General features: G+C 39.6%; 3 protein-coding genes and 2 long non-coding RNA genes across 5 annotated transcripts in view; 2 read left to right on the top strand and 3 right to left on the bottom strand.

Annotated features, from left to right (window-relative positions):
- The window catches only part of LOC307044712, a 931-nt gene extending 920 nt beyond the window's left edge, over nucleotides 1–11 (bottom strand). Inside the window, exon 1 of the long non-coding RNA XR_013809672.1 lies at nucleotides 1–11. This exon is cut by the window's left edge and continues 55 nt beyond it. This is a non-coding gene — a long non-coding RNA (uncharacterized lncRNA).
- A 1,079-nt stretch (nucleotides 12–1,090) lies between these two features.
- On the bottom strand, nucleotides 1,091–5,316 carry LOC307044711. Its single transcript, XR_013809671.1, has 3 exons — nucleotides 5,125–5,316; nucleotides 3,736–3,902; nucleotides 1,091–1,359 (listed from the first exon to the last, which is right to left on the bottom strand). It is a non-coding gene; the product is annotated as an uncharacterized lncRNA (long non-coding RNA).
- A 26,555-nt stretch (nucleotides 5,317–31,871) lies between these two features.
- On the top strand, nucleotides 31,872–40,082 carry LOC307044607 (uncharacterized protein; the record flags this gene model as incomplete). The annotated part of the gene is made up of 15 exons (XM_079689918.1): nucleotides 31,872–31,949; nucleotides 32,176–32,274; nucleotides 35,420–35,650; nucleotides 35,777–35,955; nucleotides 36,120–36,213; nucleotides 36,309–36,418; nucleotides 36,975–37,089; nucleotides 37,203–37,265; nucleotides 37,560–37,614; nucleotides 37,839–37,930; nucleotides 38,171–38,288; nucleotides 38,430–38,531; nucleotides 38,627–38,797; nucleotides 39,044–39,220; nucleotides 39,564–40,082. The coding sequence occupies 13 exons, from the start codon at nucleotides 31,872–31,874 to the stop codon at nucleotides 38,791–38,793; spliced, it is 1,503 nt and encodes a 500-aa protein (XP_079546044.1). The 3' UTR covers nucleotides 38,794–38,797; nucleotides 39,044–39,220; nucleotides 39,564–40,082.
- Nucleotides 40,083–50,556: 10,474 nt separating this feature from the next.
- LOC307044606 (uncharacterized protein) lies at nucleotides 50,557–63,678 on the bottom strand (the record flags this gene model as incomplete). The annotated part of the gene is made up of 12 exons (XM_079689917.1): nucleotides 50,557–52,375; nucleotides 53,380–53,422; nucleotides 53,711–53,775; nucleotides 54,374–54,835; nucleotides 56,092–56,269; nucleotides 56,620–56,739; nucleotides 59,234–59,321; nucleotides 59,944–60,001; nucleotides 61,263–61,390; nucleotides 61,492–61,599; nucleotides 61,958–62,161; nucleotides 63,470–63,678. The coding sequence occupies 12 exons, from the start codon at nucleotides 63,676–63,678 to the stop codon at nucleotides 52,272–52,274; spliced, it is 1,767 nt and encodes a 588-aa protein (XP_079546043.1). The 3' UTR covers nucleotides 50,557–52,271.
- Nucleotides 63,679–66,660: 2,982 nt separating this feature from the next.
- LOC307044605 (general transcription factor II-I repeat domain-containing protein 2-like) lies at nucleotides 66,661–67,773 on the top strand (the record flags this gene model as incomplete). The annotated part of the gene is made up of 1 exon (XM_079689916.1): nucleotides 66,661–67,773. The coding sequence occupies one exon, from the start codon at nucleotides 66,661–66,663 to the stop codon at nucleotides 67,771–67,773; it is 1,113 nt and encodes a 370-aa protein (XP_079546042.1).
- Between the last annotated feature and the right edge of the window lie 4,316 nt (nucleotides 67,774–72,089).

The raw sequence follows: 72,089 nt of genomic DNA, 5'->3' as shown, positions 1-72,089 counted from the left end.
CCTGACAGCTGTGGGTTGAAGAAGAAATATTACTATATACATACAGTACACCAAGTTAAGCTTAAACTCAAGTTTCAAAATACATCCCACAAATGCAGCATCACATGATGCAATAGGTGTTAGGTACAGATATCTTTTTGTTATTGCGATTTAATTGAAGTCTAGGCTAGACTATGAAGTCTAGGTGTTTTGTTGTCTTGCCTATATAATTGACTCCATACTTTATGTGTAAGGAATAGTTTGATAAATATTAACATGTTGTGCTGTAACGTTAAATGAATTTAACTTTGGTTCAAAAACCTAAGTTTATTCCCCGTATGTTCATTATGGGACAGTGTCGTATCTAAATGCAGTTCTTGAGTATAAAGTTTAAATATGCTGCATGACGTTGTTGCATGAGTTGCTTCGAAGTTTACCCCTATGGTCAGGGATTGCTTTAGGTAGACCACAATATTAATGATATCAACCTCTTGTACAATATATGGACATGAGCCAAATCATTTTGATGTAATCGACCTACTGCCCAACGCTACAATGTAAGACCCTTTCTGTGTGTAAACCAAATCACATAGGAATTTTATTTTGTGATTTATCAAATGTAAAGTAAGCCTGCTGTTGCTTTGCATTTTTGTGTGAAAAAGGTATAACCATATAGTAACCACATGTCTGTTAAAGAATGAAAGACTGTATTTTTCTAAACGTTTAATATTTATTTATATCCGAGTACCTAAGGATATACACATACCCAAGTATCCGATTTTCTTTTCATATTTATGAAGTTGTAGGTGAAATTGTTATTTAGATTAAGCTATTGTTGTTATTATTATTTACCTATTGGAACAATCATTATTCCCAAAAATGCAAGAAGTGCAATTAGGTGTTTTGAGATATTGTAGAAGCATGACTTGTCAACAAGTTACCTTCAATAATTTTTTAGGAAAATATCAGAAAACACTCTTGACTTTTATAAATATAAAAGCTGCAAATCTCAGAGAACAAATGTCACTGTGTGTGCTGTGTGCTCTGCATGTGTGACCATTAAAGAGGGTTTCATCCCTCCGATTCTATATATCTATTTTATTACCTGGCCCCTCCGTGGTGGTAGCCTGTCTCACATCATCCCGCTGGGGCTGCTCCTCCTGCCCCACCTCTATGATGGTGCACTGATTCAAGGGGTGGGGGGGGTCTTCAGCACCTCCACCTGCACGGTGCTTGTCTCTGGCACCTGGCTCTCTGTGGTCCCTGCCTCCTGCCAGTTGTTTTTTGGTTCAGATGGGTCACAGGGTGTGAGGTTCAGCGTGACTGTCTCTTCCTCAGGATCTTCCGCAACCCCCTGGTCAGTGGAGTCCTGTGTCCAACCTGTGCAAGTTAAACAAATGTTGGTCTTGACTTGCTTAAGACAAAGAGGTTAACTCATATATCTAGAAATAAGAAATACAGCGTGCTTAAGGTATGTTTCCAGACAGGGCCAAAAATATACTCGTCATGTCATAGGACTGTGTGCAGTCAAAGTTAATAGCAGAGAAATAGTGGTATTTATCCAGGCAACCATTTATGGTTTTGTTTTTGTGATATTATTCTTCCGATTTGTATCTACATTCCATGTGATGTGTAGGCCTGTCACGATAATTAATTTTGTTGGACGATACATTTTTCTGGAAATTATTGCGATAAACGATAAAATTGTCGGCACCGTTTTAAGACCATTTTAGACATAATGATAATATATAATATTAATTCAAGTACATCCTTTCAAACATAACTTTTTATTGAACATTCAACATTGCAAATGAAATGTGAAATAATATTAAAATATATAAATTATATAATAAATAAAACAAATTAATTAAATTATAATAAATTAATTAAATCACAGAACCAAAACAATAAATTAAATAGTCAGGCTGGAAAACAGAGCTCTCTCTCTCTCATATATATATATATAAATAAATAAATAAATATATATATATATATATAAATAAATAAATAAATATATATATATATATATAAATAAATAAATAAATATGAGCACACATTATCTCACAAGCAAAAAAACCCTCCTTAAAACAACAGTGAAGTGTACAGTCCACCGTCAAAGACCCAGATGCCTCAACAGGCCATATCCAAATCTGTTTTTCTAAGTTTTCGAGCAAGGAACACCAACATGTTTGCATTGTCGGGCGGGGCTCTCCATCTCCAGCTGCCGTGTTTGCTCCCAGATGGAAAAACGGAATGGGGTGATTGTGTTTTAGGTGGTTTAAAATGCGTGGTATTGCCTGCTTTTGTCGCTACCTTTTTTAAACCAATGCGACACACCGCCCGGCTCATTCAAGTCCGTAGGTTCGCCTCGTTGATTTAGTTTGAATCCAAAATACTGCCACACCGGAGAATCGAGATGTGTAGTTAAGTTTTGTAACCAATTCCATTTCACTTTAAATTCCCCGCGAGTAAGTCACACGTTGTCTCCCGCTTGTCGCTATATTATTAATTTGGCTGCTACGCTGTTGCACGTGCACGTGGAGTGTCCTGACCTGCCTGTGTGTCAGTCCCGCCCCTCACAGCACCCCTGGCAGCCACAGCGCTCCAGGCTAAAATGCTGGTCACATCTTTATGTAAACGGCAATTTATCGAGCTCAGAAAAGTTATCGAGTCCATTTTTACTTATCGTACGATAAATCAATTTGTCGATTATCGCGACAGGCCTAGTGATGGTAGACAACATATAGACGTGTGCATGTATGTTCCCTTACATTATTTACATCCACACATTTTGTTCAGAATTTATGAGACTGACGCAAACGTGTTTTGCATAAGTGCAATCAAATAAGTAGCAAGTCGCTTTGGATAAAAACATTAATGTAAAGGGACCTCTGGATGCACTGGATAACTGCTTTTGTTTACAACCCGAGAAACATGACCTTAATACAGAACTGCCAAACTGAATATGTGGTCAACTGGGATCGTCTTCATGTATTGTGCTCTTACCATTAACCTCAAAATATTTCTCCCTTTTGAGCGTTGATAAAGGAAACCGTTTAGGAACGGTTTGCTAAAAAGAAATTGCTTAAGGGATGGCTCAAGCCTAAACATACATTTCAGTCATCAAACCTAACTACCTTGACATTAACAACTTTACAACTTTCAATTTGTATACAATGAATGCGCAAGTGGTAGCACAATACCCCAAAATGGTTTTTCAAATTCACGTAAACTTGCCTAACTATTTCCTGATAAATAACAGTTAAATGTCCACAAGTCCCCTCTGCAGAGTAAGCCATGTCTCATTAGGCAGTTTTTAAAAATGTATTTATTGTATGTACCGGTAGTTTGCTAAAATAATAAACAGTCAAACCTTGTCCATATCCCTAAATATTTTTCAATTACTTTCAACTTTTGTAATACTTTGCAGCGAAAAATAGTGAAAGTTAACCGGTAGAAAGGATGTCTGTTAGTTGTCTCACAAAAATATAGTTTGCCAAACCCAAATAAATGGCTCGAATGACTGCTTTCTGGCTGTATCAAAGGATAAATACTGGATCAAGTTGTTGTCCCACAAGATTTGGATGGATTGAAAACAGTCGCTGTAAGTTGTTGTTAACTTAACTGACTTTATTAAATGAGTTGATCCAAACTCATTCCATATAACTGTGTTGGTTATAAGGAAATGTTAAGCTCTCCATTGATACAAACATGTTGTGTACACAATACTGTGAAGATATAGTGCAAGCATCTCACCTTCACAAAGGTACTCATAAAAAGTGCCTATCTTGTCAAGGTAATCCTGGGCATAGGCGGTCAGTGTGCAGCGGGGGGGTTAGGATTTCACATTTGACGTCCTTCTTCCTGGTCTCCTTGCCAAGAAGCAGCACTGGTTTAAAGCCAATGGCATGGAGTTTCTCAAGCTGTAATGACAAAATAATATATTTACTGTTTAAAGAAATGGAAAGGAAACATCAACAACAACTATATAACTACAACTATAACATTACTGATGACTGCATCTAGTTGTATGCCATTCATAAACCTAGATGCTGAGTTAAGCTTTTGCAGAATCATGTATTTACCAGGAAGGGTTACACAGTAGAAGCAGAAAATATTTTATAGACAAACACAAAATACAAATAAATCAGTATCCTGAGTCCCAGTTCAAACCCTGATAATCTTAAAGTTAAAGTACAATAAGATACAAATGTGTGACCACTCAACAATTAACAGTTAACACTTACAATGACTATTGCATAATTAAAAATGTAACACAATCCAAGCATAACTTGACACTGTTGAAATTGAAATTGCGTGCTACGATGTAAAACGTTCCCGTATGTTGTGGCTGCAGTCGTAAGAGTAATATAGAGTTGTAACATACAATTATGTAGTCTTATTAAAGGTGGGGTAGGTAAGTTTGAAAAACCTGCTCGAGATACACTTTTTGTTATATTCCATGGAATGCTCTTAACATCCCGATAGCAATGAATATCTTAAGTGCTTTGACAAAAAATCCATAAAAAAATGTCATCTGTGGAAGCCGTAATACTGTAAAAAGCACGACCAATCATCTGAGCCGGCCCGGCTAAAGTAACTGGATGGCCTACCTGCCTGTCAGCCTTCCATCTGTGCACAAACTTATCTTGTGCCCTCATTGGTCATGTGTTGGTTTGTTCGTGTGTGTTGGAGGAGGGGCTCTATAAGGAAGTGGCAGATTTTCTCCGGTTGTGTATTTTTAAATTCGAGCGATCTCGAGCCGGTTTGTCAAACTTACATACCCTACATTTAAGGTCTAAAAGTGTGTACATAAGCAAGAATGGAACACAACATGGAAGTGAAGGAAGTGCTCTGTTTATTAAAATGTGTAGTTAAATTAAAATAGTGTCCCTTGGCTGTGAAAGTTAAGATAAGAGTAGTTTTAAAATTGAAAGAAAAGAGAATATTAAATAATACCTTTGCAATAATATCTATATTTGAAGTTGATATCAACGTGTATATTGGTTAATAAGATACAAACATCATTCAGAAATAAATGTATATAAAAACAACATTCAACTTGATCCTGGCAAACTGTGTCAGTTCTTTGGTGTCAGCTTAGTGTGTGTCCGGGCCTTAACATACAGTAAAAAGTGTACATACCAAGACAATGGCTTCATCCTTGATGGAAGCAATGTTGTGGTTCTTCTTCCGCCCTGACACCCAACCCCCTCGCTTCTCATCAAACCTCTTGAGCTTCTTCTCAAGGCGCGGCTTTTTTGGCTGCTCCTTAAGGCAATGTCCACAGATCTTCTGTGCACAAAATAAAATGTTCTGACAGAAGTGTTGGAGATTTCGAGGATGTTGAAAACCAACCTCGTCTCCGCGTGTCGTTTGATAAGCTGGGTAAATTCGTAAAAAAGGAAGGGATTAAGAAACACCAGAATGCAAGTGAAACAATAATCTTGTTTTAATGATACAAGGTAACAATACAAATACAAAGGAATCACGAAGCACTCTGCAGAGTACTCCGGGCTCAGGTTCTACCACCGTGTGAGACAGGTCTCAGGAACGGCCGGTGAAAAACAAGAGCGCGAACCAAAGGAAAACACAGGCTTTCATACTAAAACACAGGAGGAGGTGTGTGCGGGCTTTCCCCCCGAGGTCATCTTATTGGCAGAGACCAACACATGGCCTGTCGTACCCAATCAGTGCGACACAGCAGAAGAAACCCGGAAACAAGTCGTCCTTCCAAGTCGTCTGCTGTAGGGATGTCCGCGAGGTCCTTCTCCTCCAGTCCGCTGATGCCTGCTTCCAAGTCGTCTGCTGTAGGGATGTCCGCGTTGACGATAGCCAGGTCCATCCTGATGTCCTCAAAGGTCCTAGCCGGAGTGTTCCTCGCCGCACACTGGCTCCAGTAGTACCAGATGTCCCTCTTTGCTCCTCGGCGGACGGCATGAGATGTGCTCTGGGTCACTCTTTAGAGGCCGGAGAACCTGGGGTTGAGTCACGTAGGCCTGACGAACTCCGCTGTGTCGGCCTCCTGCTCCTCGGGTCCCCCTTTTGGCGTCAGCAACCTGTGTGGAGAAATCTGATACCCACCCCTCAAGTCTACGCTCAGTGCTTCTGGGCCCTCAGGTGTTTGACCCACCACTGGTAGGCCGCTTCAGAATTCTAATACTTGGCCTGTGTCAACAAAATAAACCCCAACATCTTCAGGTGAACTAAATAACATATCTCAATAGCTCTGAATTCCTGACAAGCATCTGTGTTATTATAAATGAAATCCTTGAGATCCTATTAACTGCTAATGTCTCTGGTAATGGAACAAACTAATGTTATGGATTAAAAACAACTAAAATCATGATACTGACAAAGTGAATAATTTCCAGGCGAGACTGCTTCTACCTGTCACTGCTTGGATATTATCAAGCTGAAAAATGAATACAGAAATCCAACATACTGTCATCAAATGTCTTTTAATTATGACTTTAAATTAAATGTACATCCCCATAATGATCTAAACAGTCTATGGCTTTTACTTCTTTACCAGGCTAGTTACAAGATGTTGTCTAAATTAAATTCTATCTCATTACATTACTATGTTTTAACTTAGCTGTAATATGTTCTTTCTACATTTCAAACCTCAGTTACTTTAATACCTGTTGAAATATTACAAAATTGTTTTCATTATCACAGTTCACCTTCTCATTCTCATTCTGGAATTACCTCTCTCAGTAGCCCCTTGGCCACTGATTCTGCATCTGTGTTAACTGTTATAACTCAATCAATATTAGAAACATGTCAACATTAATCAAACATTATCTTATCCCCAGATATGGAGCAGGTTAAATCTAAAACTGTCAATCAATGGTCAGATTGAACATCTGAGTTGGGGCGGCAGGTTTCTTCCAGTCCCTAAATGAAAAAATCCCACACTCCCCCTTTTTACACATGTACACATGTGTAACAAACTGCTGTATGGGAAGAAAACCTTCAGGTAACCAGTGGTTATAAGAAAATACCAAACATCAATCACAAAAGTACATCCATCATTTTTCACAGTAAACACTCCAGGGAAAATAAGTGTTCATTTCCAGCTGGCAGTCTTAAAAGAAACAGAATCTTTAGATTTTAGTTTGAGTTTTACATTTGCAAACCGCCAACTCCTGTGGGAATTAGAAACGGGTCACATGTGGTTAACCCCCTTTTGCAGAATTTTTAGGAAACCTATGTTTCCCTTGGAGCTCCAAAATAATATGTTAGTCCAAAGACATGCTCGGTTAGTTATTGTTTTAGAATCAAGCAGTTGCACTGATCACATGCAGAAATTCATTCACACCCACACTGTCAGGTAGTAAAGTCAAGTTCGGTCAGCCCCAGAGTCTGTCATTGATAGTGCTTTTCTCAAGTCACACTGTCAGTCAGGGTCAAAGGTCATTTGGTCTCAGTTTCATTGGCCATGTGTCGTGCTCTGCAGAGACTTTAATATTCTACTAGCTGGAGTTGTACTAGTGACATCATTGTGTTGATGTCAACCAATGCAACAAAGTTTTTCTCGTGTTCGCAGCACCATTTTCTTCAGATGTTTAACAAACAAATGATCAATACACTTTATTAATATACCACCCCTAGGAAACACAATAACAAATGTTCTGACAAATGTTCATGCACGGCATTCTTAAGTGAACCTGCAGAAAACGGCCTTTTGAATTAATATTCCAAATTAATCAATAATAATAATAATAATTCATTTTATCAATTTGTTTACCCTTAGAAGTGAACATACTGTTTCAGATCTAACTGGAGGTTGAACACACAAAACCTTTTTTTTTTTTGTTTACATCATGCAAACCACTAACATATTTTCCAATTTCAGCATCAGCCTTGTTACTCTCAAATTACATCCTAAATAGGAATATTAGGAATAAAACAAATATTTAATCTTCAGAAATGTTCTTAACAAATAGAGAGTAATGCCATCTTTCTATCTAGTGAATAGCCAACATATTTAAAAAATGTCAGATATACAAAAATAAGCCTAAATACTATTTTACTATCAAAGTCTAAAGCTAGACCTAAGCTGAACAGTTTTGGTAATGGAAAATGTAATCTAGAAACAAAACAAAACTGGACTTGTGTTCTTGTGATGTGTTCTTCAAAATACATTATTAAATACCTTGTGAAGTATTCACAATATAACTAATCCTCTCTAGGATATGAAATCCATTCATCTTTAACCAGATACTATTTCCCTATTTATTTTTAGTTCATGATAATAATGGTATAACGTCCACACGTTTACCCATAGCTAGTCACTATGTCAAGATTATCATGTGTGACATAATAATCAGATGTCTTGTTTGACAAACAAGGATATTAAACTTGAACCTTTTCAGCATTCCAGACCATCATTAAACAATCAGCCTCCCTTCCTAAACACTAAGCATATCGTTCTACACCACCTTCTGATAAACTCTTGCACAGTTATGCTGTAAAATCATTGCATGATTTCTTCAGAGTCTGAACAGACAGAGACCAGCCTGTCTCAAGATCTTGTCATATTGAGAACAGTCAATGATTCATTGTCCTCTTCAGCTGTAGTCAGTGGCAGGGCCCCCAAAAAGCTAGAACCGGCCCTGGTCAGTGGGCTCCAAGGAAACTCTCTCTGGCATTGTGATGTCCTGAGGGGGAAGGGACCTCTGGATCAATGTGATACAATCAGCAGACACACGTTGTCCTCTGTGCCGCAGAAATCCCCCAAAACTGCAGTACCTCTTCACACCACTGTTGCCTTGACAACGAGGCACAAGCAAACTGTGAAATCCTCCTCTGAGATGTGTTCTTTGCACAGTTCTTCTGTTTGCGATGAGCAACTTTTCACCAACACCCTGATTCAGAGTACAACCCAAAGGTGGCGCACAACTATCCAATGCTGCTGTAATCACAGCAAATCAGCTACTGAGAAAAACTCAATGTAAATCTCTCCCCCAGCGGGTGACAAAATAAAACAGCTGAGTGTCTATATGGTCAGGAATGCTGAAACATGTGAATGTCAAACCCATTAATGGTAACAGTCTTCCTATTCTTCATTACTTCAGTTCTCAGTTAATAGGCAGAACAAAAAACTTTTCTGAACCACTATAGATTCATCTTTAATCTTCTTGCTTATTCTATTCTTTTCAAATTGTTTATCTAAGTTGTGTGTTACAAGCATGGTTAGATTTGTAACAGAATACAAGACTAACTGTATCCAGCGCTATATATTTAAAACAAGTAATCTGACTACAGTTAATGAATATATTTTGGAACACTTAAAGGAATTATTACAAAATGTAATCTTCATTATTACTAAAGCTGAAACCTAAATAAATCATCACGGAACATTTTTCTGTCCTTATTACTTAATTGTTTCAATAAAAACTAAAAGCATTGTGAAAACTCCCATTTTTGAGAACATCTCTCAACACTTTTATTCCATCTAAGCACGAATGTTTATGACAAACTCGTCCTATTAACCCCAAACGGTCTTTAATGGTATCAATTGTGAACATTTCTTAATATTAATTGTAAATGCAACGTACGTTCTCTTTAGAACAAAGATAGGATAGTTGCAGCTGAAACTGGTTAATAGCAATTTTCTGTTAACCTAGATAAGCCTGTTGTTCTTATATCTAGTAAATATATTCTTATTTCATGTTACTCACAAGACAATATGACATTTTCCAGAATAGTAGTAACTCTATATAACCTGTACTCTCTCTATACTTCTTCAAACCGTCTCATTTCTCCTGTCTTTCTGTCTCACTGCGCCCTGCAGCTGCCTCCGCTCCAGCCCCTCACAAATCACCCCTTTGTGAAACTGTGAGATGGCTGGAGCAAAACCTCGTGCAGGACCTCTGTCATGCTTAAACATGAACAGATTCCCTCTGACTGACACATTTACAAAAACCTTATTTTTACTGTCTACTTCTTCTTCATAAACTAAAAAACACCATTGTGGTGAATCGTTTACGTTTTCCGTTTCCTATCTACTTTAAACAACCATCAACTGAGAGTAACTGTATATGATAACAACTCCTAAATAACCTCACAATATACAGGACTGTCTCAGAAAATTAGAATATTGTGATAAAGTTCTTTATTTTCTGTAATGCAATTAAAAAAACAAAAATGTCATACATTCTGGATTCATTACAAATCCACTGAAATATTGCAAGCCTTTTATTATTTTAATATTGCTGATTATGGCATACAGCTTAAGAAAACTCAAAAATCCTATCTCAAAAAATTAGAATAGTTCCTCAGACCAAGTAAAAAAAAAAGATTTATAACAGCAAAACACAATCAAACATTTGAAAATGTCCATTAATGCACTCAGTACTTGGTTGGGAATCCTTTTGCAAGGATTACTGCATCAATGCGGCGTGGCATTGCTGAGGTGTTATGGATGCCCAGGATGCTTCAATAGCGGCCTTTAGCTCATTAGCATTGTTGGGTCTGGTGTCTTTCAGCTTCTTCTTCACAATACCCCACATATTCTCTATGGGGTTCAGGTCAGGGGAATTTGCAGGCCAATCGAGGACAGTAATGCCATGGTCAGTACACCAGTTACTGGTGGTTTTGGCACTGTGGGCAGGTGCCAGATCATGCTGGAAAATGAATTCCTCATCTCCATAGAGCTTTTCAGCAGACGGAAGCATGTAGTGCTCTAAAATCTCTTGGTACACAGTTGCATTTACTCTGGGCTTGATGAAACACAGTGGACCAACACCAGCAGCTGACATGGCTCCCCAAACCATCGCTGACTGTGGGAACTTCACACTGGATTTCAAGCAACTTGGATTTTGCTCCTCTCCAGCCTTTCTCCAGACTCTGGCGCCTTGACTTCCAAATGAAATACAAAACTTGCTTTCGTCTGAAAAGAGGACTTTTGACCACTGTGCAACTGTCCAGTGCTTCTTTTCCTTAGCCCAAGTCAGACGCCTCTTCCGTTGTCTTGAGTTCAGAAGTGGCTTGACCATGGGAATACGGCTATTGTAGCCCATTTCCCGGACACGTCTGTGAACAGTGACTTTTGATACCTGGACTCCAGCTTCAGTCCACTGTCTTTGAAGCTCCCCCAAATTCTGGAAGCGACTCTTCTTCACAATGCTGTTAAGGCTGCGGTCATCTCTCTTGGTTGTGCAGCGTTTCCTGCCACATTTCCCCCTTCCAACAGACTTTTTGTGGATGTGCTTTGAAACTGCACTCTGTGAACAGCTTGCTCTTTGAGAAATTTCTTTTTGTGTCTTACCCTCCTGATGGAGGGTGTCAATGACGGTCCTCTGGACAGCAGTCAGATCAGCAGTCTTCCCCATACTTGTGATTTAGTTTACTGAACCAAGCTGAGTGTTTTTCAAGGCTCAGGAAACCCTTGCAGGTGTTTCGAATTAATTAGACGATTCAAGTGATTCGTTGAACACCCTACTAGTATACTTTTTCATGATATTCTAATATTTAGAGATAGGATATTTGAGTTTTCTTAAGCTGTATGCCATAATCAGCAATATTAAAATAATAAAAGGCTTGCAATATTTCAGTTGATTTGTAATGAATCCAGAATGTATGACATTTTTGTTTTTTTAATTGCATTACAGAAAATAAAGAACTTTATCACAATATTCTAATTTTCTGAGACAGTCCTGTATATATTTCTTCCAATGAGTTCGTTATTTGATGTCTAACAAATGTTCCTCTTTCCATGTCGTATTCTAGATGGAAAAATCCACCTATCATATTTAATTTGAATAAAACCTTAACTTTAATGTACTTCATATTCTCAGTAAATCTCTTTTTACTTTCCCCTAAGGTTACTGTATGTAACATAATTTTCCTTGAAGAAAGACAAATACCATGAAATTCACAACGCAATGCAACGGTATCAATCAGTTGTCAAAGACTATATTTAAATAACAGCAAATCATTGTTTATTAATTTCAATATATCTACCACTTCAAATCACACCTTGATCTGTTCATTTTCTATGTATTTCAGTCCAACTTCAGATCACTAGAGACAAAAGCAAGCAGACACCCTCCGGGCCGCTGCTGCTCTCGAGAGGAAAAAGGGTGGGGGGAACTCTCACAGACAAATATTGACACCCCCTTCTCTCTCCCCCGCTGTAGCTCTCAGCCTCTATAGGAAAAGGGGGGCTTCTTTCAACAATTAGCACTTCTGCTATCCTTTTATTCAATTTTTTCTGCTTGAACCCACTGTCCTCGTAAGCTCTTAACTCACGCTCCTCTCGTTAAAATTCTCCCTTCATTATGACTTCGTATAGAGCTATTCATCTGACTTAGGCTGTTTCTGTTACCAGTCAATATTCACAGACTTCATATCTATTGATCTGACTTACTGTCTTTGGTACCAGTAAATATTCACAGAAATAGTTTTCCCCGTACAGTCTATTCAGCTTTTATTGTCCGATGTTTATTCCAACAAGTTTAGCAAGCCTCTCAGCGCGCTTCAACACCGTCTTTCAACGATGTGACGCTTGGCTTTATAGATTCAACCCCCACAGAACAAAGGATTAATGAGGTCCGGTCACTTCAAAATTGGTTTTCGAAGGTTGCGTTACTCTCCTTTGGATTTTACTTATAACTCAACTTCGATTCCTATGAACCTAAGAATTGTTATTCAGATTCGTCTCCTGGATGCCGTCTGAAAACGGTCACTGGACGTCCCACAACGAGTCTTCAGCCGTCTCCTTTCTGAAAAAAGTACGGGGCCTTTCACCTTCGTCTTACATACCTCGTTGATTCACTTTTATGTTATATAACTTTCCTACCTATCTAAAATATGTATCTGTACTGTTACTATAAAAACACTGTAAACTTCGTCTGACAACCCTAAAATTTGGAATATGGTCAAATCACAGGTTTCGAATTAAATCGTGTCTGCTCACCTGGTAGCCTATTGTACAGAGCTCTGTTTGTAGTTGTCAGAAGAGGCCGAGATGTTTAGCCCTGGACTATTCCGTCCGCTTGCTGCTGGTGGTCTCTTCCCCGAAAACACCCCACTCAGACACGTCGGGTCACCACTGTTGGAGATTTCGAGGATGTTGAAAACCAACCTCGTCTCCGCGTGTCGTTTGATAAGCTGGGTAAATTCGTAAAAAAGGAAGGGATTAAGAAACACCAGAATGCAAGTGAAACAATAATCTTGTTTTAATGATACAAGGTAACAATACAAATACAAAGGAATCACGAAGCACTCTGCAGAGTACTCCGGGCTCAGGTTCTACCACCGTGTGAGAAAGGTCTCAGGAACGGCCGGTGAAAAACAAGAGCGCGAACCAAAGTAAAACACAGGCTTTCATAATAAAACACAGGAGGAGGTGTGTGCGGGCTTTCCCCCCGAGGTCATCTTATTGGCAGAGACCAACACATGGCCTGTCGTACCCAATCAGTGCGACACAGCAGAAGAAACCCGGAAACAAAAAGTCTCATTCAGTTTGACGAAGACCAGACACCTCTTGGTGTCTGGTACGAACTTGCTCTCAACAACAAGTTTTCCCTATCTTATTTCACATCTTGTAGCCAGCACACACACATCCCCTTTATGGCCCTTTGTCCCTGTGTCCATCTTCCCGCCTCAGGCTGCCACACACAAGTTAAAAGTATGTTTTAAGATATAGTTGTTAAAGTTGGCTAAATATACGTAATACATGTTAATTACTTTCATATCAATAATAACGAGGAACACATTACCTATGCTCTTAAGCAGTATTAGAGATGCTTTTCAAATAGTCAAACTTCACACAGGCCTAATACAGAGAACACACTCATTAGTCCTACAGCCCTTCCATTTGTTTGAGCTATTGTTCACATCTTTACTTCAAATAAAAGGTTTCACATTGCATATTTCCAGCTTCCTTTACACATACTGTTATTATTAATACAAAGTAACCAACCACACATATCTATTGAAAACAAGTCGATTTCCCTGATAATTGACATGCTGAAACTCTTCGGAATGTGTCCCCTCCCCCAACTCTCTCGTCCCTGTCATAAAAAACTGCTTCCATTTCATATAGAGTAATAAAAGATGTTTAAGCTAATTTCTCCACAATGTTTGTAGCCATTTAGTACCCACACATGAAAGAATAAGAACAGAGGTATAGTTGACCAGTAATCATGTAGCACATATATTTACTGCAATGAAAACACACACACATTTGCTCCAAGCATGTGTAACGCACACCCTTCTTTTACGAGGGAAACATTCCAGCGTCTTGGCACTATCTCCAAATAAGGGTGTCCCCTGCTCACCTCTCTCTCTAAACACAAGGACTTCACCCCAATATATTGGGGGAGGGAAAAGATACTTTGTCCCTTCTAATTTAACACACATGAATATATTATAAGGTGACATTAAAAGGAATATACCAGATTGAACTTTCCTGCCATAACACGTTACTTTAATCCTTCAAATAATTCAAATAATCCTTCAGAAGGGACATGTCTTTTTTGTAGACCCACCTGGCATGATTAACACGGGATTACAAAAAAACAGACAGACTGACAAACACAGGAAAGTAGAGAAGTACACAGCATAGATAGAAGGGTGAATAAAGAAATAGATGATAGATATAAGAGAGCTAGATAGGGAGATAGGGAGATAGGTTGAGTTTGGCTCTTAAAAGTGCCGTTGGTTTTATGATGGTGTAGATCAGTGTATGGGTTTGTGGTGTGGGTACAGGAGCTGCAGGAGAGAACAGAAAAAGTGAATTATGTAGTGAAACTAGTTTTTTTAAATGCACATTGTGACGGTTTAACTACTTTAGACAGACTGAGTTCATTTACATGTTTCCTGTTTCATACGCGTAACAAGCACATCGACGTGGACTATGCCCCTCCCCCCCAAACATATATTAAAATGTCGGCCGGCATTAGTACTGTCATGTGTAAAACAAAAGCGATTGAGATAACGTATAACTCACACTTTAACACCGACGTATGTAGCCGTAATTAAGACAAATATTTTTCACACACCACTTATGAGCTGATATAAATGTAGCTAAACTAGTTTAAGCTTAGGTTGAATGTGAGCTAGCTAACTAGCCGCCCGCAAGAATAATTTCACATTAATGTTGTTTTGTTGATTATGGCGAAAGCATTTCTCAGACTTAGAACAGTTCAGTATGTATAATGAACCATGCAAGTAAAGGCTTAAAAAAAAGCCCCAATTATTAAATCTAAGCAGTACATGTATCAGACTTTAGTGACCCAACTTACTTTGTCAGAGGATGGATCGCAATGCCGGTGGCAGCGTCTTTGGCCAATAGGTGGTGCTCTGAATGATGTAATTTCCTGTACCGATTATACAATAAAATATTAATACATTTCCTATATTTTGACACGATAACTCTTTAATAACCTAAGTCGCCTACGGACAAAAACAAAAAATATATATTGCCTTATAAAATGCAGAAAAGTTTAAACATCTAACATGATAATAATAAATACAAAATAATGATATCTTAAACCAAAATAAATTAAATGGAAAATTAACCGACAACAATAATTTAACATAAATAAAACAAGGATTAAAACAAGGATAAGTTTGACTCAATGTTGTGTAAAGTACCCGTTATGGTTAAAAAAACATATATATATATTTATTTATTTTTTGAAAATAATACAGCTTCCAGCTTCCCGAGACACGAAGAGGAGACACGAACAATTCTTCCAGTTGAAATGCGTTTAAACTGTTTCAGAGAGATGTTTAATCGGTTCATTTTAATTGGTTAATAATTGGTGTTTAATACTGGCAACTTCTAATTTTTTGGGGGGGGGCAGCGTTCGATCCAGTTTCGATTCCGTAACCTTGGCGCACTGCCACTCCAACATCCAATCCCGACTTGAAGTATAATCACGGGGACTGTAGTCCTAAACGATAGCTGGGGATTATGGGTAGTGTAGTGTCTTCGGCCATCCTAAACTCGATGATGCTCGAAATGTCCCTTATAGGCCTACATCTGTTTCCGTTTATTTTTATTTTGAAATTCAGTTCCTGAAGGACGGCAAAAAAGCCTGAGATTATAGAATTAAACAAATAACTAAAAACAAGGATAATTGTATGTTATTGTTGACTAAATAACAGTGTGTTATTTTGAAAAGAATAACAAATTAGAAGGAAAAATGAGCCCCATTTATTTTCCTCACAGACAGCAACAAAAGTCCGAAATGATACGATTTTAAATGAAAGCAATAATCGTGGCTTGATATTGAGTAAGAACATGTTTTTATGAACCACACAAAGTGAAATGGAATTGGTTACAAAACTTAACTACACATCTCGATTCTCCGGTGTGGCAGTATTTTGGATTCAAACCAAATCAACGAGGCGAACCTATGGACTTGAATGAGCCGGGCGGTGTGTCGCATTGGTTTAAAAAAGGTAGCGACAAAAGCAGGCAATACCACGCATTTTAAACCACCTAAAACACAACCACCCTATTCCGTTTTTCCAGCTAGGAGCAAACACGGCAGCTGGAGATGGAGAGCCCCCGCTCGACAATGCAAACATGTTGGTGTTCCTTGCTCGAAAACTTAGAAAAACAGATTTGGATATGGCCTGTTGGGGCATCTGGGTCTTTGACAGTGGACTGTACACTTGACTGTTGTTTTAAGGAGGTTTTCTTTGCTTGTGAGATAATGTGTGCTCATATTTATTTATTTATTTATATATATATATATATATATATATATATATATATATATATATATATATATATATATGAGAGAGAGAGAGAGCTCTGTTTTCCAGCCTGACTATTTAATTTATTGTTTTGGTTGTTTGATTTAATTAATTTATTATAATTTAATTAATTTGTTTTATTTATTATATAATTTATATATTTTAATATTATTTCACATTTCATTTGCAATGTTGAATGTTCAATAAAAAGTTATGTTTGAAAGGATGTACTTTAATTAATATTATATATTATCATTATGTCTAAAATGGTCTTAAAACGGTGCCGACAATATTATCGTTTATCGCAATAATTTCCAGAAAAATGTATCGTCCAACAAAATTAATTATCGTGACAGGCCTACGTATACCCACTAGAAAATGCCAGTGATTTTCGTATAGCCTCTTAAGAATGAGCGATGATACGTAACAACATGATTTTATGACTGCGCTTTCACGCTTTCGCCCCTTCTGTGTTAATACTTTTGGACGTCTGGGGCTTCCGTCGCCTGTGGCCTGTTGCTATGCAACTAACGTTATCAGAATTTGATCCGTCAACCATTGAAGTTCGCGGAGCACTAAACAGGAAACAAACATGAAACGAAAACAGACGACAATATTTCAATGTTTTCCGAAGTTTTCCCCTATTACCACTACAGAAGAAGAGCCAGGTCAGGCGGCTGTCCTAAAGGTGACAGAGAACGAGCCCGGCGCTACCACAAATTTACCCGGTAAGTGAAATTAGCATGATTATCATTAACAACCCAGTCTCATGGCATTTCGTGTTCACCAACACGATTTTTAATCTATTGATTCGTGTTCACCAACACGATTTTCGCCGTTTTTTCGTGTTGCACAGCACGATTTTAAAAGCCATGTATTTCTATTGGTAGTCTCACGGCATTACGTGTTATAGGAAGACCGGAAGCTGTGTGGTTCATGAAAACATGTTCTTACTCAATAGAAAGCCACAAATATTGCTTTTATTTGATCTCACCAGAATGCGTGACTCCACCACGACTCCTTAACACCGCATTGCGTGGTGGAGTCACAACATTTGTTACATTTATGTGTCGGCACCACGCAAACAACGCCAATGTAAAGTGAATGAGGCTCCTTTGTCGTGGTGCACACACGCATTTATACAACGTCCTGCAGTGAGCTTTTTATTCTATAAAACGTTTTTAAAATCTACTTTATAGCTTGTAGTAACTCACGGGAGGTTTGTTTTATTTTATTTGTATTCATAATATTTTTTTTTTTTTGTCAGAATGTATTATGGTGCATTATTTACCAAATTTGTTTTCTCAAAAAACAGTGCATTGTTTGTAATACAACTGTGATTTTTATTAAATTAGTTAATTTTTAAGGAAGGCCAGAGCTTCAGCTGTGTCAAATAGATTGTTCCCTTTAGTTTACGTTATTTAAAAGACAATTATATTCCTATTTGATCAATAAAGGGGTATTGTAGGCCAATATTAGTCATTTAAAAAATATATAATGATGATAATGATGGTGAAAACCACTCCCCCCACATCGGAATGACGATGGCTACTGACTGTATTTTAAATGCTTTTTGTTTAATAGTAATAATAATCATTTTTATTATAACAACAATAAACCAGAAGAAGATTCCGTTGTTACCACGGCAACGCTACGTCGCGCTTGATGGCAACGTGACGTAGCCACGTTACGTTACCCACATTCACCTCACTTTCATTAATTTCATCTGACAACGGACTACAGTAAGTATCGAAAATCAAGGGGAGTTTATTTCTTTAAAACACGAAATAATATTGCTTTTATTTATTCCACTGTAGCACAGTCTCTATAGCGTTTCATTCCTGGATATTAGGTTGAGTTTTGTAGTGTGTTTAGCTTTTACAATAGGCAACGCGCAACCTACTGTATCGGTCACGTCCAGCTACCAGCTACTAGCGGTCTCCGGCCTTCTGGTACGACGCTGAAGTTGGCTTCCGATTCAGAGCATCCGATTCGGCAGTTAAGGGGAAAGTTAAGGGACATTTAATTTACAAAATTGAGCGAACAATCCTCCGTGTTTGGACGTCTTAAATCGCTGCATAGCCGATTTATTTGGACTGGATTATCCCAGAGAGTCTAAAGATTATTTATAACACCGTTTCAGATTTGTGAAACCTTTATTCTATTTGTGAAAATACAAACAAGGGAGATTTCATTGCTTTTTTCGCATCCTGACCACATTAGACCAGGTCCTGATCTAAAACCACTATACATAGACTCATCAAATCTGGACTGGATTATCCCAGAGGGTCTAAAGATTCTTTATAACACAGTTTCAGATTTGTGAAACCTTTATTCTATTTGTGAAAATATAAAAAGGGAGATTTTGATGCTTTTTTTTAAATATAGACCACATTAGACCAGGTCCTGATCTAAAACCACTAGACCTAGACTCATCAAATCTGGACTGTATTATCCCAGAGAGTCTAAAGATTATTTATAACACCGTTTCAGATTTGTGAAACCTTAATTCTATTTGTGAAAATACAAAAAAGGAAGATTTCAGTACTTTTTTTTACATGTAGACCACATTAGACCAGGTCCTGATCTGAAACCACTAGACCTAGACTCATCTAATCTGGACTGGATTATCCCAGAGGGTCTAAAAATTCTTTATAACACAGTTTCAGATTTGTGAAACCTTTATTCTATTTGTGAAAAAACAAACACGGGAGATTTTGCAGCTTTTTAAAAGTCTAGACCACATTACACCAGGTCCTGATCTAAAACCACTAGACCTTGACTCATCAAATCTGGACTGGATTATCCCAGAGGGTCTAAAGATTCTTTATAACACAATTTCAGATTTGTGAAACCTTTATTCTATTTGTGAAAATACAAACAAGGGAGATTTTGCAGCTTTTTTTAAATCTAGACCACATTAGACCAGGTCCTGATCTAAAACCACTATACCTTCAACCTCCAGACAGGGAAGATAGACGAACTAACATCTCTGTTAACAACCTTTGCTTTTTCACTGTCTCCATCCCTACCAACTCATAACGCTGGCAATGTCCTTGATCTCATATTCTCAAGGAACTGCACTACTTCTAACCTCTCTGTAAACCCGCTCCACACATCCGATCACTTCTTCATTTCATTCTCTCTACCCCTTTCCAAACATAACAAACTAATCTCTTCTAACTCTGCACCTGTCCACCGTAAACTCAGTTCCCTCTCCCCCTCTACCTTTGCCTCATCGGTGCTCTCAGCCCTCCCTTCCTCTGACTCGTTCCAACTCCTGCCTCCAAACTCTGCTGCAGAAACTCTCCTCTCTACTCTCTCTGGACTCTCTCTGTCCTCTCACATCTCGGCAGGCTCGTCAGTCCCCTCCTGCTCCCTGGCTAAATGACGCACTGCGTGCTAAAAGAACCATCCTTCGGGAAGCAGAGCGGAAATAGTGGAAATCCAAACACCATGACGACCTCCTAACCTATCAGGCTCTCCTCTCCTCTTTCTCTGCTTCGATCTCTCAGGCAAAAAGCACTTTATTTCAAGATAAAATCCAATCTTCCTATTCCAATCCCAAAATACTATTTTCAATCTTCTCCACCCTCTTGTTATCTCCATCAGAACAACCTTCTGGATCCGCACCAGTCTGGTTTCAAGGCAGGTCACTCAACAGAAACTGTCCTCCTTGCTGTCACTGAGGAACAGCACACGGCTAAAGCAGCCTCCCTCTCCTCTGTCATCATCCTTCTGGACCTGTCTGCTGCATTCGACACGGTGAACCATCAGATCCTCCTTCGCACTCTCCAAGAACTTGGAGTTTCAGGCTCTGCACTTTCCCTCCTCACCTCATACCTCAAAGACCGCACCTACAGGGTTACTTGGAGAGGGTCCGAGTCCGACCCTTGTCAAATAACTACAGGGGTCCCTCAGGGCTCTGTTCTTGGTCCCCTCCTCTTCTCCTTGTACACAAACTCGCTCGGATCAGTCATTAGCCCGCATGGTTTTTCATACCACTGCTATGCTGACGACACCCAACTAATTCTGTCCTTTTTCCCCGCTCAGAGACCCAGGTCGTCGCACGCATCTCTGCTTGTTTAGCAGACATCTCTCAGTGGATGTCTGCTCACTACCTCAAGCTCAACCTTGACAAGACTGAACTGCTTTTCCTTCCGGGAAAAGATTGTCCCACTCTTGACCTAACAATCAACATCGGCACCTCTGTTGTTTCCCCGACTCAGACTGCAAGGAATCTGGGTGTGACCCTAGATAACAAACTGTCCTTCACTGCAAACATTGCTGTTACAACCCGCTGCTGCAGATACACTCTTTACAACATCAGGAGGATACGTCCCCAGCTGACCTAGAAAACAGCGTAGGTTCTGGTTCAGGCTCTCGTCATCTCACGCCTAGATTACTGCAACTCCCTCCTGGCTGGTCTACCTGCATGTGCCATCCGACCTCTGCAGCTCATTCAGAATGCAGCGGCTCGTCTGGTCTTCAACCTTCCAAAGTTTTCCCACACCACGCCGCTCCTCCGCTCCCTTCACTGGCTTCCAGTAACTGCTAGAATCCACTTCAAGACACTGGTACTTGCGTACCATGCTGCGAATGGATCTGGCCCTTCCTACATCCAGGACATGGTTAAACCGTACACCCCAGCACGTGCACTCCGCTCTGCATCAGCCAAACAGCTCGCTGCATCCGCACTGCGAGGGGGACCCAAGTTCCCATCAGCAAAAACACGTGGGTTTGCTATCCTGGCTCCAAAATGGTGGAATGAGCTCCCCATTGAAATCAGGACAGCAGAAAGCTTACACATCTTCCGGCGCAGACTGAAAACTGATCTCTTTTGACTCCACTTCGATCAATAGAATTACTAACAAAGCACTTATATACTAATAAAGGACTGGCTTATCTAAAGCCAGTTGAGTAGTACTTGAAATGTTTTAGCTCTCTGAAACCTGAGTTCTGTTTTCTTCAAGGTTGTATCTTCCGGGTCGAATGTACTTATTGTAAATCGCTTTGGATAAAAGTGTCAGCTAAATGTAATGTAATGTAATGTGTCCTTTTTATTGCGAGATGCAGGGTGTACAGGAGGTTGTCCACTGTGCAAGTGTTATCATTGCTGTCCAATTGTTCCCTCTTCTCTCCAATGTGGACAGCATCCCTTTTGCTTTTCCCTTGCATCTGTTTTTTTCTTTCTCTGAGCAGTTGGAGTAGGGTGGCTGAAGTACTTCGACTTTCTTTTCTGCGTTTTACTTCGCTTCCTCCATGTCTCCTCTTGTGACAGAGGAAGTGTCTCTGGTCCCTCAGATTGTCTTTTGTCTTCAGCGTATGTTTTTGAAGGATGCACCTGTTTTTTCATTAATGCAACGCCCTTGAGTCTTCCAACCACAAACTCTTGCTGTAGCTGGAGAAAGTCTCCTGCTCTTCTGTGCAATTTTGATGAAAGGATCACTTTTTGTTGTTGTGCGGAACCAGTTCTCTACAACAGCATTACTGTCACAGATTTTGCGAAGATCTTTAAGCATCAGACCTGTCCAAAGAGGCACAGTACCAGCGTAATGGAGAATTATTTCCACAAGTGTCTCACAATAATGAGGATTTGGCTGGCATGCTCCGTTTGCGTCATCCTCCTTCCCTGCTTCCTCCTGTGCTTGTGTGACCACCTCTTTGATAGGAGCAAAGAAAGGGGATGATTTTGTGAGAAATCTGTGCATGTCTTCAAAATCAGAAGGTTTGTGGTCTTCATCTTCATTTTTGAAATTGATATTTTCTGACTTCTGTGTCCGTATGGCCTCCTGCAGTGCTGAGAGATGTTTCTTGCACCCATTAGTTTCATTCTTTGATGAAAAAACATGTACCATACACCTTGAAATTGACAATACCTGGCCAAATACAGTAGCATTTTGAAGGAGGGCAAAACAGTACAAAAAAAATAGTTTTGTCTCCTTTCTGCACTGAACCATGGACAACTTCATACTGATCAACTTCAGCATGTGAGCAGCACAGAGGTGTATTACTGTCAGCTGCACTGACCGCTGCCATTGGAATTAAGATAAGGTTTTAAGGTATAATAAGGTATAAGGTATAAGGTTTTATAGAATAAAGGTTTCACAAATCTGAAACTGTGTTATAAAGAATGTTTAGACCCGCTGGGCTAATCCAGTCCAGATTTGATGAGTGTAGGTCTAGTGGTTTTAGATCAGGACCTGGTCTAATGTGTTCTAGATTTTAAAAAAGCTGCAAAATCTCCCTTGTTTGTATTTTCACAAATATAATTAAGGTTTCACAAATCTGAAACTGTGTTATAAAGAATTTTTAGACTCTCTGGGATAATCCAGTCCAGATTTGATGAGTGTAGGTCAAGTAGTTTCAGATCAGGACCTGGTCTAATGTGGTCTACATGTAAAAAAAGCACTGAAATCTCCCTTTTTTGTATTTTCACAAATAGAATTAAGGTTTCACAAATCTAAAACTGTGTTATAAAGAATCTTTAGACCCTCTGGGATTATCCAGTCCAGATTTGATGAGTCTAGGTATAGTGGTTTTAGATCAGGACCTGGTCTAATGTGGTCTACATGTAAAAAAAGCACTGAAATCTCCCTTTTTTGTATTTTCACAAATAGAATTAAGGTTTCACAAATCTAAAACTGTGTTATAAAGAATCTTTAGACCCTCTGGGATTATCCAGTCCAGATTTGATGAGTCTAGGTATAGTGGTTTTAGATCAGGACCTGGTCTAATGTGGTCTACATGTAAAAAAAAGCACTGAAATCTCCTTTTTTTATATTTTCACAAATAGAATAAAGGTTTCACAAATTTGAAACTTTGTTATAAAGAATCTTTAGAGCCTCTGGGATAATCCAGTCTAGATTTGATGAGTCTAGGTATAGTGGTTTTAGATCAGGACCTGGTCTAATGTGGTCTAGATTTTTTAAAAAGCTGCAAAATCTCCCTTGTTTGTATTTTCACAAATAGAATAAAGGTTTCACAAATCTGAAACGGTGTTATAAAGAATCTTTAGACCCTCTGGGATAATCCAGTCCAGATTTGATGAGTCTAGGTCTAGTGGTTTTAGATCAAGACCTGGTCTAATGTGGTCTAGATAAAAAAAAAAGCATAAAAATCTCCCTTTTTGTATTTTCACAAATAGAATAAAGGTTTCACAAATCTGAAACGGTGTTATAAAGAATCTTTATACCCTCTGGGATAATCCAGTTCAGATTTGATGAGTCTAGGTCTAGTGGTTTTAGATCAGGACCTGGTCTAATGTGGTCTACATGTGAAAAAAGCACTGAAATCTCCCTTTTTTGTATTTTCACAAATAGAATAAAGGTTTCACAAATCTCAAACTGGGTTATAAATAATATTTAGACTCTCTTGAATAATCCAGTCCAAATAAATCGGCTATGCAGCGATTTAAGAGGTTCAAACACGGAGGATTGTTCGCTCAGCGCTGTCAATTAAATGTCCCTTAACATTCCCTTTAACTTTCCCCTTAACTGCCGAATCGGATGCTCTGAATCGGAAGCCAACTTCAGCGTCGTCCTTCTGTTCAAAGTTTTTAGCTGGATAGCATTTATAGTTTATACAGCTACATGACATTAGCTGTCACCGGCACAGTTTGATAGTGGAGGTGCCTGCTAGAAAGAAATGCTTAAATGCATGTATTTGCACATGTGTTGTAAAGACAGTGTTCAACGCAGAGTTGTAATAGTGGCTAAAGGGCATCGGCGATGGAGTGGAACAAAAATGTGGAACTGGAGTTTTTCCAGAGGATTTGACTGGCCAGTGGGGACCACCCAATGTCCCACTCTGAATCAGAAATACTTAATGGATCTCCGGGGGAAATTGGGATTGTTACATTGTACAATTTAAATATATAGTAGAAGATATAAGAAAAGCAAGTATGTAAAAATATGTGCATAATATAACAATATGCACAGTATAAATGCATAATGTATGCCAGAGTATTGCTCAGATTAATTATTATTGCATATAGAGTATTGCACAGATGTTACTGTTATTCTAAATAATCCTAATCATGTTTTTATTTTTCCTGCTTTACGGCTTCAATACAACACTTAATATCTCCAACACACACACACACACACACACACACACACACACACACACACACACACACACACACACACACACACACACACCCCCACACACACACACACACACACACACACACACACACACACACACACACACACACACACACACACATACACACAAATATAAAACCAACAGCACTTTTAAGAGCCACTCTCTCTCTCACTGTCTCTCTTTCTATCACTCTCTCTTTTAATCGCTCTTCTGTCTTTCACTCTTCATTTTGTCTATTGTTTGTATTATTTGTATGCCATGTTGCCAGGAGGCCAGGATGCACATGGCTGCATTGATTAGCGAGGCTCATCTCCATGAGGCCAGGGTGAGGCTTTTCATGATAAGCAAATACCCAAGTCTGTAATATAATCATTGCTATTGTTTTTTATCTATGTAATGTAAAGGGTCAGTTAGACCTTTTTATGCAACCGTTAAATAATTGCTCAAATATAAGTGCTGCTGTCTTATGTTGTATTACAACTTTGTTGTCGATCTCAACCTCTGAAAAAATATAGGCTGCCATGGCCACTGAAACTCTTGCCATCCCTCCGAAAAAGAAAAGAAAAAGCAGGAAGAGACCTCTTTCTAATCCAGTGGTCACACGCAGACGTGAGAGACAACGGGAAACACAACGCTCCGCATCAGGTTTGTTCTTTACTATATCATGATTTCTAAGTCTAAGAATAAAGATAATTCATAACAAAGTTATTTTGGTGTACACAGTATGAAATTATGTAATTTGAAGATACCTCTTGACAAATCTGTTGCAATGTTTAAAACATTTTCAAATTAAATCAAGATATTTTAAGAGCCTGTGACTGATAATCCTTGCTTGTGTTATATTTTTTTAAATGTGTACCTCGATTTGGATAAAATATGCCAAATGTAAATTGTCATTGTGATGCTGTGGTAATATGTTCTTAGTTTCATTACCTGCAGTCCTTACAGAGCATTTTCATATTACAATTAATTGGTGTAATTTTAGATTGATTGAAGGGTTAAGCAAAAATGACTGTCTCTTTAGCTTCACAAGCCAGAAGAGACGATCCTGTGCATTAGGAAGGCCTTCAGCTACAGATGTAGCACTTCATTTCAGACTCCAGTTTACAGCTTCCTGCCTACGACCTGCCAAAGACCAGTATAGAGGAATGTTAAGCCCTCCCACTATTTTCCAAGAGGGCGTTGCCAGTTTTCAATTTCAGGTGTTAACCAGGAGATGGCGCTTCATTCACAAATACAGAAAGACAAGTTTCATGGACTTTCAGTTGTGTTTTGAAGAGCGTTTGAACACATCAATATTTTAGATCAACTAAAGTATATCTAATCTTGTAATTCAATAATATATAGTCTATATATATTAAATAATCATAATTATAATGTAAATGTTTACATTACACTTCTTTATTTGTTATGCTCATACTTTTACCTTTACAATCGTTTGCTTTAATATGCAGTATATTTGTTGTACTGTATGATTTATTATTATTATTAATATGAAGATATTATTAAGATAAGATAAGATGTTACTTTATTGATTGAACATTTTAGTTTAGAATGTGCTGTCCCACGGTAATTCAGAAGGCTCACAGGTCACATTCCGACCATTATTTAAAACAATAGATGCTTTCACACCGTCTACAGTTTGATTTGTATAGAGGGAGCTCTGTCAGTTTTCGAATTACCCATTTGATTTCGGGGAGCCCTATTTTTCAGAGCACATCCTGCTACTAAATATGTCACGCGCATGCTCTGTTGACTGGCGCAGCAGCGCGGATAAGATCAATTGCTATAAAAACACTCTTCTACTAATACAGACGGTGTCACTATGCCGGCGGATATGGCCGTTGTTGAAGCCTCTTCAGGCTCCGCATCGGCAAGCCTCTCCCTCGGTGTGGAGCTGTCAAGCTCGACCCTAACGCCGCTTACAGCCGGCCAACTAAGAGTTGTTTTCCATTCATGTTGTCATTTTTAGACTCCTTCGCTTCTTTGCTTGTGAATCCAAAAGCTGTGACGCTTGACTGTTTTCGTTTTGCCATATTTTTTATTACAAAGCCAGAGTTAAAAAAATATCAATATGAACATTTCAAATACCGCGCCGGCATAACCGCCATAACCATAGCAACGTGAGTAAGAATGCAGCGCCGCCACGTACAGATGGCAACACCCAGACATATTCACAAATATAAAACAAATATTCAGAAACTGTAACGAACAATAAGTATTATTTATTTCAAGAACTGTTATTTACAGAAACTCAACATTTCTAATCTGTGTGACACAAATATGCACGATTGTTTTGGGCTCCCCCTATTTATCTCAAAGTCAGCCTTCAGGAGAGCTCCCTCCCTCTTCGGGGGAGCCAAGCTCCCCCTGGCTCCCCCCCATTTCGAACAATGTCTGTGGCTGAATGGCCAGCGATTAGGTGCGGCGCATTTATCATAGGTGATCAGAGCTAACTGCCTGCCGTCAGATTTCATTTAAAAAACAGATCTGATTTTAAGACTATTTCTGCGCTCGTAAAGAATGATAAGAATAAGAATAATGTGTATTGAACTGGTTTCATTAATTAGTGAGTTTATTTAACACTAGAACCGCCAATCGGGTCAATTTGTGTGATGGGTGTTGTGTGTGTGCAATGTAACTTTTTTCCAATAAAATATTAAAGTCTCCCAGTCCGTGACTTTTCCTGAAAGTGTGTTATGTAGCACCCTATGTTGTTAAAAATGGCATTCTAATAGCGGGATTTGACGGGTTTAGGTAGGCCTATACAAAAACCTCTGGCGGTTCTAGTGTTAAGGTAATTAGGTACAGTAGAAGCCCTTTTTTTATCAGTAACGAATTTAGCAGTTGAACATAAAAGTCAACTAACTGAGGGTCACTTGCAATGACAGTGTTGTGTCTAACTGTAAGCTTGTCACTCAGAGTAACCTACAGTTAATTTAGCTGCTGGAGAAGAAAGATCAAGGGGGGAGGGGGGGGAGAGAGCTGTGGTTGATGGGCCATTAGTTGTGTAAATACACAGCTGAGAGCTGCCGTTTCATTCAGACTGTTTAAAAAACGGTAACAACAGACTATTTTTCTTAGCGGATGCATGTCAATTTAAATCAATACAACTATTTTTTAAATCAATACATACAACTATTTTTTAAATCAATAAAAACATTTTCTAAATCCATAAAAGCTTTTAAATTAATATTGGGAGTCATGTCGTTACTTTGTTGAGAATGTGGCCGTGTAATAAGCGGGATAATTTGCAGCGACTTGTTCCTTATGGGGAAAATAACACCCGTCATGTGTGTGTAGAGGTGTGTGTGGTTAAAACACTTTCATGAAGTGAAGGAATTTCCTTCTATAAAACAGCTGTGGGCAGCAGTGAGTGTCACGGACATGAATTCATAGATCAAGGCAGACTGGTGCACACACTCTCCTGTCCTGCCAGGCGACACGCCCGTTCTAAGACGTGTCCCTCACTCCTCACATCCCAAGCATCCCCAAAAAGTGTATTATGTTGTTACATCTCAGATGTTATGTTTCAGTTGTGCTCTGTCTATGTTCAGTGATGCAAACTTGTCACCTTTCGGCGAAATTCGCCGTTTTGAATCCAAAATAAGTCGTTTGTGTGATTCATGTAGATCTGCAATAAAAATATTTTTGGCGTATGGGGGGGTCTGGGCCCCGGAGTAATCTGCGGCCGTTAGCTGTTATGTGCAATCATGACACGCATGGTGTTATTTTTTTATATATTATAATGAAGTACGAGCTGTGTGCTCGAGTCTTCCTGCCTGTCGGCTCTACTCATGGATGTATAATAAGGCTCTGCTGCTCCGAGGTGATGGTCTAGCTTCAGCAGCTACATTACCTACGGGTGCGTTCGTTAATATTAACTGTGCGTCCGGAGTCACTGTGGCACAGACTGGACCGCTGGTGAACAGCTGTTAGAACGGGCCGTTCAGGTGTTCAGAGCAGAGCTCCCTGTCGGAGCGGCAGAGCGTGATGTGAACTGAAAGGTTTTTCTGTGGCAATATTATTTAAGGAATCGTTGAGCTAGCTAGCTAGCATACATTGTCACTATCTGCTAACGTTAGCTTTAGCCTTCTATTTCTAATAGTTTTTTTCATAGGCTATAAACAGAGGTGGTATAAGTATATATATATTGTACTTGAGTAAAAGTAGAAGTACTCAGATCTTGTACTTGAGTAAAAGTAGAAGTACTCAGGTCTTGTACTTGAGTAAAAGTAGAAGTACTCAGATCTTGTACTTGAGTAAAAGTAGAAGCACACAGGTCTTGTACTTGAGTAAAAGTAGAAGTACTCAAATCTTGTACTTGAGTAAAAGTAGAAGCACTCAGGTCTTGTACTTGAGTAAAAGTAGAAGTACTCAGATCTTGTACTTGAGTAAAAGTAATAGTCCCAGAGTGTAGGAATACTCTGTTAAAGTCCTGCATTCAAAATGTTCCTCAAGTAAAAGTAGAAAAGTATTATCATCAAAATATAGTGAAAGTAGCAACAGTAAAAGTACTCATTGTGCAGATTGGTCCATTTCAGAATAATATATATGATATGTTTTATAATGATTGATCATGAAAGTGTTCTCAAAGCTGGTAAAGGTGCAGCTAGTTTGAATGACTTTGTATAGGCTACTGCAGGGTAGCTTGTGGATTTACTCCAGGTGGAACTAAAGTCTGATTTAACACTTGATTATATTTCACATCATTCATCCACATCTGTGAAGTAACTAAAGGTATTAAATACATGGAGTGGAGTAAAAGTACAGCATGTACCTCTGAACGGTAGTGTAGTAGAAGAACAAAGTAGCAAAACATTGAAATACTTAAATAAAGTACAAGTATCTCAAAATTGTGCCCAAATATAGTACTTGTTGAGTTTATGAACTTATTTACTTTACACCATGTGGCTATAAAGATAAAAAGACTTAAGCCTTGCACAGAGGCATGAAAATACATGTTCAAACTGCTAAACAGTGCTGCCAAAATTACAAACTGACTGCTACACAATTTAAAATAAATACTTTCATATATTTCTATTAGATGTGACTCTTGGCGTTTCTGTTATTATTAACACTGCTGCTTTAGTTGTTCTGACTGCTAAAATCCTCTGTCATTCCGTGGGGTGGGGGAGCCGGGGGCTCGGATCCTTGTCACCTTTTTCATACCTGATGAGTTTGCATGTATGTTAAAAAGCCTCAGTCACCTTAATTCATGTAATAAAAACATCTCAGGTCAGTAACACTCAAAGCTAAATGTGCAATACCATGTTCAGCTATGTTACTATTTATAATGTTATTGTTGTTACATCCGAAGATGTACATATTGGAATGATTTCTTAACTTACAGTAGGCTATTTTTTACAATGTGTGTTGGAAGGATTTTTTAAATTGCTATGAATATTGTCATTGTTGAAGGCTTTTAGAGAAGGATGAACTATAAGCCTGAATTACATAACATTTTATACCTAAAAACCTAAAAGCCACAATAAATAAATCACAATTATGTGGGGAGAGAGCTGTGGTTGATTGTCCATTAGTTGTGTAAATACACAGCTGAGAGCTGCCGTTTCATTCAGACTGTTTAAAAAATGGTAACAACGGACTATTTTTCTTAGCGGATGCATGTCAATTTAAATCAATACATACAACTATTTTTTAAATCAATAAAAACGTTTTCTAAATCCATAAAAGCATTTCAATTAATATTGGGAGTCATGTCGTTACTTTGTTGAGAATGTGGCCATGTAATAAACGGGATAATTTGCAGCGACTTGTTCCTTATGGGGAAAATAACACCCTTCATCCAGATGAGGATCCCTCCGCTACGCTTTGGGATCCTGACCGACCGACGAAGCTCCATTTAAAATATACATATGTTTGGTGAATTACTGAGTTTAGGCACATTAATAACGTTTTAATGAAGTTGAATACAGCATATTCATATGTGTCAGTGATTTCATGTCAATTCAGTGAACATAAACATAAATGATCGTGGTGAAGGTGATGATTAAATTAGGATTAAAAATCGAGAGCCGGGCTGTATTTCCTCCCGTTCGTTTTTTTCGAATAACACAATTATTTTGTTAAATAACAACATGGTGATGTTTTGTAAATGATTACATGTCTCTTATTTAGCACAGTAGTATGATATCCGTGACATATGGATCTTAACAAAGTTCCGCTGTACATCCAGAGTACTGTATCTGACTTTATTTCACATGAGCTCCAGTGTGGAACCCCACTGCACCCCCTGGTGGATCAATGATACAATGCAGCTCGCTTCATTATAATTACATTTATCTATCACGGGGGCGGTCTCAAGTCAAGCTGGAGGTTTTCACTTGAGCGAGGGTAGATCACGTACCAATCACGGCCCTCGCGTTTCAAACTGTCTGAAATGAATCGCTACATCTGTCGAACATCAAGAGTTTGGTAGTCTTGGTGAGTATATTGATTATAACAGCAGTTGACTAGCACTACAGTTTTTCCCAATGTTTCCATTTTTATACTCATCTAGTTAATCATAATAAAGTATTGAGTATTGACTGTTTCATGAAAAGTGAATGCATATTTGGTATAAGTATCACTTGCTAATATTGCTTTGGATGCATATAATGATTTATAACATGTTGCTATTATTAGTCTGCATATATTTTTCCAACTCAAAAGTGGTTCAGTATACTACCTTAATATCCATCATACCAGTTTTTAGGGTGGCGGCTTAACAGCTGTTTTATTTTTTAGAAACACATCTCCAAGAGTTAAGGGACACCCTAACTGCAGTCCAGGTTCCGGAGGCAACAGACAGAACGGTTTCTGCCTGGGCACAAAGGCAGCTTCTCACAGATGTGAGAATGAAAACGGCTAGGCCAATGCTTTTTATTCAAATCTCTCAGCTGAGAGAATAGCCATTCAGAAGTGCCACAGATGCTGTGCAGAAGTGGCTATTAGGTGCCTGAACTGTGTTCCACTGGACATGGAGTTCCTCTGTGCAACCTGTGACATTGAGGCCCACAAGAGGAATATCTTCCATGACAGAGAGGCTATGTTCAATGGATGTCTGGAGCCCATTCCCCCTACAACTGCTGTGGTGGTGGATGAAAATGGCCAGCCTCAGTTTTGTGAACAAAGTATGTCAAGATTAACATTACATTACAATGTCCCATTATAGTGTAGTTCCCAAAATTAAGTGTGAATGGGAAGTGTACATAGCTGATTGAAAAAAGTATGATTGGTTTTGACTAGGGCTGCAAGATATGTGGAAATTATGCAACATTTTATTGAATATCTTGATAATCTGGAGAATTAAGGAAAAACTGTAAATACACCCTTCCTAACTTATTTTCTATATTGCAGTATGTCAACTGCCTGTTCCTACTCCAAGGTCAATCTGTGAATGCTCTGATGACGTCACAGTTACTCCTTGGAAGCATATATCTGTGGTCACCATCAACGGTATGTTGTTCTGAAAGCCCTTCTTTTTGTACAAGTAGTATTGTACGGCAGAGTTTTACCACTTTGTGCAATGCAAAGATTTTTATCACTTAGTCATTTTCAGACAACATCCAAATGCCATTTCATATAGCTAATACATCATATATGCACATCTATGTATTAAATACAACATTTTAAGGCAAAACTCACAGTTTAATTACCGAAATACCTTTACTTTGTCCATTTGTTCACAGGACCAGTGCTTAATTTGTAAATCATAAGGTGCCGGAACGCAAAGTACATATGACAGCTCAAGGATGACGAGACGCGTACAGGTCCCGGAACGTATACAGAAAAGGTGCTGAAAACAACATGAAAATGTCCACTTGCAACGCTGTGGGACTTACAAGCCTCAATTTCAAATAGTATCCATGGTATAAATGTTATGACGATCATTTATAATTGTTTAGGCTAGTACGCACAACATAGGCAAATGCCCACATCACCACAGGTGGGACTTCAGTATACACATGGGCGCGGGAAGGGGGGTGCTGAGGGCGCTGCAGCACCCCCTAGCGGCAGGCAGGGGGTGCGGAGCTCCCCTGTCTGAATTATTATTTGACGGTTATTGCTGCTCCCGCTGTGCATAATCTGTGTAATATGTAGCCAATAAATTCCACATTGTTGGTAAAATAATATTTTGGCCTGCCCCGAATGTTTTTTCTGTAGCCCCGGAAAATTCTACCTCAATAATATAATACATTAACGGTGCTTTATGTGAACCTCATCAAGACACTAGAAAGGACGGCAGGAATGTAATTTCCCGTGTTCAGTGAATGCAACAGAGGCAAGACACCAGACCAATCAGAGAGTTGCATGGAAATAAAAGTGTGCTTGTGCCATTCAAGCTCGCGGCTCTGTGTGTGTGCGGAAATAGCGCATTTAGTGTGTGTGAGAGAGGGGGAGAGAGAGAGGGACCGGTGCCAGCAGCAGGGACCGTGTTGTTAGCATCTGGTTAGCTAGCTGCACTAACGGACATACGGAGCTGTTTGTTCCACAACAAGCTGGAGGAGAGCTCTCCTCTCAGACTGAGAGGCTAAGGTGAGCTAAAGGACTCTCTGAGTGTTTCGATAGTTAACTTTAGTCTAAGTTATCTCAGTGGGTCTCAAACGGTTTGGTCAAAAATTATTCAAAAGATTATTTCCGCGGCACACCTTCATATGATCATTATAGTTATAAAAAAAATAAGAGAATAAAGGAAAAACAGTTATGAAATACTATATGGCAGTAAAACAAGAATACAGTTTGAAAGGGGATCGTGATTTGTAAAATATCCATAAAGAAAAAGAACATCTGCTTACAGTTGTGTTTCATCTGGGTGTTGAGAGATGTATCCATAGATCTCTTAATGTTGCTCTCAAAGTGCACCAGATTGATGCTTTTAACTTCAATATTTAAAAAAAATCTTCCCTCCTCTAGGGGGGTCCCCCCCGGACCCCCCTAGAGGAGGTGAGGTCCGCTCCCCACTCGTAAAAAATAGCACTTTACCCCTGCCTATATACCGTGAGCTGATTATCGAGCCTTCATTGTAACAGTCGCGGGTTTACTGTGTGTTTGCGTGTGGGGAGTTTTTTTGTGCGTGCTCTATAGTGCCCGTAATAGTGTTCACTGGAGTCCAGCACCTCAGCACCCCCACTCAAAATACCTTCCCGCGCCTCTGAGTATACAGCCAGCAATTAATTTCTCAACAGGTTTAACGTGTAAAAAAAATATTTATTAGGCCTATTCAAAGATTGGCACGGCGGCCTATTAATAGACAGTATGTTTGCTCACCATATTTAGTTGTTTAAAACACCCCACATCACGAGCATGTCCGGATTGTCCTCTATCTCTTTTTTTCTGCTTTTACTGCGTGTGTCTGTGGCAGTTCTGTGTCCTTTGGCCACCCAGGACCTCACGTACGGGACTGGATTGAATTTAGCCAGGGGGGGTCCAACAAGATTTAGGAAGAGTAAAGATGACATGGTGGATGTGAGCAAAGAGCTACGGTTGGGAGTGCAAATCAAGTTCATTTGAGAAAATCCGCGCTCACATTCAGCACTTGCAATGGGAATGCTGTTGACAGCAACAAGTAACTCCATCAGCTCATCGGGGGTGTCTTTACCATCTGAGTCTCTGTACGTTCTGTAGGCCCGTATGACTGCGCGCGGGTTGGCAATGTTGAAGCGCTGACACAGTGACTCGACCTCAGTCTCTCCATACAGCGCACCTGCGTCCTCGGGCCAGTATTGTGCGTAAAGCACCTTCAACTCCTCAATGAACTTGTTATATCCAGTTTTATCTGGCATCCGGCCTCCTTGAGATAACATACGGTCCTCCAAGTTCTTGGCCACAGTTAGAAAAAACTGACCTGTCGCTGGACGTCCCACACTCTTCTACGCTCAATGCGCTCTCCTCTCCTACTGAATCTTCCTGCTGTAAGCCAGCTGATGTCGCGGTTCCGCTCGCCTCTTGCTCCGGCTGTTGTACCGGGCTAGTTGATGCCAGGGTACCCACCCGTTGCTGTTGGTGGTCCACCTGGCTGACGGTAGCTGGCTCCTGTTTCGGCTGGCGGTGAACCTGACCCGCTGCCCGGGCTTGGCTAGCTGTCGGTTAGCTAGCTGGCTAGCTGTTGCAGCGCTAACCTCCTCCTGGTTTTGACCATCAACATGACCGCTGCAGCTGCCCTCGTCGCTGCTTGTGGAGGCTTTTCTGACTCGTTTTGAAGTGTCTATTACCTCTTCCTTCTTTTTGAAGAAAGACAGTCAATTTAACTGTCTTTTTGACATGCTTGCATTGAATCACCGTTTCTTCCTCTCTGCGACGTGCTCCTCATGTGGCGAATTTCAAAAGTGAAAGACGTTTGTCCGTTGGTCCAGCTTTTCAGTGCGTCAACACAGATCTCCGACTCTTTCAAATCTTAATCTTAATAAACGACATGAAATTCTTGGGATTTTTTATGTAAATTAATATCTGCATATTTTATTTCATTTTAACCATTTACATTTTTATTTTTTGTGAGAGGTACCGGATCTGCCCAAATAGGTGCCGGAACACAGGGTGGCCAAAATGAAGAGGTGCCGGATCCTGTTCCGGCAGGATCCGGCTCAAATTAACCACTGCACAGGACGATACAATGTCTGCTTGCCTCAGAAATCCTGTCCATCCTGCTCTGCAGAATGGACTCCTGAGGTTAAAGACCTGCTTTTGTATCGGTACTGGCCAGCTAGCACCAGCTGCCAGACGCTTTACAAATATGATGTGTTCACCTCATTCGAGCATGAAGGTGACAGCACCAGCCATGTCCAGGAAGGCATTTCTGAAAATGTTGGAGCACAGATCTGTTCAAGCTGGACGGGTAAATCTGCCTGAATCACATGGAAACATACAAAAAACAATATCATATTACTGTATACCATATCATTAATTGTTGGCATTGCTTTCAAAACAATTACTAATTCACTTTTTTTAAATCAATATACAGACAGGTAGTATCTGTGCTGATACATTTCAGCGAAGCTTCTTCGAGTTTTGCTTCTGTCAGTACAAACAAGGGGATATGTGCCAGGTCCATCACTTTGTTTGTCCAGCATGTTCTCCAGACATGATGGCTGTCTGCTGTGATGGAAACCGCAAGCATTACCGCTTTTCCAAGTCAAAAGAGTATGTATAGGTATTAATGAAAATGATAAAGAACACACCGCTAATACAAATAGTTGCCCTTGGGGCTGTCTTTGAGTAGCCATAACAGACATTAAAACAAATCATAGTAATGTAGTGCTTTGTGATTTTTATTATTGACTTGTATGTTAACTTATCATGGACAGGACTGAGGAGTCGCCAATCTATGAGGGCTTGTTCCTGGCCAAGGACGAGGAAGTCGCAACATTTGTTGACCTTGTCAGAGGCAACATGAAAAGTGTACGTTTTTTTTCTTATTATGATAGTTGCAGTTACACATGTGGTGTTCTTTTTTATATATGTCAAAACTTGTGTGTAATAAACTGACTTTATAGGGAAATGACAGTGCCGTCTGTGGTACTGCCAAATTCACCGCTGGCAGAGAGATGTCAAAAAAGTCTGCTGCCCAGATAGACGAGGAGGGCATTCAAGTGGCAGTTTGCAGGTATGTATTTGTAAGTGTGTCTGTGTGTGTATATGTGTTTGGTTCTTGAGTCTGGTCTCATTATTTCAGTTTTAATAGCAATCCAAGTCTAAGTCTTTGTAAGAATTGGAAGTATTAAACACTTTTGATTGTGGAGCGGAATTGATCCATCATTTGTAGCATCCAAGTGATATTTGTTGTTATAGCCACCTACTGTAGATGACAGAGATGAGTGCTTAAGCCAGGCCTTGCTGTGTCAGTTTATTATTAACAACTAGATTTTCTTCTGATTAATCAGACATGGGTTTCTCTTACGAGGACTTAACCACTTCCGTGGAGAAATATATTGCGTACCCAATGTTTCTCCAAAAAGAGATGTCCAAGAAGGCAAATGTTTACTTCGTCTGTATGGATGTAACATGCAGGTAATCCTCACTGTCATATTGCACATCCACAACAATGTTTAAAATGGCCTATGCCTCAGCAGTTATTTTAGATGATATTGATATTGTTGTCATGTCAATTAAAAGTTTATCTTTGTAACACTCAATCACAAAATGTTGCTCCTGCTTCTTAGGTACTGGCCATATCTTAACAAAATAGCCGAGGGATTACCAGAGCTTCTGCCGTTGAAAGAAATGAGGCCATTTCTTAGAGTGATGCATGCTAAAGCCCATACAGCAAAATGCGAGGTACATAACATCTTTAATGCAAAGGACTTTTAAATGTTGTGCATGGCATGCCTTATTGGATATCAAACACTTCTAAAGAAATGCTACATAACAATACTTGCGCTGTGTTGCAGGTGAGATGGGGTGGCAGAAGTCAGGACGGAGCAGGAAACACAGTGGGAGAGGAAGTAGAGCAGGTATGTTATTAATGGCATTATTGTAACTGTATGGTTGAAGAAGTCTTAATAGAAAGCAGTACAAATATGTATTTGTCATCTCAGTGACAAGCCTGTTGATTAGTTAGCATATCCTTTATGTCTGAGTTCAAAAGAAAGATAGGCAGCTCATATGTTCAGCAACACTAAATGCATGCATATTGTAGGAAGTCAGTACACAAGTTTTCTCTTAAATCATCCAGTTCAAGATCTATGATGTGTAGGTGATATTGTTATGTAATGGTGATCGAACATTAATTGTAACATTCATTATAGGTGAACAGCTTTCTCTCCAGGGCAGCTCTGGTCACAAAATACATGACAAAAGCAGGTTGGTATTAACACTACACACTGTGATAAGGCAGCCCTGATAAGTATTTTACAGAGAGTTTCCTCCTTAAAAACATTATTGGTGTATTACTTTACTGTAATTACCAGTTCAACAACCTTTCAACGATTGGGTTTAGTCATGTCTATCAGGTTTCTCAATCAGTATTGCCTTTTTGACGTGAATACTTAATGTTTTGTTTGTGGATATATTTTTGTCTTTTTTAGGAAGAGTGAACATGCTCACTCAACAGGCCATGGGCTGGAACAGAAGGAAGAGGGACAACCTTCATCAAGTTTTAGCCCACAGATATGTCAAAGTAAGGGCAAATTACAATTGTCTTCTCATCTGACATTACATATTTATGAAGGATGTCTGCAATGTAACCTCATGGCTATATACATTATGTTCTCCCTTATCCACACTTCCTCTTGCAAGTCAGATGGTGTCATGGAATGTTTCAGCTGTTCTTCTGAAGGTCTTGTACTGAAAACTGGTGTTCTTTGCATTATGGTGTTGCATGGCGCTTTTGCTCTGACATTTTCTTTTTTTGGTAAAGATCACAGAGAGGGCAAAGGTGGAAGCTGCCAGCTTCAGCGACTTCAAAAAGGAGCACAACCTTGATCAGGAGACCATACAGCAGCGGGTATATGATGTCAGGCAATGGGCGGTCACAGGTAAGACATACCACAGGTTTTCCATATATACATCTGTTAATTACTGTAAGTTTAGACACACAATATAAGTTGGCTATATGTTGAAACTGAGACTGTCACTGATTGTATCTCTTCTCCAATTGTTTTTTTGCAACTATTTAGAGAGAGTCTACGCCCCAGGGTGTACTGAAGGACTGAGGGTGGATATTCAGAACATCACCGTCACTCTTTTGCGCAGGAAGCAAGATCTGTATCGTCAGCATGGTTTGTTGTCAAACATAGTTATTGAAATTACACTTCAAAAACAACAAAAACATTCTGGCACCATGGCAGAGTTTTGTTTCCGTTTCACTTTGCAGACAGCAACCAGGCAAGGCAAAGGAAGAGGAAGAGAATGAGAGAGCTGAAGAAGAAGCTTCACGAAAAAGTTGTGCAATACTATTCAGGAGTGCATGAAGAACAGATTGACGAGGAGTTGGCTTGCAGACTGACAGAGGGCTACATCCTACCATGGGAGAGGCATTGAAATGGTAGGATAATTGCTAGTTTGGCTTGTTGTTTTTTAGTCTATCCCAAAATATGACAGTTTATCGTGGGGCAGAAAAAGCAATGGTGATACCTGCAAATATATAATATGTGTTATTAGTTTACATTATAGAGAACCAATGCTATCGCTACAAAGATTCGTATCTCAGAAATGAAAATCATTCTGTAATAATATAATTTATGAATAAATATTCCTTGTCCACTACCCCATTCCTTTCCTCAACCTAAAGGCAACACCTTCAGGTTGAAGAGGTCTGTCTTTGACCAGGTAATGCTGGTCAGACGTTTGGAGGAGGAGCAGAGCATCCTGGTGAAAGAGATGTTGCAGCACATCATGTTCCTTCTGAAGGAAGTGCAAGAAGTGGAAGCACTCAGAGGACAGACTTTGGAGGGCATCAAAACCAGCAGTATGTCTGAGATCTTAACATTTGAATATTTTCATCCACTCTTCAACACATTAGATGTCTTACATAAGTAGAACACATCTGTCACTGTGTCAGGCCGAGGTGAAATAGTAAATTACTGAAACTATTCATTATCAAGATCATAATTGATTATTTTCTGTCTATTGACTAATTGTTAAGCACTATATAAACATTAATCAACATGTCCCATTTGGCACCCAATATATAGTAACATCCTTCAGTTTAAGATGGATTTACCTATTTTGTAGTGTTTTCACAAAGAGATTTGCAATTGTCATGGTTTGTTTACATTCAGCCCTTTTTCTGTGTGATTATCTCTCTACAGATTTTGGTGACCTGACAGAGGATGCTGCACATGGGCTTAAGAGTGTCCTCAGTCGGAGGTGGCACTTCCTCATAAGCCAACACAAACAGGCTGTACATGCGTACAGCGGTGTAGCCGCTTTGGAATGCCATGATCTTCAATTACAGCAGGACATTGAGGAGTCGGATGACAATGACTACACTAGCCCTGAGTCTGAGGAAGAAGACCTGTAAAGGTTTCTGCCAAGCAACACAGAGGCACTGGAGAGCTCTTTCACAAGCGACGTGTCACGTCCACAGGCTGGTGCACGCCATAATAATGACAAAATACATTTAAAAAACACTTAAAGCCATACAAAATAAATACATTATAAAACACTATATATGAGAACAATATGAAACTATGCACTTGTTTCGCCCGACTGAGTTCATAGTAATGTGAAAATGTGTTTATATTTTGTACTTCCATTTATTTAAAGCGCTTTGACTTGCTGATGTGTATGGAAATAAATTGCCTTGCCTTTATATTAAACTGCCTCTTATTAATCAAACAAGTGCTATACAATGGTTGTTTTCTTGTCACTGCATTTTGTCATTCGTTGATTATGAACTATTAATGTGAATACATTGTAAATAGAGTTCATACATTAACATAATTATTTATTAGTAACGTGCATAATGCAGGGTAAATACCAACACATTCTCACTCCCAACTCGTACTTCTAATTTTGTATTATTTTGTAAACCACACAGTGTTATTTCCTCAACAATAACACACAATTATTCTTGTGTTTATTTATTTGTTTGATTGTATAATGTCGAACTTTTGGAGTCCTTCAGGACCGAGGGTCGGAGCAGCTCATAGTAGTTACTTTAGAGAATTTTACACCCGGAAGTAAGTATTCTCTCTTCTTTGCTTGACAAACCCATCCATGGACAAACCCCATGATAGTCCTCAAGCTCTGTGATTGGATGTTGGAGTGGCACTGCACAGAGCGTCCAACATCACTTTGAAATGGAATGGAACCACGGCACATGGTCCAAAACTGGAGTCGGACGGGTCCACCCCCTCCCCCACCCCGTCACCAGAACTACACATGCTGGCTATTGTGTGTTTCGCACATAGGTTTCCATGTTCTATGGCACGTCTCTACTGGGAATTGTAGTTTTAAAAGACGTTTTCGTATTTCCCATAATAAGCAGTTGCCAGTATTAAACTGTACAACCCTAGAGGTTTAAAGGATACGAAACACAGTGGTGTTATCACATTTAAAACATATAATTAATAAATGGGTGAAAATTGCTTGTGCCCGTAATGGGCAGCATTAGTATACCCACATGACAGCTAAGGTCAGAAGAGCTTTATTTAACAGCTGGTCTTATGTCTGTGACCCCTCCTGTTGTTAATTGATAAGCCTGAAACATGCACTTGTCAAGGTTCGGAGGCAAATTTTGCAAATATGGCAGTAGCCATCGATCATCTTAAGATAAGATATACTTTATTGATCGCAAGTGGGGCCATTTTTCGTTACAGCAGCATGTGTAACAGTTGGAAATATGCAGTGGTGTTTATTTGGAAATCATTTAGTATAATCACACAAATTATATGTTTTATATTTGATAATTCTCTGTTCCTAATTTATTGGATGTTCAATACCTGACACGGTCAGAGATGAAAAAGGTCAGAGATTAAAAACTTGGGTCGCAGGTTCCTCAACAGTGCATTACAAGACATCTATCAATATGTACCTCCACCATTAAACTGTCATATTCTGCACATTTCTTATACTATCTAGATACATCTTATAAGAGTATAATACATATGTATAATATCAGTTAAAATAAGTGCTTCAACTTAGTTAACATTGCAGGAAAGTTGATTGTCAAGTTCCAAAACAAACTATGCAATATATTAGACGTCAAGCACTTTGTCAGACTTAATATTTGTCTGTAGATAGATACCCCCAAAGCTTTTTTCTTATTTAAAAGAAGACCTTAACTTAAAGTATTCTTTAATGTTTAAATGAAGCCTATTTTGTCTGTTTTGCACATCCTCCTATTAATATCTTTGGACGTCCTGCACTAAACTGTTTTATTATAGAGATCACAACAGTATCTTCTTAATATTTTCATCTATATTTCTATGATTGACCTTCTACTTTCCCCTATGTATGTACTTAATATTTTTATGTTTCATCAAATTCAACAAAAAAATTCAATAACGAGCTTTAACCACTAGGCGGTACGGGTTAAAAAAACCTCAACTTTAAAGTGTTAACAAGACAAATGATAATGCTGTTTCCGGTTTAGTTTATGATGGATGTATTTTGTTATCGACACATATATTGTTTTGATATTTGTGACACCAATCTTCGTAAAAAGTGTGTTTGGTATCTGAAATAAATTAGGGTTATGCAGGTAGCTGAGAGTGGACCGGCTCCGTTTCCACGGCAACGGTGGCTGAGGATCATGGGTAATCTAGCCTTCCGCTGTCCAAAAAGACCACAAAAAAACGAGTAAAAAACCTTTGAAGCCCCTGTACTGTTATTTAGAAGTTATCTACTGGCATTTCAGCATAGCTTAGTTAACTGGGGAAAGAATAATAACACTAAATTCCTCCCATCAAGAGCTCCCCATCAAACACCGCATTGAATTTAAAATATTACTTTTCACTTTCAAAGCCCTCAACAACCTTGCCCCCACCCGTCACCTAAGATTTTAGCTGAAGCTAACCTACTGCAGCCCATCAGGACAAAGCTCCGGACCTGGGGTGACAGGGCCTTCGCAGCAGCCTCCCCCACTCCCTCTCCAGCCACGTCAGATCCGCCAACACTCTCACATCATTCAAACAATCTCTCAAAACTCACCTTTTCACTCTTGCCTTCAACTCATAATCAACTAACCCCTTTCCCTTATTCCACCTAGCTTAGCACTTTCTACTTTAGTTATTTTTGTTTTACTTGCTTGTAAGCGCTTTATAAATGTAATGTATTATTAAATTAAAATAGCCTACAAACAGTGTATTCTCAAAGGATTGAAGCATTGGCTACTTATTTCTTGATGTTTTGTGCATTAAGCATTCTGTTATTAATGTTTTCAATAATGTACTATCATCTCAAGGACCCTTTGTGTGCTGCTTCTGTGTATTTCAATCAGGAGAGACTTCGTTTTGTTTAAAGAACATTTATTGACACATACCATACGATAAATGTTAAGTCTTTGGTGATTAGACCCTGTTAGAAATTAAAATCAATGTTTTGATGGTATAATGTATACTGACAGATGCGCCTCCTCCCTACATGATAGAAGAATACAGTTTCTTTCAACCCCCAATACAAGCTCCAACTCTAGGTGTTTTAGGAGGAGTATTGGAGTTGGACGGTCTCCCCACAGCTACACGTGTCAAAGACTTGGAGTATGAGGTAAGACTCCTATCTGGTGAGCTCAACAGAAGATTGGAAGAACTAGGCATAAGAATGGAAGAGGAGCTCAACAGAAAGATGGAAGAACTCAGCAAACGTATGGAAGCACAACTCAAGAGAAGAGAAGGCGAAGGTTCTCCAGACACCACAACCGTAACTGAAGCTGGAAGACTCAAGAACTGCTCAACACTCATGCTACCGGTGATAGCGGCTGGAGAAGGAGGATTGAAATACCAATCATGGACTCACAGAGACATGGAAGCATTAGCGGCAAAACTACCTCCACTTAAACAAGGAGGTCAGAAGTGGGTGAATGATCTGGAGAAATACACAGTCCAAGACCACCTGTGCTTGGGAGACATGAGGGCAATGCTTGGACGGATAGAAGGAAGACTAGAGGCAAGAGCAGTGGATTCCAAGGCCAAATGCACCAACTCTCCAGATTACATTTTCTTCAACAAAGTCAGGTCGAGGTATTGGGCTGCCATTCGTCAAATCTACCCAACAACACGGAGTTTACATGCCCTCAACAGCCTGAGAAAAGAACCGGGGGAAGACATGTATGCCTTCCTGAAGAGATGTGAAGGAGTGTGGGAGGACTGCACTGGAGAAAGACATGACGTTTCACCGTCTGTCGTAATGCTGTGGAAGAACGCGGTCATTAACGCCCTTCCCCAATCAGTGCAGGCAAGCCTGGGAGATGTGGTGGCATTAGACGCTATACCCATTGAAGAATGGAGACAACATCTCATTTACCACGATATGAAATACCAAGCAACCCAGAGATGTCAAAGACGTACAGGATTTCCAAAAATGAACCAAATGCCACAGACAGCCTGGTATCAACCACAACAATGAGGAAGCTTAGAGGACCAGACCATCAGGTGATGCATCTTCAGCACTAGAGTATTTTGAAATCCAGCTACATAGAGCCACATATGTCACCACAGGAGGGAGAGGTTGAATGTTATTTAAAAGATAGTGAGTAGAATATTGCATTTACACAGAGCATCCACAGATTAGAAGTAGCAGAGTAGAACATTTAGCAGACTATTTTTTTAATTATGAGAAGGAAAATACATTACGAGGGATGTTGTTCCCCCACACAGAAAACTATTGTGTCCACACAACTAGTGAGGTCAAGAAGACGGGCTTCCACCCAAAATATGCAAGGGGCGGCGATACACCTGACGTGAAGCTGTCCAGACCTGAAAACAGAAACTCGATTCTACTGTGGTGGAGTCTGGTTACAAAGGGAGGTGTCCGATAGGGTCGCTTGTCTCAAACCAGTGAAGAAGTCAACAAGAACCCAGCTGAACTAGAGAGTGACTGTTAGCGGGAGAACAGTGACGGAGCGACAGAGACTGGCCCAACATTTTCCAGCCAGTACATAGATAGACCCCGTCAGAAGACCGGGGCTGTGTTTAAAGGGGAGCTTCATTTATTGTTAGCCAGAAGTGCAGTTTTTAATCAAACAATTATGTGATTTATGGAGTCAGATTACATTTTTCTCATAAACACAATTTTATAATCGGTCTGAAGTATCTGTTTTAAGGCGTGAGCTGCAGATTAAATAACATAACACTGATTGAGAGCTTGGAGGAAGAAGTTGTAGGGTTTTTACAACAGTTTCAAGAATCAGTCTTTATCTAGTTATTCTTGAGTAACTTTACTGATTTATAGTGTAGTGTGTAAGGCAATATCTCATTTGAGTGAGGGGCACCAGCCCTTCATGCAGGTCACTCTCTGTGAGAATAGATCATATTTTCACTCCAGTTTGGAGAAATATTATTTTATCATATGTTAGTTCAGCAGTGTCAACCAATCCTCTAATCCTAGAATTATTGAGACGCATTTCGCAGCAACGATGATGCATAATACCATTACAAAAGCCATTATTGAAACAAGTAAACTATTAGAAGTGCTAATTGCTGATTTTTTTAGTGAATATGCATTTATACCATCAGAAAACCATAAATCATACGATATTTTTGTACCCCTTGTAGGTACACAGAGAAGTTATATTTATTTAATGCAACGTTATGGGTTTTACATGTCCTGATCAGAATAGGGTAATCGTTGCAATATTAATTGAGCATTTTATGCTCAAAGGAGGGAGTGTCATGATTATACAGATATGTTGATTTCAGTGACGTTGTAGTTAATAAATAATAACATGTAGTCAACAATAGGTCTCATAACAACAAGAGGTATGCCAAAGCTTGGGCCTTCTCCAAGGAGGGAGTGGTCCAGTTTTAGATATTAGACAAATAGAAGTGGATGAATATGTCAGAACTCTGAGTAATATTATGCAAGTTTTGTCTACACAGCAGGCTAGGAAAACTACAGAGATACCAGACGAGACACCAGAAGAGACTCCTGTTCGGCCAGGTGATTGGGTGAGGGTGAAAGTTCACAAAAGACACTGGGCTCATCCCCGGTGGACGGAAGCGTGAACAGTTGTAACAAACTTCACACGCGCTACGGTTTAAAGGTAAAGAAAAAGGAGCAAATTGACACCACCTCACACATTGTCACCCTTCACTGGCAACTTCAAGAACATTATTGGGAGTTAGGACTGATTTGGCAGAGCTGGAACAAAACAATAAATAGAAATAAGATAAAGATAGAAACAGCTCAAAAGACAAATTGTCTATAGATTTGTATAGATTGTACATTAATGTGAAAACCTATTTTTTGTTTTACATCTGAAAAAGAGTCCAATTTTTTATGTTATTTTTGTACTCATTATTTAAATTCTGTAACGGACACAACCAGGGATAAAATAGAGATGATGACAAGAACAAAGCCAAACCAATTGTGGGGTCACCTAGGGATAAGAGTCAGAATAGCATTGTTTATTGTGCTCATTACACTTCGCACCTTTCTGGTTGGAAGGGGAGTACAATATCAAGTAAAACATGGATCCATTAGTTCACTCCTAGAGAATGCCCACATCACTAACAAGACTCCAGCTGTGTTTCACAGACTTTCACTTATCCCCAGAGCCAAAAGATCAGCTGAGCAACAAGAGGAGGAGTTAGAAATACTCGGTCCCAAACAAGAGGCGGTTATAATCAAGATGATTCACCCCCCTATATACAGTTCTTGTATCAAATGATGAGATGGGTTTAAGTGATCGGGATATGTAAGTGATGGGGATTTACAGATTAGGGGAATCTCTAAATACACTGGATCCATGTTTTAGTCAGTACCAGAAACACCCCCTGTTAAGCTATGAACAACCGATCGGTGACCTGAGCACAATTATCGAAAATCATTGTTAGACACAGGCTACTAACCCGTTAGTAGTATTGTTAAATTACAGGCTGTTTTTAACATTATTCAGACTCAGCTCTCTGAACTAAAGCTTCTTTTAAATGTGGATAAAACCAAGATAATGCTCTTTTCAAAAGCTAAAAAGACACCAGAGCCTGTTTTAGATATTGTATCAACGCAAGGAACAAAACTTGAAGTTGTTGCCTGTTACAAATACCTTGGTATCTTGCTTGATGACTGTCTCTCTTTTAAACTTCATGTCAATAACCTGCTTAAAAAACTGAGGGTTAGGCTAGGTTTCTTTTTTCAGGAATAAGTCCTGTTTCTCACTTGAGGCCAGGAAAAGGCTAGTCACTGTGACCTTTTTACCTGTGCTGGACTATGGTGATCTGCTGTATATGAATGCACCTGCCAACTACCTGAGCAAACTAGATGCTGCGTATCATAGTGCTCTGAGATTTGTCACAAACTGTAAAGCACTTACTCATCACTGTACATTGTATACCAAGGCAGGTTTACCATCACTCACTGTACGGAGGCTCAGTCACTGGTACACTTTTATCTATAAAGCTATGTTGGGCAAACTCCCGTATTAGATCTGTTCATTGATAAAGCAGAAAGTTGCAAGCAGCTATTGTCTGCGATCACAGGATATAGTCTTGTTAGATGTGCCAAGAGTAAGGACTGTCTTAGGTAAGACAGCTTTTATGTGCGCAGCTCCACTTGCTTGGAACAGTCTACAGGCAAAATTGAAATTGAGCATTTTTATTTCTCTGAATGTATTTAAGGCATGTCTAAATGAAATGCTTTCTGACACTCTGGGTATTTGTAAATGTTGAATATGTAAATATGATATCCTCTGTTGTTTGTATGTTGTTTTTATGTTTCATGTGGAACTAAATGATGCAGGTCTCCCTTGTAAATGAGATCGATGATCTCAAGGGACCAATCTGTCTAAATAAAGGTTTGAAATGAAATGAAATGAACCCACAAGTACAGTTTTGTATGTACAAACTCTATGAACAAGATTCCCCAGCAGATAGTGGCGACATTGCAGATATGTCCAGTCACAAAAGTTACTACGGTTCTAGATAACAGTGAGATTTAAAGTTATGGAGAAAATATGGAGACGTTCTTTTATAGTGTGTGAAATATGTGGTGCTTGAAACATGTAGGTATTTAAATTTATAGAAGAAAATGGTTTCCTGAAAGAGTTAATTGGAGTAAAGATGTTACAGTGGGTGAAAGCAATGTTTAGGGATATGGTAAAATTATTAGTAGACATGAACTGTGTTTAGATGACATTTAACAACTAAGATAGATAGTACGATTAGGAAAATAGAGTGGAAAAGGTTGGATTTATTTTACCTCAAGTGTGTTAGAATTAACTATAGATAATGCGTCCCGAGATCTCTCTCTCTCTCTATCTCTCCGCCTGTCAGACCGCTACGACCCCAACTTCCAAGCAGACAAAAGACCTCACCACGGAAGACTCCTCCTTCTCCATCGAACAGACAGAGAAGCAGAGCTGAATCATCTCCACCTGAGGAATCCAGAACTACAGGTGACATAAAAAAGCACACTCTCATCGGTCCCCCACAGGACATGTAGTTCCAAGCTGAGCCACAAGATTTGGGCACAAGAGCAGAGTGTGGGACATGAGAACGGAATATGCCCTCCATGCAACCAGTAGAGACTGTAAAGGAGGAGAAGAAATGCAAAGCAGTTGCGCCACTCAAAATAGTTACAGCGGAAGGATCTAAGAGCAGATGGACTGAGGAGAAGGTGGACGGAGGAGAGGACAGGACGGAGGAGTTGGCATGGTACGGCAGAACGTGAGGGGGTCGTGGCTTGACAACCAGAGGGGGAGAGAAGGAAAACGGGAGTGAGTGAGTTTACACATAAACACACTTATTCACCAACGAGAAATACGTAAAGAAAAATATTTATTAGCCATGAATTAATCAATTGGTGAATTTATAAAGAAAGAAAGAGGAAACTATTAAATAACCCTAAAAACACACTGAGGGTAGAACATATTATTCAATCTTTTCATCATATGAACAAATTATTCTTTAAGAGATTTTTATTCATGTTTGAATTTGGGGAAGATTTAATTTGTTACAGTATAGACCTACAGTTTAAAGGGATGGTTTTAGTAACCACTCTATAAAAGCAGACAAATCTTTATTTGTATGGAAAATGTTAAAGGTAGAGCTAGTACCAAGCCAAAGATAGTATTCCAATCTAAAGTATTGATTTCTCCATTGTAGCATGGTTATTACCTCAGGAGGGAAGATTAAGGTGGAAATAACATTTGTTTTTCGTCCAAGATGTAGAGTTTTAAAAAGACACTGGGCAAAGAGGGAAAGCAAAGTTTAATTTTTTTTAAACTAATGTAGTTGGGAGCAATACATGCAGGGCCTTGGAGCACTCATTGTGATGGTGCATATTTGTTACAACAAACATCGTTCAGGGAGAAGGGGTCGCTCAACCCACCCTGCAGATGTTTTAAATCTTACTTACTTAAATCTTACTGCAGAGTACGGCACCAGAGTATGAGTTTTAAAAGACAAGCACCACCACCTCCTAATGGTCATCCATTCACCAGATGACCTGACATTTAGAGATGTTATTTAAAGGAGAAACATATCTGCCATAAGTGTAAATTCCGGAATTGAACTACAAACCATTAAATAAAATGACTTCTGTTTTAAAGTCCTTGTTAAAGGAGGGAGTAATTATCACATGCTCGGGCACCCAAGGTTCCACACACTGTTAAAGGAGTTAGCATAGTTATTTAAGTAGACCATAATTGAAAATAAATTAGTATAATGCGTTATTGATATTCCACCGGTTCTCACACCATTTCAAGGACTTTATCACTGCATTAGAACAGACCACCCAAAGTTACTGAGTAGGAACTTTTAAGTGATGAAATTCTACTACTGTTGTAACTGACCAAAATCTTCTCCCAGAAATGACTGTCTAGAAAGCCGTACCCCAGAGTAGAACGCACAACGGCCCCTTCTAGAGAACATATTACTTTCATACCTTAAATGGTATGAAAGGAGGGAGGGTACATTTCTCATGAGGAGACAGTTACAAATGCTAGCAGAACAAGACGACCCACCCCCGTGCAGATGTTGACAATGATGAGATTAGTTTAAATGATATGGATGTTCGGAGATGAGATTGATCAATGAATGTCCAGCCGATGTGATTCTTTAAATGATATCATGTGAAGAAGTGAGCAAAATTAAAATGGACTGAATCCATTTCAATTTACTTCATACTATTCCAAGATAGTATATTTTTATTATTCCAATTAATTTTACACTATTCTAAGATAGTCCATTTTATTTGACTTTATTATTTTATAATATTCTAATATGGTAGATTTCATGTTGTATACATCATTGCTATTCTAAAATGGTTTGTTTCTTTTCACTTTGTAAAACCAAGTGCCTTAACACTGAGCGTGGTATGAGAACGGTTTCTGTGAAAGGAGGGAGGAAGAAATGTTCTGATACCAAGCCATTGCTGCTATTTTGAAGAATGATATTGAATGCAAACACTAGAAGTTATACACAAGGGACAACTTTTAGGTTTGAATCAGACAAATAATTTATTTTGTGATTTTGTAAAATTAAGCCTATTGAACCATTCCATTTAGATTGTATGTTTGTAATATGAGATATGTACTATGCGAAGTTCAGATGAAGAACTCATTGATTTCAGTATTATACACACCTTTTAGGTGTGTAAGGAGGGACTGTTAGAAATTAAAATCAATGTTTTGATGGTATAATGTAGCTTAAACATACCGTCAGTTTAAACGCTCTTTTATACTGAAAAACCAGAAATTCTTGTGCACAAGCAGTTAAGCTTTTATTCTGAAAATCCTTCATCTACGGTTAGCATTTAGCATGTGGCTAATATACGATTTCCTAAAGAGGTGAATTGAGTAGCGAAATGACATGGAGTGGTGCAAACCGAAACCTACTGATTTTACAACTATAGATGTCGAGATACTACCATGCTGAATATTAAATGAAAGTACAGTTTATTTGAATACATTATTGTTTACAGACGAGAGTAGCATGTGACAACTTCCGGAAACCAAACCAGCCGTGAAGTATTTTCTGTATGTTTTAGAGTATTGATTACAGCGTTTAGAATGTGTTACATGAAAAGTGATGAAAGAGAATATGAGGAGAAAAGGCGTGTTAAGCATATGTTGAAGCTGAAAAGTACCAATCCTCTGTTTAAATGCAACAACGGACATTAGAGGCGAGGCGAGCCGGCTGGCGGGGAGGAGCCAGCATAGGATATATAAGGGCACCGAACGGGGGATGGGCCTTCTCTTCTTGCTCAGGAGAGCCAGATCACAGCTGTTTTCTGCCGGAACAATATTCTGTCTGTAACACTACCGCGCCTTTTTTAATTAAAGTATCCCATTTGAATCTTTTCAGAGACTCCATTTAGTCTCATTTTAAAGCTTCTCTCCTGGACGCGAAAATAAAGAACATATTTAACAACCCCGATCCTGAAATGGTATATCTAAAGGGGGAAATGGAGCCGTGAGCATATGGGAACCCCCCCCCCCCCCGGGGTCTAGACACTGGTGATGATGCTGAAGATCTGGATTTGATGAGGAGATGAGGTGAAGAGGGGATGCGATGAGGTCTTTGGATTAGCTCTCCTGGCAGTGGATGTGATGAGAGGAGGCGGGCGGCGGCATGACAACCTGAAATAACAGCTGACTGCCATTTTAAAGTTTGGCTGCAGCACAGTGATTGGCTGCTGGAGAATGAGGTGAAATGTAATATGTGAAAGACAACGCCTGTGATGAGCTGATTATATGCAGCTGCAGAGTGAATGTATATATATATATCAGTGATGCAAATTAGTCGCTTTTCGGCGCCTCCCGCTTTTTTAACGCTGCTTTTTGGTGATTTTCGGTGTAATTCGTGGAGAACCGAAGAGTTTTCGTTTTTGGGGCGGGGGGTCCGTCAATTCGGACAACTTCTCACTTCAAAAAAGAAGAAGAAATCTAGATCGCAAAATAATTAAACAAGCGATTGCCTGTTTTTTCCTGGCCAAGGACAGGTTCCTTGAACACAACACGTGACGTGTCTTCACGTGGTTATGTCTCGTCTGAAAGGAGTGTGCTGACGGAGAACAACGGAACGCCGCTCCAGCTCTTCAAATATTGCAGTACCCTTAAGGAGCCGTACACATGCCGCAGTGTTTGCTAGGCTGTGTCTTTAGTTGTAAGCACAGTGGCGATCTGTTATTAGCATCTGGTTAGCTAGCTATGCTAACAAATCTAAAGAGCTTTTCTACAACCAGGTGGAAGAGAGCTCTCTCCTGAGAGGCTCAAATAACCTCGGCTCAGTGAGGTTAAGGCAGGTTGATATGATCATTATAATTGTGTACATTTGCACACATCTTGTGTCCATAAGGTGATGTCAATCATGCATGCATGCATGCATGCGCGAGTCATGGAAAGATATCTGGATTGAGAAGTTGCTTTTTCTTTGCACAGCATGAAAGAAAGGCGAAATGAATTGGCTGTGATTTTAGTTTTTTTAAGCAGAGGTTGAGTTCAATCATTTGTACGGCCCTCTGAGGATGTTGTACAAATTGAAAGGAAAAAGGTTCCCCACCCCTGCTGTAAATAATAATAAAACCCTTGATTTATAACTTAACATCTCTGTCTCCTATTGATCTGAGTATATTATAAAGAACAGTTAATTGAAGCATTATAGCACAGGCCTTTGTCAGATGGTATACTACGCTGTTTTTTCCCTGCTTCGAATAGTTCTCTCTTTTTTCACCATACCTGTGTTTGCATCACTGATATATATACCCAGTCTTCCTGAAAGAACTTGCGCTGAGCTTCATTTTACATCAATATGCAATTCACCTGTGAAATTAATTGCCAGTGGCCATAAAGCAATGCAACAATCCTTCAAGTCTAAAAATGTTTAAGTCCGTTGCAGTTGTTAAACTGTTGCACTTTTTTAATTCCATACAAACACCAAAACATGTATTGTTTTGTTTGGCAATGGGATTTGCATGGAGTGGGTATCAGGCTGCTTGCCAGGATGGAGGCCAGGACATACCACTGAGAAAAAAATAAAATAAAGGGAGGGTGAAGAAGAATTAGTGAGCAGTAATACACATTCAATTGATTTTCATTAGGCTACTTTAAAATGTTTATACTGTTTTAGAAACGTTTGAAGACAAGTGCAGTGTTGTATGAAGTATTTGATATTCCACTGTATGAATGCAGCGATTAACCAATGTCACTTATAACAGTTCAGCTACACTGAGTATTTTTGTTCTCACTCTCTAAACAACTACATTATGCTACGTTAAGGTTCCTTACAGCAACTGTTGCTCATTGAAAAATATGGAAAACGGGTTAATCTTCTGAATAAAGGTAAATAGGCACAGCAGCTGAAAATGCCAAAATGTTGTGGAAAAATCCTATAAAACCTCTAATTATAAGTACACATTCATCCATCCTTAGTGTAATAATTGTAAAACCCTGACAAAGGTGATGTTTCCTCAGACTATTATCATAGCATCAAAATGTAAAATCATTGCATCCCAAGAGCCTTACAGCACAACATTTCAAGTGAATAATAACTCCTCCAACAGGCACATTGTATTCCAAGATAAGGGATCAAATAGCATTTGATAGATAACAGTCTATAGATCCCCTTGGGGAAATGATATCATGATGCGTTTGTTACGTTACAATTTGATCTGCCCAATAATAGGGTACTGATATATTACCCTTTGTTGTAGTTTACGGTTTCACCACTTGATTGTCACTGTTGTTGATTTGCACTATCTGTAGATGAATGTCTAATCATAATCATGAACCTGGTGTCTCTGTGGTGTAATCAAATATTGACACAGCTTTAATTAAATAAACGACCTAGTTTCAATGTATCGTTTAGTGTGTACTTTGCATATTTAAAATAACTTGTGTATAGCTGGTGCTACAGACAGCTGAACTTTTTGCATTTTTCTTTAACAAATGCCACCTAAGATAATGGCGTGCCAACAATTACCACAAATGTTAACAGCACACATAGATGTAAAAGGCAATTAACATACCAAATGGTGCAGGGCTCCCAGTCATAAAGGTGCTCCGTCCCCCCTGTGGCAGGCAGACAAAGACATTATACATCTGTATGCTGTTTGAACTTTGTACTTTCAAAAGTATTTATGATATATGTATTGTTCAAATAGTTTGCATATATTTAAAAATATTATCGTGAAAGCAGACATCTGACCGACTAGAGGGATTTACAGGATGTTTACACAAAAAGCTTAATATTGTGAATTGGACAACAGCATTCCTTCAAGGTAAGATAAAGTAATTGCTATACAAATTCAGAAAGTTATCCAACAGCAAACACTGTCATCCAGGTAATCATTATCCTACCTTTCGGTTCCTTGTCTTTATTATTTTGCGGACAGGGAACACCTCGAGATGGTTGTGAGAGCAATCTGTAATTGTATGGAATACATTATTAACAGGTAAAGTATGTTTTGTATAGGGCTCAACTCAGAATGCACAAACATTTCCACTGTGTGACATAAGCACATTTAGTGTTTCCTACTGAGAAATCACAGAAGTTTCAGAGTCTACACATGGTTTTATTCAAAATCTTAGCTTCTCTGCCATTCCTTCGGGATGTTGCTGTGTCTGCTAATGGACTGATTACATCTTACATTGCTTGCTACTGAGTCGATATGTTTTAGTCTTATATTCATTACACTGGGACTTGGGCTCTGTAGCACTATATTACATTAAGCAATGATGTGAAAACTTTCTATTAAATTATAAAGTATAGAAAGGTTTTAATGAATGTGACTTCAGCTTATCAGACAACATACATACAGGTTACTCTGTTGTGTCTTTGTTTTAACTCCAAAATGTGAATGTGTGCGAAACATAAATATAGCATCCATGCATAACATTTGAAGGCAAATATGAGTCCGGCCTTTAATAAATCAATGTTTGGAACGTCTACAAAAATAGCAACATTAACTTACTGATGCTTATGTGGCATCTAAGTGTGAGTAGAATGTAAGCTAAACATACCTTTCATTGTTTTGGTTCTTTTACGTGGCTGCCGCATTGGTGGGATTTGGTGTGATGGTTCCAGCATAATTTGAACCTGGTTTGGTGGTGGGTGGGTGCTGGGAGCCTGGTTTGGTGGTCGGTGGGTGCTGGGAGCCTGGTGTGGTGGTGGGTGGGTGCTGGGAGCCTGGTTTGGTGGTGGGTGGGTGCTGGGAGCCTGGTGTGGTGGTGGGTGGGTGCTAGGAGCCTGGTTTGCCGGTGGGTGGGTGCTTGGAGCCTGGTTTGGTGGTGGGTGGGTGCTTGGAGCCTGGTGTGGTGGTGGATCTGCTGTTTCCTGTGGTTGCTGTCTATGGGTGATGGGTGATGGATCACATGGCACCAAATTTAACATGTAGCTTCCATCGGGCAGTTGGTTGGGTGGGTCTTGGGGTGGTGTTGGTGTGTCAGGGTTCTCCTCTTGGTCTGGGTTGAGTCTTGTCCAACCTACAAAGGGTTTGTAGTACAAATCTGTTTAAAAGCCCACATATTTATTTATTATGTATAATACCATAATGTTGCATTGGTTAGTTATCTGTTCATATATAATATATTTATACATATCCACATCTGTTTATACAACCTTTTCATTCATGCCTCCCCATATTAGTATTTCATTTTACTTTCTGTCTTATCTTATTCTATTTTATAAGTATATATTTGACTTATTCCTGCATGTTAGTTTTGCACCTACGTTGTTGGACTAGTTTCTTCTTGCACTATTTTATTTATTGTACTATTTCTATGCTGCATTGTTGGAGGAGCCTGGGAGTTAAGATTGTCTACGCTGTAGCGGTGCATATGACAATAACACCTTTGAACATTGAAATTTTGAAAACAGGAACATGGAATACACACACATACATTATAAAATATGAAATTAGGCCAATGTGCAAAACATGCAAACAAAGGCAACCCTAATCAAGCTAAACTGTAAAAAAAAAAGATTGATTGAGTATGATGTCACCCACAGGTATCTGCTTTGCATCAGGGCAGAGGAGCATGAGAAGCTGAGGGTTGTCCACAGAGCCACTGCTAAGCGCAATTTATTTGAAGAAGAAACACATTTTTTTTCTGACTGTGTGGCTGTGACTCTGATTGTGGTGGAGGATGTCCCAGAACACTTGTCCCCTCTTAATTCTTACATGCAGGGGGTCCTAGCAGTGCCAGTGGTCCACCATGCAGCATTACGAGTATCATACAGTAATTAAATGTTTATAGCAATCAAACTGATCGCTTCAATATTTGCAAAAGTCAATGGTATCCCCCACACTGGGTTATCATTGGAAAATGGAAGTTTGATAAGTGAACAAAATGTATTTATTTAAGTTTTGGCCTGCAATATAATTAGGACTCATAGGCTTTATTATATGTATAATGATGCTTATAACATGTATTTCTACAATCTGGCTTCAATTCACCACCTCACCATCTGCATAGACAATTTCCCCTGTCATCATAATCTTCTGTCAATTAAAAAAAATATATAGATTACAACTTTTGCATGGGAAGTGGCATACACCTCTTTCAAGCCCGGTTTTGTGCATACATAACAGTTATAAATGAGACCCCAGCTCTTTAAAATTACTCTCTTTGTTGCTTTGAAATAAACAGGAAAAATCAACACCACACATTGTATAACCGATAGTCAATATATGCATGAGTGACTAGTGCAGATGGTTATTAAATAAATGCAATCTCACCTGCAACCATCAGCTTGAAAATGGCCTCCACATTGTCGAGGCATGTCTTGGCTGATGGGCTAAGCTGGGCATGCATGGGCATCAAAACCTTCATTTTAGATGTCCGTGGCACCCTCTTGGTAGGGGGATACACCAGCAGCAGCAGGGGCTTCAAGCCAAGGGCATGCAACTTCTCCAGCTGGGAAAATTATTGTTGAGAGGTAGAGAGATCAATTAGATAAATACACAAAACTGTTGTTTACATTTGAATTTATCCTAATATCCTGGCATCATAATAAAAACAATGATTTGTTCATAATGTTTTGTTGGATACATTTGGGATTTTTATCTTATGAGACACTTCCTAAACTTCCTACACATAATATTTAATTCTGTTTGAAAATCATTAATCATGAATTATATTCTCATTAATGATACAATTAATACTGTGGATGTGAAGCAATACCAGTTCATTTATAATCCTCTGTCAAAGTAATAAAACTACTTTTTACACTTTTGGTGAATGAGATAATTCTGTAAACTACATACCAGAAGTGCGGCGTCATCAATAACGTGGGACTTGATTCTGTTTTTAGTCATGGATGACAACCACTGCTTCTGCTGGCTTTGGAATTGGTCCATTTTCTTTTTGAGTCTCACATTGTTTGGCTGTGGATGTTCACATAGTGGGCAGATTTTATTTCCACAGTAAATATTTTCTCTACAGTTTGGGCAGGTCTTTTTTTGTGACCCTCCAGCCATTTGTAGGAGTGAGAGAGTGATTAAAAGAGAAAGTGAGAGACTGATTGAAAGAGAAAGTTAGAGAGAGTGATAGAAAGAGAGACAGTGAGAGAGAGAGTGGCTCTTAAAAGTGCCGTTGGTTTTATATGTGTGTGTGTGTGTGCAGTGATGCAAACACAGGTATGGTGAAAAAAGAGAGAACTATTCGAAGCAGGGAAAAAACAGCGTAGTATACCATCTGACAAAGGCCTGTGCTATAATGCTTCAATTAACTGTTCTTTATAATATACTCAGATCAATAGGAGACAGAGATGTTAAGTTATAAATCAAGGGTTTTATTATTATTTACAGCAGGGGTGGGGAACCTTTTTCCTTTTAATTTTTACAACATCCTCCGAGGGCCGTACAAATGATTGAACTCAACCTCTGCTTAAAAAAACTAAAATCACAGCCAATTCATTTCGCTTTTCTTTCATGCTGTGCAAAGAAAAAGCAACCTCTCAATCCAGATATCTTTCCATGACTCGCGCATGCATGCATGCATGTGCACGGTGTGGCATGTGTGCAAATGTATTTAGTATCCATGTGAACAAGATTTAAGTGGGGGGGACCTAACTTCCTCTAGGTGGGTCCGGGGGCATGCTCCCCCGGGAATATATATTTTTAAATATTGAAGTTAAAAGCATCAATCTGGTGCACTTTGAGAGCAACATGAGGAGATCTATGGGTACATCTTTCAACACCCATTTGAAACAGAACTGTAAGCAGATTTTTCTTTTGGGATATTTTACGAATCGCTCCCCCTTTAAACTCTATTCTTGTTATTTTTAACAACTTTTTTGTGACTGTCATATAATATTTTATACCTGTTTTTAATTTAGTCTCTAATGTCTCATTAATAATTATAATGATCATATCAAGGTGTGCCTTAACCTCACTGAGCTGAGGTTATTTGAGCCTCTCAGGAGAGAGCTCTCTTCCACCTGGTTTTAGAAAAGCTCTTTAAATTTGTTAGCATAGCTAGCTAACCAGATGCTAATAACAGATCGCCACTGTCCTTACAACTAAAGACACAGCCTAGCAACCACTGCGGCATGTGTACGGCTGCTTATGGGTACTGCAATATTTGAAGAGCTGGAGCGGCGTTCCGTTGCTCTCCGTCAGCACACTCCTTTCAGACGAGACATAACCACGTGAAGACACGTCACGTGTTGTGTTCAAGGAACCTGTCCTTGGCCAGGAAAAAACAGGCACTCGCTTGTTTAATTATTTTGCGATCTAGATTTCTTCTTCTTTTTTGAAGTGAGAAGTTGTCCGTCAGTCGGACGGACGAATTGACGGACCCCCCCCCCCCCCCCCCCCCCAAAACGAAACCTCTTCGGTTCTCCACGAATTACACAAGTCACCCAAAGCAGCGTTAAAAAAGCGGGAGGCGCCGAAAAGCGACTAATTTGCATCACTGTGTGTGGATATGTGTGTGTTGGTGATAGTGTAGTGCAGGCCTATTCAACTAGCGGCCCACGGGCCGAATCAGGCCCTTCAGAACTTTTTTCTGGCCCACAAGAGGTTGCCTGCAAATCGAAATGGCATATGTTTAATAGCATAAATAAAACTAATGTCTGATCACAGTAAATCCGACGATGTGGCGAAAACGCTGGTTGTTCCATTCGAATAATTTTGAATCCGTTATTTTGCCTTCCTCTGTTCATTAAAAAAAAAGAAGACCGCACTGTGTCCGCACTTGTCATTGGCTCAGTCAAACTCATGTTACACATTAGGTTCGCGGGCCAGCGAGTAACAGCGAGTAACAGCTTCAAGATGTCTCTCTCCAAGCCCAAGAAACGAAAAGTTGATTCGGAAAATCGGCCAATTCCAGAATGAATGGACTGACAAATATGTATTTACTTTGCCAGCCTCAACAAGTAATACACCGGTGTGTTTATTGTGCAACGAAAGTATATCCGTGATGAAAGAATACAACGTAAAGCGGCACTACAATTCAAATCACGGCTCGTTTTCTGCCAGTTTTCCCGTGGGCTCAGAGGAACGGAGAAGGAAAGTACAGGGACTGCTAGCATCATTTGAACGGAGTCAAGTGGCTTTTAGTCGCTTTTGCACTGAACAAGAGGAAGCTACGATAACATCCCTGCGAGTAGCCTGGACACTAGCCAGACAGAAGAGGCCCTTTACCGACGCGTTGACCGTTAAAGAATGCATGCTTGCTGTCATCGATGAAGTGGTTATTGACCAAAAAGTAAAAGACAGCGTCACTTCAGCCATTAAAAAAGTACCTCTCTCAGACACAACAACACTTCGCAGAGTGGAACTACTTGCAAAGGATGTGTCGGGGAAGCTTTTGGAAAACCTTCGAAAAGCAGAGTTTATATCAATCGCTGTGGACGAATCAACTGACTGTACTCACATGGCCCAGCTGTGCGTCTATGTGAGGTTTTTCGATGGAGTTCGCTTTAGGGAAGAACTTCTGGGGCTTATTCCGTTGGAGGGACACACTACAGGTGAGGTTATCTTTCAAAAGATAGTCTCGTTTTTTAATGAACGTCAACTGGATTTAAAAAAAGTGTGCCTGTTGGTCACTGATGGCGCTCCAGCTATGATCGGCAGAGTGCAGGGGCTGGTGGCACGTCTATCTGCCATAGCCCCACACATGCAGTATTTACACTGTATTATTCATCAATCTGTGTTGTGTGCAAAGCTCAGTGGTGATTTGAAAAACACCATGGACACTGTCATGAACATTGTGAATTTCATTCGCTCAACCTCCAGCCTACAACACCGCCTGTTCCGTCAGCTGCTTGCTGACACGTTTGCTGAACACACAGACTTATTCGTCCATAACGATGTCCGATGGCTCAGCAAAGGAAAGGTCCTGGATCGTTTCTGTGAACTCCGCCAGGAGATTGTGTCTTTTCTTCGCACGAGTAAGCACAAACGAGCTACAAACCTCTTGGAGCGCATGTTAGATGAACAGTTTATGGCAGATGTTTACTTTCTGTGTGACATTTTTTGTGTAACACTTTGAATTGCGAACTGCAGGGACGCGAAAAGTCTATCGCTGATTTGGTTGAAAGACTTTGTGCCTTCAAGACAAAGCTAACGATCTTCAAAACAGACCTAATGACAACGAAACTGCTGCACTTCCCAAAACTCGGTGCATTTATGACCACATCACCTGGAGCAAACATAACGCCAGTCATGAAAGACTTCATGACAAAATTGAATGATAACTTTACTGACAGATTCCAACGCTTCAGCATTCCAATTGAGGTATTGCAGTTTGCCCGTGACCCGTTTTCCATCAAGCCTGATGCAGACTTCTGTGCAAAAGTAAGCGAGGTCATATATTGCATTGATGAGAGCCTCTTTCAGATGGAGCTGGTTGATGTGCAGTCTTCCTTTGCTTTAAAACAGCTCCTGAAGTCTGAGGGTGTTGTGGACTGTTGGTCTAACCATGTTAGCCAGTATCAGTACCCCACAATGAGGAAGGTGGCCTTGCTTATACTGACAATGTTTGGAGCTACCTATACTTGTGAGTCTAGCTTTTCTCATATGAATGCCATCAAAACAAGGGCACGTTGCTCCATGACCAATGAAAAGTTACATGAGTGTCTCAGAATTGCTCTTACCACTTATGAGCCAAACTATGCTGAAATAGCTAAATCAAGGCAGTGTAATTTCTCTCACTGACTCAAACAGGCTAAACATGACAGAAGTCTGATGCATGGTATGTATGCAGATCTGTTTTTATGGTCATTCATTTTATGGTCATTCAAATAGCCTACTTACTATTTTGAAAATTGCAAAAATGTTTCCAAGATATGAATGTTATTGTGAGTCTGATGGCTATTGTTTCACTATGTTCTATTTGCATTTAGTATTAGATTTTATGGACTTGTGTTGTCTTCAATGCACCTTATGTATGCTTGGAAGTGTTGAGGATATTATACACAGGGCTACTTACTGTTAATGTGATGAATACTGTTTTATTATATTCATCTTGTTTTGTACATTAGTGGAAATGGAACTGTTAGGAGAAAAAAAAACTCATGTCTCCTTAGTTTTAAAGATGCAACATTTTTGCACTTTTGTGTCAAGCCTTGTAACCCGAAGCTTTCCTACTTTTTTATGGACTGGTTGCTTTCTGTAATGATTTATGTTGATACAATTCAATAAAAAAAAAAAAGGGATGCACTTGACTAGTTCATTTTGTATTAGTATCTATTGACACTATGTAAGCAAGAGTTATTTGTAGTGATTCCTTGACAAAGTATTGTGTGGCCCACAAACCCCCTGTGATTTTCCTATTTGGCCCACTTGCTAATGAAGTTGAATAGCCCTGCTCTAGTAAGTGTGGTCAGTGAATATGAAGGTGCTGTAATGCAGGTTAAAGAGCTGCCACTGTGCAAATAATAATGCAACAAGGAGAGAACCACAAGTTCCACTCACAACAAAGTCTTCTTTCACCATGGGGCAGCCAATCAGATCCAAGGAGCAGATGAATGGTTCGGAGGTTTTTGGATCTATTCCCGCAATCACAGGCTCGATGTAGTATGGCCCAAACCTGATGAGAGCATGACATATTTACCATTTATGCAGGTATTTGTGCCTACGGTAAGCAGCTTAAATGTGGACATGGGTCTATATTAAGTTCAGTGCACTCACCTCTTCTCGTACAACAGGTTGGACACCATGCTCATGAAGGTCTTGGGCTTGATCTGGCGACCCTCCTTCAGCTCGTACAGGTTCAGTCTGAATTTAAGCCTCTGGGATCTACACACAAGGCAAAGACGTCCATCAATCCTCAGATATTTACATTGAATTCAGTCATCACAAATCTAACTTATTTCAAAGCTATGGATAGCAGAATTTCTAATAACGTTTTCTCCCCTATTTATTAGAATGCATAGTAATACTATTCAACTACAACACTTTTGTTGTTGGTATAAACATTATAGGTGTAGTATTGTACTTGACACTCCAGGCTTTCTCTAAATGAGAAGTCTTACTTAGTCTAGATCTGAGAGTTGTAGCTTTATAGAGTTGTAAATCAATCCTGTCATCATAGTACCCTGGTGTTCACAACTGTTTAGCCACTTTGAGAGAACAAGGTGGAGGTCTACACACTCACACTGTCTGAACATCAGTGGCCAGTCCTGCCAGCCCAATATACAGCTTATCTCCCATGGGGAAGATCTTCTGGAAGTCTGTGGTGACCATCTGAGCCTGGATGCCAAACCTCCGGTCCGCTGCTATCGCCACACAGTTCTTCCCTCGCATGGCCATGACGGCCCCTCCGTTATAGGACATAATAGACTGGATGAAGAAGGAGAAACGTAAGAAGAGTTAAGTTAGTCAGAGCTTAAACCATTGATAGATCAAACAACTGATTAAAGAGACAAATCAAACTACTTAAACATAAAGCTCATTTTTAAGCACATTCATTGAAATCAAAATTAAGTTTAAGTTGAGGCCCTTCTATACAGCATAACATAGAGGAAGTAGGGCTGTGTGATATATTGCTATTGTAAAAAAGATGTTTACTGAAAAGATTAATGATACTAAGAAGACTGAATAATACATGGTTTCTTATTTACATTTACAATAACCCTCAATGGCCATACATTGGAGCGTCACCAGACCAATTGTCATCTCTAGAATATTGTTGAATGAATTAAACCTGAATGTAGATGAAAGTTGTATATTGATTAGGGCTACACAATTTACAACACACAAAAAGATGTTTACTGAAAAGACTTGAACACAAGATGTTTGAACACAAAAAGATGTTTACTGAAAAGATTAAATGATACTGAATAATACATGGTTTCTTATTTACAAGACTACAGCTCCATGACTTTACTCCAATGGGACGACATACACTGACAGATTAGACAAGGCACAGCAAATAATCCCAATCTTGTCAATTAATGCTAGTGCCTCACCTGGTTTTGTTAGCATGTGCTCTATGGGCACAGCCCTGCTTTGCAGAATCTGATATTTTCTTCTCACTAATCCTATGACTCTTTCGACATGAATACGCACATTAGCTATTTTTCTTGTCTCTTCCACCTCGTATGCTGACAGCTGACTTTTCCCCCTGGTGAATGCAGGCATCTTTAGTGAAGCACAGTAAAATCCCACACTATCGCCAATATCGAACCCACGGTCTGCTAGGACAATATCTCCAGGTAACAGGTTTTTTAGGAGCCCACTCTGTATTGTGATCTGTTTATCAACTCTTCCTCCCCAGGCACAAGATATGTAAGTGACATAGCCTTGGGGAGCAACACCAATCAGAAATTTAACAGTATGGTGATGCTTTTAGTTGGACCATGTTTGCGCTCTAGCTAGTAAATTAGAGGGCCTCTCAATAAAAACTTCAAAACAGTCAACAATCACAGCAACTCTACATCCAAATGCCTGTCTGAATCCCATTGGCATTGTAGCTTGAAGTACATGTCGCTCTGGCCACTCAATTATAAATTCTGTAATCTCAAGAAGTATGTCAATTAACTTATGCCAAATTCTAGAAGCAGTGGAGAGAGAGATGTTGAACCTGAAAGCCAAATCTTTCAGAGGGAGATTTAGAATCAGCCTCAGCAAAACTAAAATGAACTGTTCAAATTTGGAGAGCACAGACATAGGGCCACAGGTGATGTAGGGCTCGCACAGTTGAAAAACCTGAAGTAAAACTAAGAAGTTGGGGAGCCCGGTGTAAAACTTTGTCTTCTCTTCGTTGTTCTCAAAGGACTCCTGGTTGAACTTTGTGTCCAGTGCCTTTGTCCGAAGATCTCCCAGCTCTGTTGTGTTCTGTCTCAGAACATCCTCCATCCTCTCGATGTCCTCCATCGTTAAATCAGTCTGGCATCCTGCGTCTGCATACAATATAGCAGTAGCAAGCATAATTAGTTATTTAAAATAGTCAAATATGAATGTGAATTGTTGTGATGTTATCTTTTTGACAACCTTTTTACACACATGCAAGTTCTCTGTTCCAATTATTGCAGATTCTCAAGTTAGTACTCTATTTTCTAAACCTAAACCTAATTCAAAGTTTGCATTGATTTTCTGACAATCACATTTGTAATATTTAATAATAATGCTGGTGGTTAATTTACCTTGTTGGTCATTTAATATCCCACTGGTGTCCTCTGGTTGTGGGCTGTCAGACGGGGGTTGCGTTGGTTCTGGGCTCTCGGTTGTCTGCAGGAGATCCAACAAAGCCTCTGCACATTCTGATTGTCTTTGTTGGTCTTCCTTGAGCTCCATCCTCTGCTCTCGTCGAAGAGATGCCTCTGATCTGGGCTTACTTGTTGTGTGGTAACCGAGGCTAACAGTGGGAGCCCAGTCTACCGATTCAACGTCATCCAAAGCGCTAGGGCACCATAAAAAGTCCCAACAAAGTCCATATTAGACTACAGGTAACTTAAACATTATCAGTATTACTAAGTACATAAGCATTTAACCACAACCCAATAATACATAAACAAAGCCACAAAAACCAAGTTAGCTAATACCTCTGATGAAGTGGTCGCTGCAGACACGTGCATTAGACGACTCTGCTCCTCCCGACCGCAGATGTAGGTTTGAAAGCCATTTTTTCCGGCGTTCTTCGGTTAGCTTCTTAAATTGCTCAGCTTTATGGACGACAACCTTCGGCACTCGGTAAAACCTCTTGTTTTTCTCTCGGCCGGATCGATTGGAACAACCGTAAACTACACAACACACCGGTATTTTCACAATGGTAACAGCAGCTAGATCCTCTGTATAAAAATTACTTCCTGACTTCCAATGGAATTTCGCGCCAAAGGAACGCAGCGGTGTGACGTCAAGTGAAACCAAGCTGTTGGCTGAATTGGGACACAGCTTAAAGCTGTGTCCCAATTCAGCGACCGCATCCTCCTGAGGATGCATTCGGAGACCGCATACGTCACTTCCGCCAAACGAAGGCTGTCCCAATAGAGAGGCGAAGTCCCTCCCTTTCCGGGAGCCTCCATGGGACCCCGGAAGCGGAAAATTATACATTGAAGTCAATGGAGAGAGAAAAGTTATCTTTTGATCCCGTTTGAATTGTGCCACGAATGACACATATGATGTTTGTCAATCTTAAACAATAATTTCCATGTAAAAAAAGTCACAGTTTGTCGTAAAACTGTTGAAATATAAGACTATGAAAAATACGCAACTAGAAAGACTACAAATCCCAAATGCATTCTGGGTCGCGTAAGTGATGTCATAGGCGATAATGCTCCAAGACTGGTTGCGGCTCGCAAAGCAAAGAGGAAGAAGAAGACTGATGTATTCCCTCCAATAAATATAAGAGATTGCTCCAATAAATTCACTTTTACAAGATGCCTGTGTGCTTTGTACCAGGTTGTAATCACAAAAAAGATCATACCACTTGCTCGTTCTATCGCTTCCCGTCTTATGAAAGGACCAGGAGTCGTTGGACCAAACATATCAGGTAATATACATGTTTTGCATGGAACATAGTCAAGTTAGCTACCTAGCTAGTAGCGAGCATGTTAGTTAGCATTACATTACTTAGCCTTGTCATTTCAGGGTGTCCGCGGGGTCTTAAAAAGTATTAAAAGTTGATAAATCAATTTAGCGAAAATTAAGGCTATTAAAAAGTATTAAACGGCATTTTCCAAGGTATTAAGAAGTCCCACAGCAACGACTAAATGAAACACCCTTTAATTTACTGAAACGACATGTCGGGAAACCCCCTCAAGGCGGCCCCATGCACAGCGCGCCGTAAAATGCTGCTTCTTATTTTAAGTTTCGTTGCCTTGCTCCGCTCTGTGGGCGGGGGGGGGGGGGGGTCCCAAGGTGGGTAGACCGACATACGCAACGCTCTGGGGGTCCAACGGCTCCGTGTGTAAGCCCTATATCAGGGGTGTCCAAAGTACGGCCCGCGGGCCAACTGCGGCCCGGGATCCATTTTTTATTGGCCAATTAGCAATTAGCAAATTATAAAAATAGAATAGAATGTGGCCCACACATGAAACTTGCACTTGACTGTATTGTAGTTCTTAGTTTGACCAGTAGGTGGAGCTACTCACTAGCTGCAGTCCTAATGCAGCTTCTCCACAAAAAAAAGTTTCAAAGAAAAAAATCCGCGACGACAAAATGGCAGAACCAAAGAAACGCAAGATAGCAAGTGAATGCAGAAAATTTCAAACACAGTGGGAAAATGAATATTTCTTCAAAGAAGTCAGGGGGAAATGTGTCTGTTTGATTTGCAATGAAACGGTTGCAGTGATGAAAGAGTACAATGTACGATGACACTACGAAACCAAGCCTCCGACCTTCACGTCCTACACTGCTGCTGAGCGAGAGGAGAAAGTCAAGCAAATGGTAGCTAACCTGCAGGCTCAACAACAGTACTTTTACCATGCTAACAAAACACAAGAAAATGCTACAATAGCTAGCTATGAGGTAGCTCAACTCATAGCGCGCCACGGGAAAGCTTTCTCAGACGGTGACTTCGTTAAACAGTGCCTCATTAAAGTCGCTGGAATAATGTGCCCGGAAAAGATGCAGGAATTCAACAACGTGAGCATGTCCAGAAACACAATTGTGCGGCGAATCGAAGACTTGTCAGCTAACATACAAAATCAAGTGTCACATAAAGCTTGTGCTTTTGATTTTTACTCGATTGCATGTGATGAAAGCACAGATGCCACAGACACCGCACAACTGTTAATTTTTTTGCGGGGAGTTGACGATAACTTTTGCATTACGGAGGAGCTGCTTGATCTTCGGAGTCTAAAGGCCACAACAACGGGTAAGGACATTTTTGAAGCCGTGTCAGGTGCAATTAACAAGATGCAACTTAAATGGGACAAGCTGTGTGGAGTTGCAACGGACGGGGCTCCCGCTATGACAGGCGAGCGCAAAGGAATGGCATCTATGGTGTGCGCCAAGGTGCGAGAGAGTGGAGGCGAGGCTGTAAAATTGCACTGTATCCTCCACCAAGAAGCTCTCTGTGCCAAGACAGTCCAGCTTGGCGATGTGATGACCACAGTTGTGAAAACTGTCAACATAATTCGAGCACGAGGGCTCTACCACAGAGAATTTCAAGCTTTCCTATCTGATGTCGATGCTGAATACGGGGACGTACTCTATCATTGTGATGTGCGCTGGCTTAGTCGCGGCTCCGTGCTGAAGCGGTTTTATTCCCTGAGATCAGAAATTGACCAGTTTTTGAAAGAGAAGGACCGACCTCTTCATGAACTGAGTGATCCTCTATGGTTGGCAGACCTGGCCTTTCTAGTTGATCTTACTGGTCATCTTAACTCACTGAACAAGAGCCTACAAGGCAAAGACCAGCTTGTACCACAACTTTATGCACACATGAAAGCATTCTGTGCGAAGCTTCGTCTTTTTGAGACACAACTACGCAACTTCAACCTTGCGCACTTCCCTACGCTGTCCGAAATCAAATGTGCTCATCCAAAGGCCGACCTCTCTGCTAAAAAGGGGAAATATGTGTCTGTGATCACAACTCTTATGACAGAATTCAATCAGCGCTTCCAAGATTTTTCTGTCATTGAGAAAGAAATCAAGCTGTTCTCAACTCCCTTCCTGATGGATGCAGAAGAAGTGGAAGAGAGTCTGCAATTAGAACTCATCGAAATGCAGTGTGATGATTCTCTGAAGAATCAACATTATCTCCTCTCCCTACCCGACTTCTACCAGAGCTTGGAAAAGGCCAAGTTTCCTCTGATGCGACGCCACGCAAAAAGAATGACGAGTCTGTTTGGCACAACATACATATGCGAGCAAACATTTTCTCTGTTAACTCTGAAAAAAAGCAGATGGACAACCAAAATGACCGACAGCCATCTCTGTGATGTCCTTCGCATCTCAACCACCAAACTTACTCCTGACCTGCCAGCCATCCTTCAGTCCAGAGCGCAGCATCACTGCTCCCATTAAGTGCAACGCTGTTCCCATTGTAGGTGAGTTAAAATATATTACACAGTATTCATGTGTTCAAAAGCCCAATTACTTAATAAATTCAGTCAATTAAAGTTGATAACATTTTTCTAAAAAGCGTTAGCTGATGTGTTAACAACCGCAATAAATTATTTGCATAACTAGGTTAAATAAAGCCTACCCTTTCCCTTGTCCTGTTATTTTTCCCTCTTTATACAGGGCTGTGAAGGGGGTCCCCATCCTGACAAAGAAGCAATCTGAGGCTGCAGTTTTGAGAATGAGCTGCCAACCCTTTTTGTAAAAAAAATTAAAACCCATACATAGAAAGATGTGATGTATAAAGTTTTTTCTTTAAGTATAATACATTATCAAGAATAATTTACCTACATTTGATTGATTTTATTTAAAAATAGATAAATGAATACCCATACATAGAAAGATGTGATGTATAAAGTTTTTTCTTTAAGTATAATAAATTATCAAGAATGACTTACCTACATTTGATTGATTGATTTTTATTACTGTTAATACACTAGAGGTGAGGCGATATACCTTAACTTTAGTGAGTGGCCCAACCTTTCGCATATTTTTCTGTATGTGGCCCTCAGTGAAAAAAGTTTGGACACCCCTGCCCTATATGATCATTTTCTGATAACGATGAAATAGCCCGCCTCCCTCTCCCCACGTCTCCTGCTGCTGCTGGGCTGTCAGAAGAGGGGGAGGAAAAGAGAGGCAGGCACCGTTTATTAAATATTATTATACAGAGAACAGAGTCGTTATCAATTTGTTTTAAAGCTCAATAAATAACAAAAAAGACCTCTGATCGGCACTTTTCTAATTTTGTACGGAAGATTTAAACTTTAACGGACATGTTGACCGGCGGAACTTTTATTTTAACGGAAACTCTGCCGCACGGTTCCCTCGTCCCTTGGAAGAGGCGGAGAGGTGGGTGTTTTTCATCTGCTGGTGGACTACCTGAGAGAAACAGCAGGAGAACACGCCGTCCACCGCGGAGAATAAACAGAAGGGCAACCATGCTCCGGGGTCTTCTTCGCTGCTTTTGGTGTATTTTGTGGCGGCAGCAGCGCCACTTACAGGCCTGGCATATGTACTACAGCGTTTCCAGCATTTCCAGCGGTCTAGTGTGAACGGACACATTAATGAATCGAATGCGTGTAAACGGAAGACTTTTTTGCGTTTGCGTATGCGTTTTACCGTATGCGTCCTCGTGGGGCCGGGGTCTAAGCCTCAAAGTTGCGATGAGGTCTTAAAATGTATGGAAAGGGTCTTAAAAAATGTCTTAAAAGGTATTAAATGTGACCTCAGGATTTCTGCATATACCCTGCATTTGTATTAGCCTTAACATGAAGTAAACCAACATGTTAAACAGTAAGAGTAGTCATGATGGTAAGTATTTTGTGAAACATTAGCATATTTTCTACTTAATGCTATCTGCACAAATGGTTAACATTGAACATTAAAAGATCAGGCAGTTGAGGGAGAGTCGAAGGAAGGAAGGCAGGCAGCTTTGCATGACATTCTTCTGGACGTGTTTCATTGTGATGATAGTGAGAGTGAGTCAATCTGTTTGTTGGAAAGACAGTAGTTGAGTGATTACTGAGAGAAAATTATTAAAAGAGATAATTATTCAGTGTTGTTACTGACCTTTTTCTCTTTTATTTTCTTTACCTCACCTGTAACTGCTGAGACCCTGAGGAACATGCACACTGGACTGACCTGCTCTGGCAACCTGATTTCCACTGTACGTAATAGTATTTGGTTATGGTATATTATTTATATACATCAAAGGCACAATGCACCCCCCAGAGACACACATGTATTGAGTTTGATATTTTGCATTGGTCATGTGAAATCAGCTTTACATACTAGAAAACTGTAGGAGCGGCAACTTGTTTTGAAATTGAATTTTTAATATCCGATAATAAAGTTGATCTGTTTTCTTTATTCTTCTCTCTTCCCAGCTCCATCCATCACCGTTCTCTGTTCCTGCAGGTCCTGCTTGCTAATCAATGCTCATATGTTTTTACACAATTACAAATAAAGTCAATGTATTGTATGACATGAAGTTGTGCTTCATTCTGAGTCAATAATAAATTCATTCTGCCTTCAACTGCAAAATGATTGTGGACTGCACCGACATCCATGTAGCTGTCCCCCAGTAAGATGAACCAAGCAAAGTTGACACTCAACATACAGCTGTGCTCTTAAGTTTACATGAAGAATTTGTGAAATATTGGTAATAACAGGTTTAAATGATTATTAGTAATTAATTATATAATTTTCTCATTGTAGACGAGCAGACAGGGAGCCAGATGAGAAAAGCAGAATAAGCAGCTGCCATTTTCCACATGGAAAAGAGATAGGGCCAAGTGTATTTGAGTGGACAAAAGAGAAATCCCAAATACGAAAAATAAAATTATACAATTTACAGATATGTATACAAATAAATATATATCCTATATACACCATGTATAATGATGGTGTATGATGTAGAAGGAAGTGTGGTAGATAAGTAAATATAGAGTTACATACAGATCCATGTTAAAGCAAAAGATGGAATAACTAAGAAGCACGCAGTATAATAATAATTACATGCAACAATTAAATAACTGCTCAGCATCTCCACCACAATCCCAATCTGCTGTGTCCTGTTTTCCTCCCCTCTGCATAACACCCCATCACACATACGAAACACAACGCAGAGTCTGAGGGTGTTAAGAGTATGTTTATTTGAATGTCCTCCTCTCTACTGGCTAACACAGGGAGCATATGCTGGGTGTAGAATTGTTCCAGGAGGAGGAGATTTCCATGCCATGCAGGGTCTTTGGGGATGCTGAAGATGATCGCCTCCTTCGTGGTCCACAGTAGCAGAGACTCCGGTCTGTGATGTGCAACTGTTATATAATATACAATACATTTTTGAAAAAAAATTAGATCAACAAAAAAGGATTTGGTCAGGATCTAGAGTCAGTGTGTAGTTTATGAATTAATCAATGCTCTCTACATTAGGAAAACACATACCAGTGTACCAGAGGGAGTCACACACAGCTGTGCCTAGATAACCAAACAAATTGACAACAGGAATGCAAACTCATCAGGTATGAAAAAGGTGACAAGGATCCGAGCCCCCCGACCCCACAGAATATCGTCAGAACAACTAAAGCAGCAGTGTTAATAATAATAGAAACGCCATAGAGTCACATCTAATAGAAATATATAAAAATAATTTATTTTAATTGTGTAGCAGTCAGTTTATAATTTTGGCAGCACTGTTGAGCATTTTGAAAATGTATTTTCATGCCTCTGTGCAAGGCTTAGTCTTTCTATCTTTATAGCCACTGGTGTAAAGTAACTAAGTTTATCAACTCAACAAGTACTATAATTGGGCACAATTTTGAGATACTTGTACTTTACTTAAGTTTTTCCATGTTTTGCTACTTTGTTCTTCTACTCCATTACAGTTCAGAGGTAAATGGTGTACTTTTACTCCACTACATGTATTTAATCCCTTTAGTTACTTTACAGATGTGGATGAATGATGTGAAATATAATCAAGTGTTAAATCAGACTTTAGTTCCACCTGGAGTAAATCCAAAAGCTACCCTGCAGTATACAAAGTCATTCAAACTAGCTGCACCTTTACCAGCTTTGATAACACTTTAATGATCAATCATTATAAAACATATATTATTCTGAAATGGACCAATCTGCAAAATGACTACTTTTACTGTCGCTACTTTCACTATATTTTGATAATAATACTTTTCTACTTTTACTTGAGGAACATTTTGAATGCAGGACTTTTACTGTAACAGAGTATTCCTACACTCTGGTACTTCTACTTTTACTCAAGTACAAGATCTGAGTACTTCTACTTTTACTCAAGTAGAGTACACGATCTGAGTAGGCTACTTCTACTTTTACTCAAGTACAAGAACTGAGTACTTCTACTGTTAATCAAGTACAAGATATATACTTATACCACCTCTGTTTATCGCCTATGAAAAAAACGATTAGAAAACGAAGGCTAAAGCTAACGTTAGCAGATAGTGACAATGTATGCTAGTTAGCTAGCTCAACGATAATATCGCAACGGGAAAAAAAAACTTTTCAGTGCACATCACGCTCTGCCGCTTCGACAGGGAGCTCTACTCTGAACACCTGAACGGCCCGTTCTAACAGCTGTTCACCAGCGGTCCAGTCTGTGCCACAGTGACTACGGACGCAGAGTTAATATTAACGAACGCACCGTAGGTAATGTAGCTGCTGAAGCTAGACCATCATCGCCGAGCAGC

This window comes from Notothenia rossii (assembly GCF_949606895.1).
Source record: "Notothenia rossii genome assembly, chromosome: 6".
Lineage (NCBI taxonomy): Eukaryota > Metazoa > Chordata > Actinopteri > Perciformes > Nototheniidae > Notothenia > Notothenia rossii.
The sequence above is the reverse complement of the archived record's forward strand: the minus strand, read 5'-3'. Positions and strand labels throughout refer to the sequence as shown.